The 60,948-nt window shown below is 39.6% G+C and overlaps 5 protein-coding genes across 5 annotated transcripts in view; 2 read left to right on the forward strand and 3 right to left on the reverse strand.

The window, feature by feature from the left end:
• Positions 1 to 935, reverse strand: part of LOC119770195 — a 2,243-nt gene extending 1,308 nt beyond the window's left edge. The window contains exon 1 of the mRNA XM_038264641.1: positions 1 to 935. This exon is cut by the window's left edge and continues 1,308 nt beyond it. The gene's annotated coding sequence lies outside the window, so the exon portion shown is untranslated.
• Positions 936 to 24,600: 23,665 nt separating this feature from the next.
• Positions 24,601 to 25,800, reverse strand: LOC119769104. Its single transcript, XM_038261004.1, has one exon. It carries the CDS (start codon positions 25,798 to 25,800, stop codon positions 24,601 to 24,603), a length of 1,200 nt encoding a protein of 399 aa, XP_038116932.1.
• Positions 25,801 to 32,916: 7,116 nt separating this feature from the next.
• On the forward strand, positions 32,917 to 35,610 carry LOC119769105 (uncharacterized protein K02A2.6-like). Its single transcript, XM_038261005.1, is given in 2 exon segments — positions 32,917 to 35,047; positions 35,050 to 35,610. Coding segments are annotated over 2 exon segments (2,652 nt in total). The 3' UTR covers positions 35,571 to 35,610.
• Positions 35,611 to 35,642: 32 nt separating this feature from the next.
• Positions 35,643 to 37,355, forward strand: LOC119769106 (uncharacterized protein K02A2.6-like). Its single transcript, XM_038261007.1, has one exon. The coding sequence runs from the start codon at positions 35,643 to 35,645 to the stop codon at positions 37,353 to 37,355; it is 1,713 nt and encodes a 570-aa protein (XP_038116935.1).
• Positions 36,618 to 45,850, reverse strand: LOC119770193. Its single transcript, XM_038264639.1, has 2 exons — positions 45,737 to 45,850; positions 36,618 to 39,384 (listed from the first exon to the last, which is right to left on the reverse strand). The coding sequence occupies exons 1-2, from the start codon at positions 45,740 to 45,742 to the stop codon at positions 37,600 to 37,602; spliced, it is 1,791 nt and encodes a 596-aa protein (XP_038120567.1). The 5' UTR covers positions 45,743 to 45,850; the 3' UTR covers positions 36,618 to 37,599.
• Positions 45,851 to 60,948: the final 15,098 nt, after the last annotated feature.

The following is a 60,948-nucleotide window of genomic DNA, read 5'->3' on the forward strand; positions in this document are numbered from 1 at the left end:
TATCAGATTATAATTGTTTTCTTTGATTGCTTGAATATTTTTGTTAATTGTGACTAAATCTCTAGCGTCAAGGTTACCTGTTATTAATTTGATAGTACTTTCTAATATTTCAATGGCTTTTTTTTTTTTTTGAGTGTTTTGGTAAAATTGTTTTGTATTCGTTAGTTAACTTCTGAATTTTGAAATCAATTATTTTTGAAAAATCTCCTGAATTATTGAATTTTTGAACTAATTCTTCTAATGTTGATATTGCTTGGCTTATCTTATCCAAGTCTATAGTATGCAAGATTCTTGTGTATCCTGTTACTAATCTTCCCTGACCAAGTTTTATTTGCATGGGTGAGTTTTCTGGGTTAACGTTGTGGATTTGGATTAATTTTCCAAATGAGAAATTGAGAAGTGTCATCATTATGATCAGGTGCATCCTAAAGGTAAAAAAAATATGTTATTTTATATTCTTTTAATGTTTTCTTTATGTATTTCCCTGCCAGAATCATCAGTTGCTATGTTGTCATTATTTTGGATGATTCTAACGGGTAAATACATTTCTTTCGTTTTACGCTTAATGCCTTGTACTCTTTTAAATGCTTCGGAATCTTCTTGGATTTGGGGAGGTTGTTCTCTTTTTTTGTTATGGTAATTCAAATCTTTAGTTTGTGTTTTTTTATTAACTTCAGATATTTCCTGGTAAAATTTGATTTTTCTTCTACCATTTGGTCAATATTCAATGGTCTTTCCTGACCATCCTTTAATCCAAAGAAGATTTCTCTTGGTTTGTGCTCAGTGGTTTAATGAATCGTATTATTGTATAGAGTACAAGAGATTAGGAAAACTTCTTTATCATTGAGGTCTGGGTATTGAGGTTTTTAGTGCGTCCATCCCGGGAATTCCCGGGACAAAATTCCCGGGATTTTTCCAAAACCGGTAATTCCCGAATCCCGGATTTTTTGTAATTTGTCCCGGGAATTCCCGAAATTAAAAAAAAAACACAAATTTTGGTCTTGAAATTCAGATTTGGTTGTGGAAATAGATGAACAGTTGAATACCTCATAATCGATAATAATTTTAAAGAATTATAATTTGTATTCGGCATATATCAGCATTAATTTGGTGTATTAGAGAAAATTCTTAAAATTTTAGTTTACCGATCTGCAAGATGCCTAGTGCTTTAAATATTCCCTATTTGATTTTTATATTTTTAAAAGATCGAGATATTTACGTATATACATAATTTAAAATTTGGAAAAAATCGAGCTTTTGTGCAGTGGTGCAGATCTTGTTGATGTTGAATAATCTGCAAGAATTTGTTAAATTGTGAAAAATGCGGATACAATCAGATGAATGTGCGACATGCTCCATTCTCGCTTTTTCAGTGCTTTTTGCGCGTTTTTGAGTGTGCATTTCGAAAAAATAATAAGAAAAGGAAAAAATGCAGTTCTTGATTGCGGCCTAGTTTTAGTGTTTAACCCACCGGAGGTCGCGTACGTGTACTTTGTACACAGTTTGTAAGGGCACTTGTAAGAAAGGCGAAAACACGCGACTTCCCGAAGGTTAAAGCGCAATTTAAATTCTTGCGGTCGACGGTGATTTTTTCTTGGAAGAAAGAAGTGAGGCGATCAGTACAACTATCAGTACAATGCAGAAAGAGAAGCAGAAATGTGTTTGCGTGACCGACGAGATGCGGTAGTGTTGGTCTGACGATGACTCGACCGCTTAGACAGATTTGGCCGTGAGAACGCGATGTAAAAGTGTGCTTTCAGTGTTTAAGAGTGAGAGAGCGACTGCAGCGGCATCGGCACTGTTTTCAGTTTGGGTTGTGTGAGAAACGGGCTACTTGTGTGCTGATGGTGACCCCAAAATACTGCAAAGCAACCGGGTGAGCGAATTCCAATTGGAATATTCTTGTATGTGTGTGAAGTGTGAGTGGAATTGGACAGGGTTGTTCTTTTGTTACTTTCTAGAATTGTCTTTTCAATAAGAAAAGATATGAAAAGCAAATGATAAAAATATTTTTTTGCATTTTTACCCATGTCGCCTTATTTGTAACCTAACACTTGGCAAAAATTTAAGACTCTTGAACATTAATTACAATTAGTTAGTTTTTTGTGTGAATGGTTGTGTGAGTCAATGAATGAGTGTGTATAATGTTAACTAACAACTTGGTTACAGGACAAGATAACTGTGATTTTCGAAAAATACGCGTACAAAGTCGTCCGTCTGTCTAGTTTTTGCTATTTACCTATTTCCAGTTAGTCAGGTTCAATCTTTCCACAGCCGGCTGTCTAAGAATGAACGTTTTAGATAATTTAAACTTTATTCACTAAATACAAATAATACTGGCGGTTCACGTTGAAAAACTCATTTCTAAAGAATCGTTTATCGAAAGACACGCTGATGTTTAGGATAGATGATTAGCGCGCGTTTTTGATTTTTATTTTTATTCGGTTGTGAGTTGCGGGACATTTTTTCGGAGCCTTTCTTGATACACATCGTAGCCGAGTTTCTTTGTTCTATGATTCGCGATTGTTTCATGGGAAGATTCGTACTTAATTGCGTTAGCAAAATATAAATTATATTCGACCATTCGTTTCCCGCGAAATTACCTTTTAGCATTATAGCTCTTAAAGCACGGTGACAAATTTGTTTCAAAACTATTGTTCAAGTCCTTCAGATAACATCATAACTCATCAGTAATTAATTGGTCGCTCATCTTATAATAATTTAAAAGTATAATTAGTCTCAGGTCAACTCTACGTAAATATGTTACGCTGAGTATAATATTTCACTTTTTAATTACACATAATTTTGATTCTCTCTTTCCACAGCCGTCTGTCTAAGATTGAATCATTTATGCTAAACTCAACAGCAAATAAACGGGAATAGTCTCATCCGCAGCATCCGATTGTTTGCCTTGAGAATAATACACTACCCTATTAAACAAAATTTATTGATTATTGGGTCACATCATCATCTTCTATGATGAATCCTGGCCATTACCCTTTCCCACTAACAAAATCCCAAGTAGAAGTAGTTTTCCGGCACAAGCGGGGGTGTGGATATCGTATAGAACCCACCCTTGGTAGCAGCCTGTGCTAACTAACATTCCCGTCCCAATTCCCCCGAGATCTACAAACTGACATGGCGGGCGCCGTTGGTGGCCAATGACTGTTACCTATTTGTTCCAGATCTAGTTTTGATGATCTTGATGTTTTATCTTTTCAGCGCATTCATACATGCTGTTGATAAGGGAAACACCATTAGATCGTTGAAGCGTATGATCGTTGAATTGATAGGATATTACGGTCCTGTTCAGCAACGGAGAAGGACAACCATGGGTGGTCTCTCATGCTCATGCTCATGCTCAATTTAAAATTTGGAAAAAATCAAATCAAATTATTTTTCATCAAACACTAACATGTGGGGCAGGAAAAATTAAACGAATTATGACAGATATTTAGCCATTTTTTGTTGAATGATGTTTTGAATGACTTTGGTTAAACAGGGACAGAACAGCACAATTTTACAGAACACCGATTTTTAAATTTATTGCTCTAAAATCTCCTTACCTATTCAGACTGTATTCCTGTTTTTTCCTAGTTAGCAGTAGTTATTTAAAGATAATTTGTAAAATATTGTTTTTTTTGCAAAAGTTTTTCTGTGAAAGTTGAACTTTTCAGCACTAGTATCAATAAGCAAAATTTTTAATTTTAGATTTATCTGATAAATTTACGACTCGTGCTGAATATATCTTCTTTTTGCCACTTATTGCATAAACTTTTAATATATAAAACATGAAATTCAAAACTTATCTAAAATTTTACATTGACTGGTTTCTGTTTTTTAGAAGATATTTTCAAATACATTTTTCAAGCTTTTCTGATCATGTCATATAAAAAGAATAATATATTTATATCAATTTATTTAATTTGAATAACACAAAAACTTATTTTAATTTCATTCAAGTTATTCAAAAACTGTCGTCCTTGTTAAGATTGAAGTGTAGATTATCACCATTGATATGATTATGATATGATTGATCTAAATCTATGATTTTCAGCTTGAAAACCATAACAGATATAATGAAAACATAGATTTTATGACTGTTTCAAAAATTTCCCGGGATCCCGGGAATTCCCGGGATTCAAAATATTTTCCCGTTTCCCGGGAAATTCGAAACCGGGAAATTTGGACGCCCTAGAGGTTTTGTGCAGCGAAATATTTCTGCAATGGTTGAATGAAACCTCTCAACCATACCATTGCTTTCGCTGTGATTAGCAGGAATGTAGTAGACCTCAATTCCTAAATTTTGCATTAAACCTCTTATTTCTATTGATTTTAATGCCGGCTCATTGTCGCAAACTATTTGCTTTGGAGAACCATATATCGCAAATATTTTTAACAGTCCTTTTCTTATATCATTGATTGTTCTCGATTTTATTGGCTGTAGAATTCCAAACCTTGAGAATTTATCAATAACCGATAGGAACAAACATGGTTTGGAGATGAAAATATCGATATGAATTATTTCGAATGGCCTATTTGAAATGGGTGTGGTACCAATAATAGAGTTATCTACGTGCGCATGTATTGCGTGTACGTACACGAAAAAGATTGAGGTTAAATTTTGTCCGGCCAGCAAAATCAAATGGTGCACTAGTGTGTGTACGCGAAACGTCATAAAGCTCTATAAGATTATAAGGGTGTCTATCATATTTATTTTTGTTGCAAGTTTGACATAACGTTATGTGTTGGCGTATCAAAAATTTTATTCTTGGAAAGAAAAATCGATTTGATATTTTTTTCAAGTTTTCCCAAGTTCCTCGATGTGCTGAATCATGCGTTTGTTGTATGATGAGGTTTTGTTCTTCGGGAGTTTTTAAATCTATAAGTAATTTTTGTGATATGAAAATTTTGAAATTCTTGCACCTGTGGAAGTAATTTCTGTATACAATTTGAATCGTATTCATTATACTTTCTGGGCAAAAAATACAATTAGTCCTTTTTGGATTCATGTATTCTTTGAAAATTGATATAATTTGAGGTACTCCAAATATTAATTTGGTTATCGTCCTACGGAACATTCTTGGAAAAATTTCATCATAAATGTTATTTTCATCTGGGCCGATTTGAAAAATTATGATTATTGAAGCAATTTAAAGGTTTTTCAGTGCACTTGATAAATTCTGAATCGTCCGTATCAGCAGAATGTGCACTGATATCGTCAGAGTCTTCTTGTAAATTCAATTCTAGATTCAGTCGCGACAAGCTATCAGCTACTACATTTTGAGAACCTGGCCGATAACGTGGATCAATTTGGAATTCACTGAGCGCTAAACGCCAATGTATTAGTCTATTATTAGGACCTTTTAAATTCAAACCATATGTTAAGGGTTTGTGATCCGTATAAAGTATGAATGGTCTTCCGTACAAATAGGGTCTAAAATATTTACAGGCCCAAACGACAGCGAGTAACTCCTTCTCGATGGTGGAATAGTTTTCTTCTGATTTATTCAAAGTACGTGAAGCAAAGGCGATAGGTTTATCACTCCCTATAATGCCCTGTGAAAGTACAGCGCCTAGAGCATGATTCGAGGCGTCTGTTGTTAGAATAAATTGTTTTGAGAAATCCGGGTATTGTAAAATATCACTCCCGGTTAAAATATTTCTGCATCTTTCAAAAGCTCCAATAAATTCTTTAGTATGTTTGATTCCTTCGTCCTTTCGTAAAGAGTTAGTGAGGGGTTTTGCTATTTTAGCAAAATCTTTTATAAATTTCCTATAATAGCCAAGAATTTCAGGGAATCCTCGCAATTCCTTTTCATTCTTTGGCAAAGGCCAATTTTGTATAACTTGTATTTTGTCAGGGTTGGGTTTAACCCCTTCTGACGTTACTATGTGTCCCAAGAATTCGACTTCTCTCTTTAGGAACTCACTTTTATCGCATTGGATTTTCAAATTTGATTTTCGCAAAGCGTCAAAAACCTTTTTAAGATTTGTGCAATGCTCCTGAATGCTGGTGCTGAAAATAATTATATCGTTCATATAGACGAGACAAATTTTCCCAATAAGTCCTGCAAGGACAACGTTCATGTGTCTTTGAAAGGTTGCAGGCGCATTTTTTAATTCGAAAGGCATACAAACATATTCATAATGACCATCTTCGGTTGAAAAAGCAGTTTTGCAAATGTCTGCTGGATCCATTTTAATTTGATGAAATCCAGCTGCTAGGTCCAATGTAGTAAAGTAATGACTGTAGTAAACTCACGGCCAAAACTAAAAAATGTCGTCAAACGACCGTTCACCGCAAATTTGCAAACAAGACTAAAGACCTGTCCCCAACAAAAGCCACTCTACACGATCATTCTGAGAGCGCACACACACTTGCGACTCTTTCGTTTCATCTCTCCCACGCCGCGCGATTCCGACCCAACGCTCGAAAGCTTTGCAACCATCGCCGCAATCGTTCGTTATCCCTCTCTCCAATTTCTCTCTCTTTTTTTGTTAAGCAAAGCTTTACGTTGCGCAGCAGGACCAACCTAGACGAAGCACTCACACTCATACAGCGCGCGTGTGTACACGTTGCTGACCAATTTCTTGGCACACGAGAGTGCTTCGTCGTCGTTGCTTTTCAGCAAACCAAAACCCAAACAATTTTCAACACAAACATTTGAAAAGGTCATGATTCATATCTACGTTTTATTTTCCATATAATAATTTATTCAATTAGGTTATTTTACAAATATTGATTATCCTGGTCTTATTCTCTACATTATCCCCTTCTCTACTCTTTTTTCTGTTTTCTTTCTTTGGCTCTATTTAATTTTTAATATTTTTTTTTATATGAAGTGTCAAATAATTAAATGTTTTTTTTTATGTTTTAACAGTTGTAAATTATGGGTAGATATAAATTTTCCAAATCTCACATTTATGTTTTAGGTCACTGTAGATATCTGTCAAATGAATCAAAATTTCGTTTCTTGTGAAATCAAAACTCTTAGTTTTATATTAATATTGATAATATTGACAAATGGTTTGCTCATTTGTGTGCTGAATTTATTATGTTCAAACTTATCCTGCATACTTGTACTTTTTTTTTAACTGTTTAATTTCCTTTCACCAGATCATCCAAATCTCATCATCTTGCTTTCTTTTATCACACAAACGTATTTTTCTTCGTTATTTTTTTTCTTTCCGCATTTTTTTGTAACATTTTGGCCTCTTTCCTTTTTCTGTGGTGAATGTCTAGTTTTATTTTATGTTTTATATTCAAACTAGAATTCTTGAATTCATAGGAAAGTATTGTAATAATGCAATTTGCTCAGTCATTTTCAGTTGTAAATATTTTCCTCTAAGTTTCGATTATATTCTTTTCAAGCTAATTGCAATTTTCAACATCGTAGTCATTCTACTTATAACTTTATAACTTTTTACATTTTTTTTTTCAAATGCGTTAATAAAGGATTCAGTTATACAGTCCACCGTACTTCTTCAAACTTTCTTCTGTTATAATTTAACCTCTCTGATTTTTTTTCAATTCATAATACTCATTTCATTCCCTACAAGTAAAGTACCAAACTCATTTTTTTTTTTTGTTGCTCACCAAAATGTATTAATGATTTCCAAACTATCGTTGCTTATATGCTTACAAATCACTGAGAAAATCCCATTTAATTTAATTTTATCCTGCATTTTTCCTGTTTCTGTTGATCTGTTTAGTGCTTGAATATGGTGCGTTCTGATTTTCAAGTTACCGCTTTTAGTTTTTTTTTTAAACTGATATAAATTTCCAAAACAATTCCAAATTATTTCTTCCTTTGGGATCCTTCCTCTTTTCATAATGAGAAAAACACTGTTTTTTTTCAAAACTCAATTTAATAATCAGACATAAAGCGTGTAGATTTCAAAACCATCGTATGTATCATTTCCACATTAAATCTTACCGTTTCTTACACTTTTTATTAACTGACAAAATGTTCAGAATCATCATAGATAGTTTATTTTATTATATTTTTTTTGCGAGAATCATTTTTATTTTATTTTCTTGTTAAGGTAACAAATCTCTCGTTTCTTACATTTTCTACTTAAACCGATATTTTACATTCATTCGAAATTCTTTTGCTCTGTTCTTTTCTGAAAAAAAACATTTTCTTATTTTTTCCTTTCATTCAGGAACTCTAAACATCCTAAATAATTCCAAACTATTTTGTATATCTTTTCATTATTTCAAATATCACTTTTATAGAATTATCTCCAAGAACTCACTCCATTGATCAAACATAAATTCAGTTCAATTAACAAGTTACCGTTTGTTACATTATGTAAACTGACAGAAGTTTCCAAAATCATCTTTTTTTTTTTGTGATAAACAAATCAATCCTACTTTATTTCCTCAAAAAAAAACGGATCATAACGCTCCATTCCAAATTAAGTTTGTTGCTCTTTCATAAAAAAAATCACTCTTATTTTATGTACTCCAGAAACTCAGTCCGATGTATAGACACCAGGTGTATAAATCTCGAAATAAACGTATATTACATTTTCTCTTCAAACTTTAACGTTCTTTTTTTTAAATTTATCCTTAAAGCGAATAAATTTTAAAACCAGCATTTATTACATATGTTTTTTAACTTTTTTTTCATTTCATCCTTAACTGACAAAATTTTTCGAAATAATTCCAAATTATGCTATCTCTCAGAATCATTCCAAATTATTTTGTTGCTCCTTTCATGATAAGAAAATAACTGTTATTTCATTTTCTAAGTCATTTAGCGAGTAGATTCGAAAAACCATGATACCTTGAATATTTGCCCTAAAAGTGGCAAAATTGTTCGGAATCATTACAGATTTTTTTTCTCTATCAAAAAAACATTTCCATTTAATTTCATTGCTTTTTTCTTAGCTGTTTTTTTCAAATTTTGTTATGCTTCGCTTGAAAAATAATTCTATTTCATTTCCTACAGGAACTCAGTTTATAACTTTAAATCATTCGAAATTTAGTTTTTTTAAATAAGAAAACTCTTTTATTCAATTATCTCTTACTAATTTCTTACATTTTACTATTTAAAAAAAATGGAAATCATTCCAAATTCATGTTTATTTGTTTTGTTTGTTTTTTTTGTTCGTTGAAGGAAAAAAATCACTTCTTCCATTTCGTTCAGAAATTCATGTTTATTAACAACGTGTAGGTTTCCAAGCTTACATTATCTCCTGTAACTAACTGGAATTTCCGATATTATTCCAAATCGCCTCTTTTTTTTTAATCGCCTCTTTTTTCTTGTGAAAAACCAATCAATTCTACTTTTGTTTCTCCAAATTTCGTTCTGAATTATCCAAAATCATTCCATTTGTTTTTTTTTTTCATGATAATATAATATTCTCTCTTTAAACATTACCCTTTTTCTTAATCTTCACAAATTTTTTCGCTGTTTCCTTGAAAATACATAGAACACCACTATTTTTTTTTTATTTTGTTCCTCTTTTCTTTATAAGAAAGTTTCTGTTATTTCATTCTTTCAGTCATTAAGCATGTAGATTTCAAAAACCATCGTTTCTTTTTTTCCAAACTTTCCGTTTTTTTTTTCTTAAAGGGACAAAATTGTTCGGAATCATTACAAATTTTTGTTTTTTTTCTATCAAAAAATCATTTCCATTTTTTGATACATTTTTTAAATATCTAATCTACCGTTTGTAGTATTTTCCATTGACCGATTTTTTTTTTTGCTATCCCAAATTTTGTTTTATACTTTTGCTTGAAAAAGAAATCTTATATTCCATTTCTTATAGAAATGCTGTTTATTAACTTCAAATATTTATCCAAATTGGTTTTTTTTTAGAAAACGAGAGTATTTCCACCTCCGTTTCTTACATTTTCTCCTTAAAAATTGTTGAAATTTTCGAAATCATTCCAAATCATTTTGTTTGTTTTTCTTTCGTTAAGGGAAAAAATAACCTCTTTTTTTTCATTTCGTTCAGAAATTCAGTTCAATTAACAAATTCAGAGTTTTTTTAAAAGGACCAATAAACTATTGTCTTTCATATGTTTATAGGACCTAATAAAAAAAACTCCAGAAATATAAGACGTGTAGGTTTCCAAGCTACCGTTTCTTACATTATCTCATTAACTTGACTAAAATTTCCAAAATTATTCCGAATCATTTAAATCGTCTTTTTTTGTGTGAAAAAACAAATCAGCTCAACTTAATTTCCGGCAAAATTTCGTTAAGAATTCTTCAAACCCATTCAAAATTATTTTGTTTTGTAGATTTCAAAAACCATGGTATCTTTTCCCCAAACTTTCCGTTTGTTAAGGCAAATTTTGTTCGTAACCATTACAAATTATTTTGTTTTTTTTTTCTATCAAAAAATCATTTCAATTTTTTTGATACATTGTTTAAATATGAAATCTACCGTTTGTAGTATTTTTTCATTGACCGATTTTTTTTTTTATGCTATCTCAAATTTTGTTTTACTCTTTGCTTGAAAAGAAATCTTATATTTCATTTCTTACAGAAACGCAGGTTATTAACTGAAAATATCAATCCAAATTATTTTGTTCTTTTTTTTTTTTTGCTGATTTTTTTTAAAAAGAAAACGAATGTATTTCAACCACCGTTTTTTTACATTTTCTCCTCCTTAAAATTGTTGAAATTTTCGAAATCATTTTGTTTTTTTTTATCGTTGAGGGGAAAAATCACTTCTTTTTTTTCATTTCGTTCAGAAACTCAGTTCAATTAACAAATATAAGACGTGTAGGTTTCCAAGCTACCGTTTCTCACATTATCTCATTAAACTGACAGCTCTACTTAAATTCCTCCAAAAAATCCGTTAAGAATGCTTCAAACCTATTCAAAATTATTTTGTTGCTCTTTCATGATAAAATATCACTTTTTTCAATTTCAACTCTCAAAAACGTCTTTTGCACTTTCTCTTCAAACTTTACCGTTCTTTATTTTTTACATTTTTTCCATTTTTAGGTTTTTAATCAACCGTTTCTCATGTCTTCTCATCAACCCGATTTTTTTTTATCCAATTCACGCTAAGAATTAAGTTGAGGCATTCGTCAACATTCTCTGTGTTCAGTTGAGGCGTTCGTCAACTGTTTTTATTAAAACATTGTTTTTTCTGCAGTTGAGGCGTTCGTCAACTGTTTTTTGTGATGTGGAGGCGTTCGTCCACTGTCTTTTTTTCCTTTTTTTACGGTTGAGGCATCCCTCACTCCGTCTTCATGCCGTGAAATCGTCACCTTAATACCTACCGACTGCGCCATGTAGTAAACTCACGGCCAAAACTAAAAAATGTCGTCAAACGACCGTTCACCGCAAATTTGCAAACAAGACTAAAGACCTGTCCCCAACAAAAGCCACTCTACACGATCATTCTGAGAGCGCACACACACTTGCGACTCTTTCGTTTCATCTCTCCCACGCCGCGCGATTCCGACCCAACGCTCGAAAGCTTTGCAACCATCGCCGCAATCGTTCGTTATCCCTCTCTCCAATTCTCTCTCTTTTTTGTTAAGCAAAGCTTTACGTTGCGCAGCAGGACCAACCTAGACGAAGCACTCACACTCATACAGCGCGTGTGTACACGTTGCTGACCAATTTCTTGGCACACGAGAGTGCTTCGTCGTCGTTGCTTTTCAGCAAACCAAAACCCAAACAATTTTCAACACAAACATTTGAAAAGGTCATGATTCATATCTACGTTTTATTTTCCATATAATAATTTATTCAATTAGGTTATTTTACAAATATTGATTATCCTGGTCTTATTCTCTACAATGACATCTTCCTAGTTTATCTAAAATGTCGCTTATATTTGGAATTGGAAACTTGTCATTGATAGTTTTAGCATTTAATTTTCTATAATCGACAACAAGTCGCCACTTTTTCTCACCAGAGGCGTTCAATTTTTTATGCACTACCCAAATCGGCGAAGTCCAAGGTGAAGCTGAAGGTCTAATTATGCCTTCTTTCAACATTTTTTTTATTTGTGCGCCGACCTCTTCTTTATGACAAAATAGGTATCTATATTTTTTTTGATGAACTGGTATGTCATCTGTTGTTCGAATTTTATGTGCAACCCCACTGGAAGTCGAAAGAGCTTTAAAATGGAAAACATCATTATAATCTTTTAAAATTTCCATGAGTTTTGATTTTTCTTCATGGTTTAAATGTGATAACCTTAGGTTATTGATTAATTTCATAAAGTTGTCCGGTGATTTTGATGTTAAAAACTCGTGATTATTGATTTCGGTGGTTTGCATTGTCTCTAAATTATTTATTTAATTAGAGATTGGATGTTGAATAGAAAAGATTTGGTTGTAATCGGACTCGTTTCTCAGAGTCATAATTGTTTTGTTTTTAGCAGCATTATAGACACCTGGTACAATGAAAAGTTTTGGTGCAACTTCTGTTTCTTCGAAGTAAAATTCCCCATTGAATTCGCATGGGATTTCAATGTTTTGAATGGTTTGGGCTGCAATTTCTGCCCTCATTAGTTCTGGATATTTTTTGTACATGTTTATGTCGCGGTTGAAAATTTTCAAATGATTTTCTTTAGCATCAATTTTTGCTTCAAGTTCCTGTAAGGTTTCATAGCCTATTAGGCCATCAAAATATTCATGAAAATCAAATACGTAAAAATCGAATATTTTGTCACTGATATCTGGGAAGGGATTTAATTTTATAAATTTATCAATTTTATAATTTCCCGATATATTTGAAATTATTTTTGGTATTGCTAATTGTAAGGAATGTTTAATCAATTTCGGGCTAATATAATTTTGGTTAGACCCTGTATCTATTAAAAACTTAAGCTTTGACATAAGCTTAATATAAGGAATGTAATTTCCTTTCGTTAAGTTTCGGGGTTTTCCTCGCTTGCCGTTAAAAAATTTAAATTTTTGTTTTCAACTTCATCCTCAATAGTAGTAACCCTCTACCTGTTCGGGTGGAAATGCTTCTGCCTCCACTTCGTTAGTGTTTATGTTACGAAGTTCCTCAATTTTGAAATTTTTGAGCTCTGGATTCCTGTTAACTCTGTTCATGTGATTAATATTTTTGACCTTATGGAAGAATCCACTTCCATTGGGGTCGGTTTTGGTAAAATCATTCTCTGCTGCCCGTTATTTGGGTAGTTATTTATCCTTTGTACTGGTTGAGCATTGTAAGGATATTGAGCAGGGAATTGTTGAAGATTTGGATACCTTTGTTGGGTTGGGAATGGTGAAGGAAAAGGATATTGTTGTTGAATTGGAAATTGTTGATAAAAGGGAAATTGTTGTTGCATTGGCAATTGTCGCTGATTAGTTATTTGTAGCTGACTCGGATGTTGAGTTAATTTTGGTTTGCTCGGCACCGTTGGTGTTAAGTTTCTAGAAGAATGACCTTCGATACAACTTTTCTCTTCGTTATAGAGTATCAAGGCTTCGTTTAGATAAGTTCAGTGCTTCTGGGGACGCGCAGTCCTGTTTTTTCGCGATAATTTTCGTCTCTTTTGTGTGGCTGTTTGTGTGCATGGGGTGATTGGTCAGTATAATTGAATAATGCCGTCATAAGTTCAATGCTTCTGGGGACGCGCAGTCCTGTTTTTTAGCGATAATTTTCGTCTCTTTTGTGTGGCTGTTTGTGTGCATGGGGTAATTGGTCAGTATAATTGAATAATGCCGTCATAAGTTCAGTGCTTCTGGGGACGCGCAGTCCTGTTTTTCGCGATAATTTCGTCTCTTTTGTGTGGCTGTTTGTGTGCATGGGGTGATTGGTCAGTATAATTGAATAATGCCGTCATAAGTTCAGTGCTTCTGGGGACGCGCAGTCCTGTTTTTTCGCGATAATTTTCGTCTCTTTTGTGTGGCTGTTTGTGTGCATGGGGTGATTGGTCAGTATAATTGAATAATGCCGTCATAAGTTCAGTGCTTCTGGGGACGCGCAGTCCTGATTTTTCGCGATAATTTTCGTCTCTTTTGTGTGGCTGTTTGTGTGCATGGGGTGATTGGTCAGTATAATTGAATAATGCCGTCATAAGTTCAGTGCTTCTGGGGACGCGCAGTCCTGTTTTTTCGCGATAATTTTCGTCTCTTTTGTGTGGCTGTTTGTGCGTAATGTTCCGTTAATGCAAGCGGATGATTGTGTTTGTGTGCAAAGTGCCCTTTCTTCATCATCGCTAGTTGGAAGGCAATTTGACGGTTGAGTTCGTTAGTTTTACCGCGTAAAATAATATTTTGATTCATCAAGAACGTTGTGTGGTGTGCGAGTCTTTTTTTGTGTTGTAAAGACCTTCCCATAGCTCCGTAGCTCGGAGGGCTCGACGTCGGTTGTTTATGTGTTAAGTCCTCTCCATAGCATCGTAGCTCGAGAGGTAACGATAATCAATACCTCATCTAGTTAACAGAAAGAAGATCGAAAGGCATTTGATGGTTAAGTTCGTAGCGTCGTTTCCGTAACAAATTTATGAATTAAATGGTTATATAATTAAAAATCAGACTACGCTATCATTGCAGCATTGCGTTTAACACCTCATTCTATAAATAAATATTATTTGGCTTTATCTTTCCACAGCCGGCTGTCTAAGATGAAACCATTTCATTTAAAATTTAACAACAGTTAAACGGGAAATGTCTCATCCGCAGCATCCGATTGTTTGCCTAGAGAATAAAATATAATACCTTTCAACAAACACTATGATTTTGGGTCGCATCATCATCTTCTATGATGAATCCTGACCAAACACCCTATCCTACTAACAAGTTTTCAGGTTCCTGGCGCTCGTGGGGTGTAAGCACAGAGTAAATCAGCTGCCCTAGTAGCAACCTGCGCTAACTAACATTCCCGTCCCTTAAAATCGAGGTCTACAAACTGACATGGCGGGCGCCGTTGGTGGCCAATGACTGTTACCTATTCGCAATTGATCTAGCTTTATCAATCATGGTGTTTTATCTTTTCAGCGCATTCATACATGCTGTTGATAAGGGAAACACTACTAGATCGTCGAAGCCTATGATCAGTAGTGCTGAAAGGATATTACGGTTCTGTTCAGCAACGGAGGGGCAACCATGGGTGATCTCTCATGCTCATGCTCATGCTCATGCGTTATAGAGTATCAAGGCTTCGTTTAGGCTTTCTGGATTTCGTGATCTTACAAAAGTTCCAGGTTGTCCTCGTAGTGAACCTACGAAAACTTTTAACGCCATATTTTTATAGAGATTAATTTTTGTTGGAAGAGTTTCATTGGGTTCTAACAATTTTGCTCTATTTGTTAGAAGTACCAACATTTTTTCGATTTTTTCATAATATTCCTCCGCAGATTCTGAAAAAGGTAAATTATGTAGATCGCGGACAAGAGCGGCTTCATCACGTTTATCTCCAAAATGTAGTACTAAACTTTGCTTAATTTCGTTCCATGTTTCGGAAGGCGACGCTTCCAAAACATCAACCTCTATTTTCGACTTAATCGCTTCGACAACTAAATTGTGATCAAAATTTTCAATTTGTGGTAAAATGTTTTCTACAGATTTTATGAAGGAAAATACTTTTAATGAATTTCCATTAAAAGTTGGAATGAAATTGAAAATTCTTGCTTATTCTTTGTGCTGCGAAGCTAAGTTATCGTTAAAGTTATTGACATTATTTGCGTTTGCGTGTAGTGCTTGCAACGCATTATTGGCGGCCTCTTGCGCTGCAGCTAGCGCGCCTGCATGAATCTCCTCGTTGTGGTTAATTTGCGCCTGTAGATTAATTAATTGCTCATCCCGTTGCTGCATTGAAAGCATCAACTGCTGAATTTGTTGTTCGAGGTGTTCCATATTTCGGTTGGCATCGAAATGAGCCATTCAAAATAATAAATTACACTTCGTTCACTAGTACTACTTTTAATGCACTATTAAAATATTTTTGACAAAAAATATTGAAAAATCACTTTAAAAATATTTTCTTACACTAGGAAACTAACTTACTTACGTAGGTTGCGGATTTCGTGATGATCTTCGGAGGACAACACCGTAAATTCTCGTGATGATGCTGAGAAGGGATGATAAACTGCATCGACTTCTGTGGCTTAGTTTCAATGTTCGCTTGCACTTTCTACCACGCACTTTCACGAAATTTCACTATTGACTGTCCACACAAATCCTTAATATTCGTTTAAGGATGAATCACTTCACATCTATCCGCGCCGACTGCGCCAATTAAAGGATTGAACGCATTTAGTGCGTTTTTAAAAAAAGACTTGAACTTAAATTTAGGATGTTCGGATGACGAACCGCACTCTAGTTAGGTTTGAACAAGAATGAATCTATATTATAAATTAATAATACAAGCTGTGTCTGTGTTTACCTTGCAGTCACGTTCTTCAATACTGCCTTGTGGGAAAGATGGGGCACAGCATCGGTGTGATGCTGTGTCAGCTGATTCGTTGTTGTTGTTGGTGTTAAGATGATCCGTGGTGGTGACGTCGTAGGGAAGGTCGTGGGAACTTCGGTTGAAGTTCTCAGGGCAAGCTCGTTGTTAACTCATATTTTTTCAAAAAATCGAAATTTTGGTCGCAAAATGTTGTCAACTTCATTTTTCGATGTAAAATCAAAATTGCAATCAAAAAGTACTTTAGTGAAATTTTGATAAAGTGCACCGTTTTCAAGTTATAGCCATTTGTAGGTGACTTTTTTGAAAATAGTCGCAGTTTTTCATTTTTTTAAATTAGTGCACATGTTTGCCCACTTCTGAAAAAAATATTTTTGAAAAGCTGAGAAAATTCTCTATATTTTGCTTTTTTGAACTTTGTTGATACGACCCTTAGTTGCTGAGATAATGTCATGCAAAGGTTAAAAAACAAGAAAATTAATGTTTTCTAAGTCTCACCCAAACAACCCATCATTTTCTAACGTCGATATCTCAGCAACTAATGGTCCGATTTACAATGTTGAAATATGAAACATTCGAAAAAATTTCCGATCTTTTCGAAAAAATATTTTAAAACTTTTAAACCAAGACTAACATTTTAAAAGGGCGTAATATTGAATGTTTGGCCCTTTTGAAATGTTAGTCTTTCTTTTAATTTTTTTTAAATATTTTTTTCGAAGAGATCGGGAAATTTCACGATTTTTTTTTTTTGTAAATCGGACCATTAGTTGCTGAGATATCGACATTAGAAAACGGTGGGTTGTTTGGGTGAGACTTAGAAAACATCAATTTTCCTGTTTTTAAACACTTGCATGGTAATATCTCAGCAACTAAGGGTCGTATCAACAAAGTTCAAAAAAGCAAAATATAGAGAATTTTCTCAGCTTTTCAAAAATATTTTTTTTCAAAGGTGGGCAAACATGTGCACTAATTAAAAAAAAATTAAAAACTGCGACTATTTTCAAAAAAGTCACCTACAAATGGTATTGACTTGAAACGGTGCACTTTATCAAAATTTCACTAAAGTACTTTTTGATTGCAAATTCGATTTTACATCGAAAAATGAAGTTGAAAAAATTTTGCGACCAAAATTTCGATTTTTTGAAAAAAAAATTGTATTGATTAAAAAATTCATAACTCGGTCAAAGATTTTTTGCACAACCTGGGCCATTTCTGAAAAGTTGGCATTTTATGTCCTCTAAAACATACCAAAAAATGAAAAAAATTAAAAATAGTGTTTTTTTGCAAATCAAGTTTTAGTGACAAAAATTTAAATAAAAAATCACCAAAAAATTTTTTACTGTGTAACATTTTTTTCCAGTGTAGTCCATATCCATACCTACAACTTTGCCGAAGACACCAAAAGTAAAGTAAAGTAAATCTTTCCCAGTTCCTGAGGGGAACACCCTTGAAGAGTATCGGGGCCGGCATTTACAAAGCGGATTCAAAAAAAATCAAATCAAATCAAATTGTTCGCTCTACAGCATTGCCTTGGCGTTCTCGATTACGAGATTCCTACTCGAAACTAGGTGTCCGAAGGCTTGATTGTTGAGGCTATTGCAAATCTCTTTTTACACCTTAGCTTCCATCCACCCCGGGATTCGAACTGACGACCTTTGGATTGTTAGTCCAACTGCCTACCAGCGACTCCACCGAGACAGGACCCAGGGAGACGACTCCTACACCTGGACTGAGCTAACGACCTAACCTTTTAGGTTAGTCCGGGGCCAACATTTACTTCCCTTCCGACGGAAGGCGTGATCAGACAAATCTCGTCTCGAAAAATGCCACCGGGACCGTCTGGGATCGAACCCAGGCCGACTGGGTGAGAGGCAATCACGCTTACCCCTACACCACGGTCCCGGCTACAAAGCGGATTCAGTTGCAGTTTTTCACTCAACTAATGTTAACATGTTTTAGGTTAATGTTAACATTCCATAGGTCGCCTCCTAAGGTGTCGTGATAAGGTCCAGTTTGTGACGATACACTACCTTTCCTTTACTAAGCAATCGAATCCAGTAGGGAAAAGATCACCAGTTGTGTTGGTCCGAGCCGGGATTTGAACCCCGATCTACCGCTTACGAGGCGGAAGCGTTACCACTAGGCTACGTGGCTCGGTCACCAAATCGACACCAAATCGATCAAAAAATTCCTTCAAAAGATACAGATTTTTGAATTTTCATGCATCATTTTTGTATGGAAAGCTGCCAAATTTGTATGGAAAATTCTATGGACAAACTAATGATGCAAAATGGCTTCTTTGGGCATACCGAGGGCACCACAAAAGTTTCAACCGGATTAAAAAATACAAAAATTTAAATTGAAGAAAAATGACCGATTTCGTAGAGAATTGCTCAGCTGTGATACATGACTAACGAGAAAAACACACTGACGACGATCGGCGAAAACGGAACGCGAAAAAAAAAATGCGTCCCGACGGACAGGCACCGCGAAACGAACTGGCTCAGCTCTTCTGTCATCGTGACAACCAGAGCTAGCCGCTCCTTCACACACGCACGCACTCACCCGAAATACACACCGACGACGATGGACGAAAACGGAACGCGAAAAAAATGCGTCCCGACGGACAGGCAACGCGAAATGAACTGGCTCAGCTCTGCTGTCATCGTGACAACCAGAGCTAGCCGCACCTTCACACACACGCACGCACTCATCCGAAATACACACCGACGACGATCGACGAAAACGAAACGCGAAAAAAATGCGTCCCGACGGACAGGCACCGCGAAACGGACTCCCTGAAAGTGAACAAATTGAATTTATATGTTAAATCGATCATAAAGGCTAGGTTTCTTTTAATGATTCGTTTAAAAAATATGATTTCAATGTTTAAATTTATTTAATAAATAAAATGTAAATTTATTATTAAGTGACTAAATTCAAATTTACTTACAAAATTGTTGAAAATGCCTTCAAAACTGCAATTTTTTGACAAAGGACTTTGTCTTAAAGCTCTATCTGCGGTGTCAATGCAAATTTTTTCGAAAATGTAGCGTTACCGTCGCATGCCCTCGGCGTGACATTTTGTTTCTGTTGCGTGGATTTAAGCTAAAAGTTAGCCTCTGGAGGATTTAGTGTCCATCAGACTTTCATCAAAGACGGACCATACGTTGGGAATTTTATTGCTCACACACACACGCACACATTGAAAGAAACAGGTGGTGCACGAACTTGAGAGGAGGTCCAAGAAGTTATTTACGGTTGCCAGAACGGTCACCGGAATACCGAAGTGATTGGGAACAATTTGGTAGGATATCGGCCACACCCGGAGTGGCCAGTGCCCTTAGGGAAGGTTCTACCGGGGACATTTATCGAACCATACGACTTGGGGCAATATGGGTATCAAAATTCATGGTTTTGCCTTTCTTACTTTATGCCAGGACGTCATTTCCATCTTCGTAAATATGTCGATTCAGCATGAATTTTAATCGGAAAAATCGTCAAAAAATCACACTGCATCGATTTTCGACGCTCTATCGATTCACCTTGACAGAACTCGTCTATCTCCAACCCTCGAATTTTGAGAAAATAAATTCCGTGGAGGTCGAGTGATGTTCGTATGTGGTAAAATTTTGCTAAATTTTGTGTAGCGCCGTTCTCAGCTCCCATATATCCGATTTCGATTCTTCTAAATGCAGACGAAAGCTAGTGTGCTGAACCTGGGCGAGTTGCCACGCAAATTTCGAAATATCCATCTGTTTTCGGATGCGGCCAGACTTTTCAACAAAATACACAGTTTTCAAATGAAATTATGGTCAATTTTTTTCATTTTCATATCTTTTATTTATCTCAAAAAATGCATTTTTCGAGCCCTACAACCTCCCAAATTTTCATCCAGATTCATAATATGGTTCTGGAGTTAGAGCCGTTTGATTGATCTACCATAAGAAAAAAAATCCCTAAAAAAGGTAAAAGCCCACCTGGTGACCTTCGCCAACATTTTTCATTTCTGATTTTATTCAAAATTTCTTGCTACATTCATAGTACAGACCATGAGTGAGCATCTGAAACAAATTCGACATCGATCGGCAATCCCGATCAATTTTTAGAACGATTTACTTTTGCCTTTCTTACTAAAGAAAGGTATCCAGGTTTTGCGAAAATGGCGTTCGAAGGTGAACGCCGAAATGTCAAAATCACGCAGTGGTACCAACATTACGAAAAAGAGTGCCATGGTATGACAGCCACATTTTTTTCTAATGTTGGTATCACTGCGCGATTTTGACATTTCGGACGTTCACCATTCGAACGCCATCTTCGCTTGAAAACCTGGATAGGTTTTACTTTAAGCCAGGACGTCATTTCCATCTTCGTAAATATGTCGATTCAGCATGAATTTTAATCGGAAAAATCGTCAAAAAATCACACTGCATCGATTTTCGACGCTTCGTCGCCAAGTCGACAAGTTGTCAAGTTGAGCTTCGAATACTGGCGCGAGAATGCTGGCGCATATATTTGCTGGCTCGACTTATACTCGTTTGTAGTAGCTTGTCTACCGATGTTTCCTACAACATGTAAGATATCGTAGCTTTTCGGTTTCTTTTGTCCTGTTTGTTTTTGCATAACTGTCCAATGTTTATTTAAAAACTTTTGTGACATAGGACATTCATCCGGCTACAATCTATTTGTTTTCCGTGGGCTCCGAAAATCGCCTAAAAGTAGACTCAATTTTTCGTGATTTCGTAAGTTTATTTAACAGGGTTCATTGATTCCAATAGGAGCTTTCTAAGCTTTTCATCGTTTATATCGTTTTCAAAGTTTTCAATGCTGGCGACGCCAATGGCTTTCTACCTAAGGTTCTCGCGATTGAGTGTGTAGTGGTGCGGTTGTAAAAATAGCTATCTCTGACTCTGTCACATTCGTAGAAGCTGAATGGCTATCTTCCCTATACCGTGCGGCACACGCGGTTCACTTATACCTCGGTTTTTCTTTGCGCCTACCGCGGTGTGCGTTGTCACTGGCGCATGTGAAGCTTGCTATGCTCGCGTTTGTCATAAACGCTTGTTTGATTAAGAATTTGTACGATTAAAAATATTCTTTTGGTGAAAATGGCGTATTTTGTTTCTTTTGGAAATCATATCATTTATAATACTTTGCTTTTGTTCGCGCGTGTGGTCGGTTCGGGGATTTCGGACGCTGATTGAAACACTGTTTTTAAACTACGCGAACTAAAACAATTTTATTGCGCGAACAGAAAAAACATTTACAGTATGTAAAAAAAGTATTTACACCCCTTGGGCACTATGCACATTTTGTGATGAAACATGTAAAAAATTTAAAGTTTGACAGGAACCTAGTACTACGTTTTGTTCAGAAACTCATGCCAAACATTTTGCTACAAAAAGCTCATGAAAAGATGATTTCTATTACGAAAATAAAAGGTAAAGTTTGTACACCTTTCGAAAAATTAACATAAATAATGTTATTTGTTGACAAATCACCATAAATCCAGTCTTCCAAATAGGCATCTGACTGATTAAAAATAATTTGGATTGAATATAAAGTTTACTAACTACTTAGTATAAAGTTCTATATAAAACTTATCTAAACTTAATTTTGCAACTTTAATTAACTAAACATTTTGGGTATTTATATTAATTAATCCCGGAATTTCGTCGGAAAATCCGCCGGCATCTGAACCGGTCCTCAATTCACAAGTCAACCTATGTGGCATCAGAAAGGGCATAAAATTTGATCCATACATCCAGGTTTTCTATAAAACCCACGTTTTTAAATACCTAAGCAAAAACGTTGTTATGGTTTCGTTTGAGCAACCTGCCAAAAATGTATGGAATTTCGTAATTTTTGTTCTCGTGGATCAAACTTACTTTTGCCCAGGTATTTAAAAACGTAGGTTTTATAGAAAACCTAGATGTATGGGTATCAAAAGATCGGAAATTTTATGCCCTTTCCGATTCCACATAGGTTGACTTGTGAATCGTGGACCGGTTCGGATGCCGGCGGATTTTCCTACGACGTAATTCCGGGTTGGTACGAAATTCCAACGAAAAATCTATTCTATCGATACAAATACCCCAAAACGGTGTTATACCCACTCCAAAATGTTTATTTAGCAATTCTATGGTAATATATTGACATTTAGTTGAATTAAAAGTTTGCAAAATTAAGTTTAGATAAGTTTTATATAGAATTTCCAGAGTTATATAAACTTTTATACTAAGTAGTTAGTAAACTTTATATTCAATCCAAATTATTTTTTAATCAGTCAAGGATGCCTATTTGGAGTTGGGAGACTGGATTTATGGTGATTTGTCAACAAATAACATTATTTATGTTAATTTTTCGAAAGGTGTACTTTTTTGCACCTTTTTATTTTCGTAATAGTATTTGTTATATAACTTTTTATAGAAATCATCTTTTCATGAGCTTTTGTAGCAAAATGTTTGGCATGAGTTTCTGAACAAAACGTAGTACTAGGTTCCTGTCAAACTTTAAATTTTTTACATGTTTCATCACAAAATGTGCATAGTGCCCAAGGGGTGTAAATACTTTTTTTACATACTGTATTTTAAAACGCGTAACCGTCTGGCGTAGTCGGCAGTTTATTTCTAACTAAACTCTAAAGGGGACAGTACATGGGATGCGAACCGGGGAGAGTTCAAAAAGAGCGAGGATCACCACTGGCTCTCATCAGAGATGGGCCAGGGACAGACAGGGACAAAATTACATTTATTTGTGGATCACATTTAGGCTGGTAAAATTGTGAATTGATCTCTCGCGCGATCATACCGGCCGCCTTGGAATCACTCTGATTCAAACATTCTTCTCGCTGTTACAACTACTACTACAATTCCCACTGCTATCCCACTGATTTGTTTTGATTCTGTTCCTTATCTCTTATCCGTTATCTTCGTCTCTTATCTACTTCTACTGTTTCTGCTATTACCCTAGGTCAAGATTGGTCATTGTTCTCCTTATATACTAGCGATCGCGGCTGTGGCCGTCGATCGAACAATAGTCAGATATTTTTATTCTACTGGACGGGCTGGATCGTGCACTTTGCTGCAGTCAAAAATGCATCGATTTTTCGTCGGATTTGCTGCTTTTTGGACCGGACTGGACCTCGGGCGATCAACCAGGATGCCGCGCTGCTGCTGGGGACACTTCTGCGGTTGAATGGTGTCGTGGTGTGCTGCAAAATGCTGATTTTTCGTTCTTTCAGGTGCTGTTTCATCATGGCGTCGATCGACAGCAGGTCAACCTTGAACTTGGGTTGGAATTGGGGTGTGCTGCTACCGTCTGCTGGTGTAAATTTGCCATGCTTGCTCTGCTTTGATTGATCGGTTGATTGTCTGCTCGTTGCGGGGGTGGATGCTTTGAAGGGCTGCGGTTGTTGTTCGACGGCGTGCCGCCGACGTCAGTTGTCGGTTCGTCTGTCTGCTTGCTTGCTGCTGTTGATCTGCGCTGGTCTGTGCTGTACGCAAAGCCACCGTGCGTGGGTGGCGCCGTGCGTGATCTGCTGCTCTGCTACCTGATGCGATCGGTGACGCCGGCGTCGGCGTCGATGCGATGCAAGACTCCTGATCAGATGAGAGGGTGCTTTTAATCGGAAAAATTATATTCTAAAACGACTTGCCTGAACTGGGGGAGACCTCCGTGGCCTCCCCCGACGCCTCCTGGCGTCGCTGTTGACCCTCAGCGGTTACCGACACGATGGTTCTCCGGGTGTACGATGCTGCGATGACGAGGGTTGGCTCCATCGGGCTGCGATTGGCAACGAGCTGGCCAAGCTCGCTGCTGGTCGTCGCAGATGGGACCGGGAGGACGTCTCCTCCGCTGTTGTCATCGTGTGCGTGTGTACCTCGAAGAGTTCCAAACGTGGAACAGAATTAGCTGGGTTAAGAACTGGGAGCAGTCTTTTCGACCGAAAAGGCGCTGTGCGCCGCTGTTAACCGTAACCGTAATTATGCTGGGCTTTTGCCAGCCAGATCGCAAGCAAACATCTTCATGCAAACCACCACCGAAACAAAACAGGTTACCTCAGAGCATTTCGGAAAGTTCCGATCTTTTTGACGGCCTCCGAGCGCAGAACGACCCGCAGGTCTGGGCGCAGACAGGGTGGCGACTCTGGAGGAAAAAGATTCGGTGAACTTTTTGAACTTCGAAACAACACGTAACTTAACTGGTGTGCGGAGGCCTTTCGACCTCCGCCGTTGGAGGAGTCCTAGTTCTCCCCTTGCGCGGTAGAAAGATTGTCACGGATCGGCAGAATGCAGATCTTGGAGATCGCACGCTGATAGCTGCCGTCCTTTGTGCGCACCGTGACGACACGGATGTTGCCGTCAGCTCCCGGGTGGATATCGGAAACGCGTCCGAGCTGCCACTTCAATGGCGGAAGGTTCTCGTCCTTCAGCAGGACCATGGTTCCGACAGCAACGTTGTCTTTTTGCTTTGTCCACTTCGAACGGTTGTGCAGGTCCGACATGTAGAGGTTGGACCACTTCTTCCAGAGCTGCTGCGTGTACCGCTGGACAGTTTGCCAGGCCGACAATCTGTTCTCGGGAATGTGGTCGAGGTTTGGTTCTGGAATCGCAGTGAGTGGACGTTGGATCAGGAAGTGTCCTGGGGTCAGCGCTTCGAAGTCTGCGGGGTCGTTGCTGAGCGGCGTGAGCGGTCGCGAGTTGAGGATCGCTTCGATCTGGACCAGCACAGTCTGGAACTCGTCGTACAGCAGGGTGTGCAGTCCGATCGTGCGTTTGAACAGCAACTTGAAGCTCTTCACTGCGGACTCCCAGAGGCCGCCGAAGTTCGGCGAGCGAGCGGGAATAAACTTGAACTCAATGTTGTCGTTCGCTGTTTCGCGGATGATCTCCTCTTCGAACTGCTGACTTAGGAACAGCTTAGCGAGTTCGCTCAGCTCACGTCTTGCGCCGATGAAGTTCTTGGCGTTGTCGCACATGACCAGCTTCGGTTTGCCACGCCGGGCAGTGAACCGTTTGAGGGCCGCCAGAAATGCCTGCGTCGTTAAGTCTGCTGCTAGTTCTAGGTGAACAGCTTTGGTGACCAGGCAGACGAAGATGGCAACGAAGCACTTCACTGGGCGAGCTCGGCGCTGCGGGTACGCGACCTGAAAAGGTCCGCAGTAGTCAACTCCGACTCGTGCGAACGGTGTGCACGGAGTGACTCGTTCTGGCGGCAGATCCGCCATGAGCTGGTCAAGAACCTTCGGCTTGACACGGAAGCAATCGACACACATGTGAATCACCTCGCGAACGAGGTTGCGGATGTTGATCGGCCAGAACCGTTCACGCACAGCAGAGATCAACAGTTGTTTTCCAGCGTGAAACCTGGTCTCGTGATAGTGTGTGACGATAAGCTTCGTGAACGGGTTGTCGTGTCCTGCTGCTGCACGTTTGCTCGCCATCTTGGGCGACGGCGGAGCTCAACAGCAACTCAACTGTTCGCTTCAGAAATTCGATGTAGAATGACTCGGTTGCTGCGGTTCTCCTTCGGCTGTAGTGAAGAGAGTTCCATTCGTGCTTCTCTCACACTCGCCTTGCCGATCTCTCTCGTGCTCACCATCTCTCGCTCGAAATGATTCTCTCTCACTCACTCCACTTCAAAAGCATACCCATCACACCGTTCTCACATATAATCTCTCTCTCTCAACACACAATCTCTCATGCTCAATTACTCTCTCACAGTATCGGATCGTGATCCCGTCTTCGGGCTCGTTCGTATTTTCAACCAGTTTCCGGTGCGAGTCTGCGTTTGTCTAGGGGCGCGTTCTTTGCGTTTGTTGAACACGCTGACGAGATTCTAGTAAGATGATTGAAATTAGCCCAAACAGGGGTTTGTTTACACGTTCGTCATGGTTCAGCTAAATATTCAAATTTAGTCGGCAACTTGAGAAATGAACACTTTTTTATTATTATTATTAACTAGGTATATATCCCACAATATTCTCCTCCTGTACTCTTTCAAGAAATAAGACCAACCCTGTTTAATGTTTAGTACGATTTATTGGACTTCATTTCACGTATGTGTAATAATCGCAGTTATTCGAAGATTTGATAAACGTAATCGTCGTTATACCTCGATGGTCTCCTCACCAACCCTCTATTGCGCAAACCTATGCGGCTTCCCGAATTTTCGTCTCGTGTCGCTACATCGATCTGCTCGTCGTCTGAATCATGATCAACAACCGGACTAGAATTAACCAACGAGCCGTCGGCTTGGTCTTGAGCTTCCGGAACCTTCTTCAAGTCGTTGACACTCCTGGTATACTGAACACCGTTTCCGCTGCAAATCACCACCTTTGACCCATCCTGAGCCACCACTGTATACTTTTCAGAACCAAACGTGGCATCCGATTTAGATTTTTTCTGCTGCTTCAGGAAAACGCTATCGCCAACTCGAACATCCGAAGGCATGGCACGACGTACCCGATCTGCCAGTTTGGAACTGGTCAGCTTTTGCTCTGCATCAGCTTCTCGTACGTCGATTCTATCGAGGTCTTTTGTCGCACTCCATAGACTCGGGAACGTACCGCGGAATTTCCAACCGACGAGCAACTCAAAAGGTGTCACATTAAGCCTGGAGTGCGGCACCAACGTGTTGTGATGGTGCACAAATGTTTCCAGAGCCAATCGCCAGCTTCGTCCTTCCAACTTTGCAGCCGACAACGTTTTGATCACGGGCTGGTTGTATCTCTCGATCATCCCATTCGATTGTGGGCTCAGCGGTATCGACTTACGCACTTTAACGTTTTTGGCTTCCCAGAATTCGCAAAACACTGAACCCTGAAAAGGGGGGCCGTTGTCGCTCTGGATGATTCGAGGCAATCCCCAGCGTTTAAATATTTGAATCAGGGCCGTGTTGGTTGCATCTGCATTTGTGCGCTGCATCTCCGTTACCGACAGGAATCGTGAATATGTGTCAATTACCATTAGGAACTCACCCGAGCCGAATCCTGGCACAGATAGGAAATCTATCTGCAATATTTCCCACGGTCCTTCAGGAAGTTCACGAGATGCCAAGGGCACTGGGGGGTTTCGTTTGGATAACAGGACGCAGGTCTCACAGGACTTAACAAACTTTTCAGCTTGCTTGCTCATCTGCGGCCACCAAAAGAAATCTCGCAGCACACGTTTCATCGCCACCACTCCGATATGTCCACCATGTGCCGATTCCATAGCTCGCTGTCTCAGGTCCTTCGGGAGGATAATCCGGTCGTCCTTGCACAGCAAAGCACCAAGCTTGTGGATCTGGTTCCGTTGGGCTTCGTAACCGCGTAGTTCCGCTGGCCACGATCCACTATCCAAAGCGGCACGTAGCAACTCCATTTCTTGATCGCGTTCAGAGCTAGATTCGATTTCACTCATAGTAATCTCCATGCAACCTATATCAAAGTAACGTGTCATAAAGCAACTATTATGGAAGATAATTATGCGTTTATTGTTATTACCTGCGTCCAACGAGCAAAGAACGTGGTTTGAACAGTCCTCTTCAAATGGAACAGCCGGTTGCGTAACGTGAATCAGTCTGGAGAGAGCATCCGCTACATTTTCATCGCCCTTCACTCGTTCAATCCGGAACTTGTAAGGTAAGAGTCGCAATGCGTAACCTTCGGCTCGGCTGAAGGCTCGTTTCCCGATGCGGTAGTTGGTGTGGAAAATGAACTCATTTGAAGAGGCGTCCGAACGTATCACGAAGGGTCTTCCGATGAGGTAGAACGAAAACCGTTCGACTCCCCATACAACGGCCAATGCCTCTCTGTGTGACTGGGGGTAATTTGCTTCAGCATTTGTAAGGGATTTGGACGCGCATGCGATGATTCTTGGAGTTCCATCAGAATCATGCTGAACCAGCACTGCGCCCAGTCCGACGGCAGATGCATCAACGTACAGCTCGGTAAAATCTGAGCAGCTATAATATCCGAGAACCTTGATGGCATGGACCGTGTGGTTCTTCAACGACTCGAACTCGGTTTCTTCCGCTTCCGTCCAGTAGAATGTGTCCGCATTGGCCAAAGCTCTCAAGAATTCCGTTTTCGTGGCTCGGTGAACAAGGAATTTGTCCACGAACGTGATTAGACCAAGAAAGCTCTTTACTTCCGCGCATGATGATGGACGTCGGAAATTCTTGATCGCACTGAGCTTCCCGTGTTCGATTCTCCATCCTTTGTCCGTCAGTTCAAATCCCAGAAATTTAACTTCCTTGCTCCCGAAAACACACTTGGACGTATTAATCCGCACGTTGTGGTCTTTCAGCCTGTCCATTACGGCAGCTAAATTCTTGTCGTGCTCTTCCTTTGACCTGCCGAACACCAGTATGTCGTCCAAATAGTTCAGAACTCCTTCGCAATCGGTCAGTACTTTCCGCTCCATAACCTCTTGAAACACGTCAGGTGCGTTGCTCAATCCAAAGGGAAGGCGTATGTATCGGTACATACCGAACTCGGTCATGAAGTTGGTCAGGTGTCGAGAATCTTCTTCCAATTCAATGTGAAAGAACGCACTCTGTAGATCTATTGTGCTGAACCATTGAGCGCCTTCCAGTTGAACCAGAATCTTTTCCAGGGTCGGCATGGAGTACGGGCTGCGAAGGATGTAACGATTTGGACCCCGCAGGTCGATCACGAGTCGGAAATCGTCATTACCTTTCGGTACAACGAGCATAGACGAGCAGAATGCCGCGTCCATCGCGTCAGTTACTCGTTCAATGATTCCCGCTGATACTTGCTCTTCGAGTCTCCGTTGAACTGCTTGCTTCATAGCGGCGGGTATGTTCGTAAATATATTACGACAAGCTGGCATCGTTTTATCATAGGGAATCTTGATCGGAGGGATGTTAAATTTCGGGAATTGTACTGACACCTCCGAAACTAGGTTGATGAATCCGATATTCATCCAGCTGTCGTCCGCCGTCCAGCCAGTATTCACGGGAACTTTCAAGCCGAGTTGGAGCACACTGTAACGGGTCGACGTTGCTCTGCTGAGAAGCGATCGCTGTTCCTTGACCACATAAAATTTCTCGAGCAGTATTGGCCGGTCGTCAGAAATTTCCAGGAAAGCTTCGAAAGTGCAAATCACGTGAATACCGTCAGACTTAGCGTACGCCTTCAGTTGACGATCGGTACCATGCCGGACGTTGTGTAATCCTTCGTTATACGATGCGTTGGCGCGAAGTTGTTCAAATGTCGTGTGAGTTATGGTGTTCACTTGTGAACCCGAATCAATCAGAAACTGACAAACCATTCCGGAGACTTTGGCATTGATGATTCCGTCAGTGAAAAGTTCAACCTCTACAGCTAATGCAACGCCAGAGGTAGGCTCAGCGTCTTGTTTCTGCATTCCAGTGACCTATCAAGTTTAGAATATATCGTAAATTATTTCAATCATCAGCTAGCATTGTTATCAATGAGTCTGATTCGATGAGTGAATGCATAGATGTTGAAAGTAAATAAAACCTCGTTACTTCAAACTGATTCATTTTCTTTATTTTGTATTTTGAGAATTAATTCAATAACAATAAATCCACATTCGAACATAACAAGATTATTTCAACATTGTTCGATTAAATCCACTCTCAGACTCACCGTAAACATCAAACTTCACTTACAGACTTGTCAGGCTTTTCACCATCAGGCTCCTTCTCCTCCGGTTTAGCGTCCATTAGCGCCAGCACCGGTTCAGCGCGCCGGTTCTGGGCTGGCGAAGTGCGTGTGTTTCCCGGTGCAAATGAAAACGGACACGCTCTGAACATGTGGCCCACGCGGCCGCATGTGTAACAGGTCAGGCGAGTGGCATAGCAGTTTTGCTCCGAATGAGATATGCTGTTGCAGCGCGGACAACGATCGGGATCCAGCGCGTCCGGTTCGTTCAGTATCTGAAGGTTCCTGCCACCGCGATTGTTGGACGGCTGGAACGGCTTCCTCCCGTTGCCTTGGCTGTACGGTTTTTGGTACGGCATCCTTCCATAGACTTGATTGTTCGGCTTTTGGTACGCCGACTTGCCGTATGCCGAACGCATCTTGTATGCGCTGGAACGAGACGTGCCGGCGACAGTTCGATCGTCACCATATCGCGATGGTCCTGCGATCTCCGGTGATGGGCGTGAGACTGCACGAATCGCATTCACTGGTGCTGCATTAAGTTCCGCTTGCCTCTTGGTCACGTAGTCTTCATTGAGACGGATTGTCTCGATTTCCTTGATCTTCTCGATGAACTCCTGGAGAGTCACTCCTTCTTGCTTCGGGTTCTTTGCTCTACGGTTCATCCACTTAACTGCTTCTGCCCGCACCTTGTGATGCGATGCTCGAACGGCCACCGTGTTCAAAATCTCGTCGAATCGCTGGTCCTCGGAATATCCGCACTGCTGCGCCTCCGTGGCGACTCGTTGGATGAAAGCTTTATCACCTTCCGTCTCGGTTTGGACCATTGTAGCGAGTTTTCTGCGATGAATCATCACGTCCGAAATGGACTCGAAGTGCTTCTTGAGGCGAAACATGGCATTCGCAAAGGGATGCGTGCTTTCATCCGGCGCCTCGTTTGTCGATTCGGTCCCTTTAAGGACCTCCAGAAGTTTCCGGCCGGCCTTTACCTTGAGCACCACCATTTTCATTGCTTCGTCCGTGATGCCAGCGAGCGTGAGCGAATTGACCAGCAGATCTTCCCAGTACTCATAATCTAGCCGTGAAATGTCCTCACCTTCCACACTAGCTTTGCACTCTGGCACGCTGATCGATGAGGCTGACATTTGGTTCATCGAAGTAACAAACTGGGAAGTATCGCACGGCAGACTGTTGTTGATCCTGGACAAGCGTTTTGTGCTGCATCGTCCGGATTGTATGTCGAACTCCTCGCTGTTCACCTCTTCCGATTCGTTCCGGGCCGAGGACAGGCTGGACTGGAGCGCGCGAATGGTTTCTTGGGCCCTTTCCAGTTCCTTTTCGAGCTCAGCGTTGCTCGAGTTTGCAGCCTTCAACTCCTTTTCGAAAGCACTAATTTTGCTGCTTTTCTTCCTGCAATTCAGTTTCAACGATAGGTACCGTTTTAGTTACAATCCTTTTTTTTTTTTTTTTTGACATAGGAATTATATAAGGCGATAACAGTGATTGGCGATCAGCGGTTCTCAATAGTTGCAAAATCATTCATTTACTTTAGATTTTCCTCTTTTTTTTTACGCGTCAACTAAGCCGGCTTTTACTGTCCATTTTCCCACGTGTTAGGCTTTAGGAATCCATTATCATCCAGCTTTTCATACTTTTTTACTGGGAAATTTCCTCGTTTTACTTTTGCCAGCTTTTCATTCTTTTTTGCTGGTCTTTGGTTGAAAGACTTATTTCCATCCAGCTTTTCATCCTTTTTTGCTGGGAATTTCATTTTCATCCAGCTTTTCATTCTTTTTTGCTGGGAATCACACGTGTAGATTTAACACATTTTAATTTAATTTTTTTTCACAATCACTGATATCGCCCCGGCTATTAAAATCGCTATCACTTTTCACTTTTTCTTCATTTTTTTTACCACACTATACTTACTTGGAGGCTACTCCTGCGCCATTGTCGTGTCCTGCTGCTGCACGTTTGCTCGCCATCTTGGGCGACGGCGGAGCTCAACAGCAACTCAACTGTTCGCTTCAGAAATTCGATGTAGAATGACTCGGTTGCTGCGGTTCTCCTTCGGCTGTAGTGAAGAGAGTTCCATTCGTGCTTCTCTCACACTCGCCTTGCCGATCTCTCTCGTGCTCACCATCTCTCGCTCGAAATGATTCTCTCTCACTCACTCCACTTCAAAAGCATACCCATCACACCGTTCTCACATATAATCTCTCTCTCAACACACAATCTCTCATGCTCAATTACTCTCTCACAGTATCGGATCGTGATCCCGTCTTCGGGCTCGTTCGTATTTTCAACCAGTTTCCGGTGCGAGTCTGCGTTTGTCTAGGGGCGCGTTCTTTGCGTTTGTTGAACACGCTGACGAGATTCTAGTAAGATGATTGAAATTAGCCCAAACAGGGGTTTGTTTACACGTTCGTCATGGTTCAGCTAAATATTCAAATTTAGTCGGCAACTTGAGAAATGAACACTTTTTTATTATTATTATTAACTAGGTATATATCCCACACGGGTGACGATGGTCGAGAATGTACGGATGCTTCCTGTTGGGACAACCTAATCAGCGATGGTCCCCACCAGTCCGCACGCCGCTGGACTCGAACTTGGCGTCTGGAACGCCCAGGTCACGACGTCACCACAGCGCATACGTAGAGGAGGTTCCGGTTGTCAAATGGCCATTCCGTGTTTAATTACTTACAAGATAACACGTTGTTTTATTTGTTGGACATAAAGTCTTATTTTGTCCTTGCTTTTAATTTGTTTAATGTTAATTGTCTCTCACGTACGACATCGGCCACCGGGCGTACGTGGTGATACAAAAGTGGCGACTCGGGTTAGTTTTGGCCTAATCTTTACGGGTCCAAGACGACGCCCACGCGGAAACGTAGAAGAATTCGGGGAAGTTCCGAGAGCTCGATGGACGGCGACGAATCCATGAACGGCCAGGTTCCGCCGAACGGTCAGTTGCCGCCGAACGGACAGTTGCCGCCGAACGGACAGTTGCCGCCGAACGGACAGTTGCCGCCGAACGGTCAGTTCGGGCAGCAACCACATGGATTCCGACCTGGGGCAGATCCGTACATGCAGTGGTTCTCGCAGCAGCAGCAAGTCTACGTGACGGAGATGTTCCGCCAGCAGCAGGAGGTTCTCCAGCAGCAACAAGCGGCCATGCAGCAGCAACAGCGAGCGTTCATGGAGCAGCAGGAGCAGCTTCTACGGAACGTCATGACGCGGATCAATGTACAGGTCCCGCCGAACCCGGAGGTCATTCTGGACTCGCTTGCCAACAACATCAAGGAGTTCAGGTATGATCCGGAAAACAACGTCACCTTCGCGGCCTGGTACAATCGTTATGACGAGCTCTTTGCGAACGACGCTAGCCGGCTGGACGATCCGGCCAAGGTGCGCTTGCTGCTCAGGAAGCTGGGGATGTCGGAACACGAGCGGTACACGAGCTACATACTGCCGAAAACAGCTAAGTTTTTCTCGTTCGCGGATACCGTGGCAAAGCTTACGTCACTGTTCGGTACGGCCGAATCGGTGATCAGTCGACGGTACCGCTGCTTGCAGATCATGAAGCAACCTTTGGAGGACTATGTCACCTATGCCTGCCGCATCAACAAAGCTTGCGTTGAATTCGAACTGCCCAAGCTCTCGGAGGAGCAGTTCAAGTGTCTTGTTTTTGTGTGTGGTCTGAAGTCAGAGAAAGACGCAGAAATAAGAACGCGGTTGCTGTGCAGGATCGAGGAGCGAGCAGACATAACACTGGAGCTGATTTCGGAAGAATGCCAACGCCTTCTCAACATTTGGCACGACGCGGCGATGATCGAGGAGCAGGTAGCCGCTGTGCAAGCGTTGGATTCGAAGCCGAAGTTCCCGAGGAAGCAGTTCAAGTCTGGTCCAGCTGGTGATCGCGCGAAGTCCGGTAGAAGTGGTCCAGACACGGCCTGCTGGTTGTGTGGTGGGATGCACTACGCAAGGGACTGCTCGTTCAAGGCGCACGAGTGCACCGACTGTGGACTGGTTGGCCACAAAGAAGGCTACTGCCGGAGCGCTGAGAAAGTCCGGAAGAAGTACGTCTCGACGAAGGTGGTGAAAGTTAACACGTGCAGCGTGGAAGATCGTCGGAAGTACGTGCCAGTCGTGATGAATCGCACCTCTGTGCGGCTGCAACTCGACACCGGGTCCGACATCACCATCATCTCAACGGGAACGTGGCGCAGCATTGGAAGTCCACCGATGTCAACAACTTCCGTCGTGGCAAAAACTGCTACGGGCAAGCCCTTGGGGATCGACGGTGAGTTCTGGTGCGAAATGGTGGTCGGGGGACGAAAGTCTTCTGGTCTGGTTCGAGTGACAAGTCAACCTCTGAATTTGCTGGGCTCTGACATAATTGACAGCTTTGGGCTGTGGTCAGTGCCGCTTGACACCATCTGTCATCTGGTTGAAACGTCAACAACAACAACAACAAATGTTGATGCACTCAAGGCGGAGTTTCCACATTTGTTTTCTGGAGAGTTGGGCTTGTGCGTGAAGACGAAGGTGAAACTTGAGTTGAAGCCGGAAAAATCACCCGTTTTTCGGCCCAAGAGACCGGTTGCTTACGCGATGTACCAAGCTGTGGATGAGGAGTTGGACCGACTCGAACGCTGCAACATAATTTCTCCTGTGGATCTTTTGGAGTGGGCAGCTCCGATCGTGGTGGTACGAAAGGCAAGCGGAGCAGTACGAATCTGTGGAGACTATTCCACGGGGTTGAACGACGCGTTGCAGCCCAACCAGTACCCGTTGCCTCTTCCCCAGGATATTTTTGCTAGTCTGGCCAGTTGTACCGTCTTCAGTCAGATTGACTTGACCGATGCGTACCTGCAGGTGGAGATGGACGAAAGCTCGCGTGCCATGCTCACCGTCAACACGCACCGGGGACTATACCAGTGCAACCGCCTGGCACCTGGAGTAAAGCCAGCACCGGGAGCTTTCCAGCAAGTCATCGACGGGATGCTGTCCGGGCTCGTGAGGACTTGTGGTTATCTCGACGACGTGGTTGTCGGGGTTTGGACGAAGAGGACCATAAGAAAAACCTACGGGCGGTGCTGCAGCGCATAGAGGAGTTTGGTTTCACGATTCGTGCGGAAAAATGTTCGTTCGGTCAGCCGCAAATTCGCTACCTGGGCCATCTTCTTGATCGCCAGGGATTGCGGCCGGATCCAGCCAAGATCGAAGCAATCGCCAATCTCGCCGTTCCGACCGATGTCAGTGGAGTTCGGTCATTTCTGGGAGCCATTAACTACTACGGCAAGTTTGTGGCGAACATGCGCAATTTGCGGTATCCCCTCGACGAGCTGCTGAAGGATGGGAACAAGTTTCGGTGGACGCCGGAATGCCAGCAAGCGTTCGACCGATTCAAGCAGATTCTCAGCTCCGACTTGATGCTGGCCCACTACGATCCGATGCAGGAGATTATTGTCTCGGCCGACGCGTCATCCGTTGGGCTAGGCGCAACCATCAGCCACAAGTACACCGACGGGTCGGTGAAAGTCGTTCAGCATGCAGCTCGGGCGCTGTCGTAGGCGGAACAGGGGTACAGCCAGCCGGACAGAGAGGGTCTAGCCATCATTTTTGCCGTTACCAAGTTCCACAAGATGATCTTCGGTCGCTCGTTCCGGCTCCAGACCGATCACGCGCCGCTGTTGCGGATCTTCGGGTCGCGTAAGGGCATTCCCGTGTATACGGCGAACCGGCTGCAGCGTTACGCGTTGACCCTTTTGCTGTACGATTTCACCATCGAGCACGTCCCGACTGAGAAGTTCGGTCACGCCGACGTGCTGTCACGGCTTATCAGCAACCACGCCAAACCCGACGAGGACTACGTTATTGCTAGCATCACCCTGGACAACGATTTGAGGTCAGTAGTAGTTGACGTAGCAAGTGCCCTTCCTCTCAGTTTTAGGGTTGTGGAGCGTGACACGCAAGTCGACCCGTTGCTGAAGAAGATCTACCGTTACTTGCGCAATGGCTGGCCACAGAAGCACACGATCGTCGACTCGGAAATTTTGCGCTTCTTCGCTCGGCAGGACTCGCTGAGCACTGTGGACGGGTGCGTTTTGTTTGGAGAAAGGCTGGTCATCCCTGAACGGCACCGGCAGCGGTGTCTGCGCCAGCTGCACCAAGGACACCCGGGGATCTCACGCATGAAGGCCATCGCCCGAAGCTATGTCTACTGGCCTTCGATTGACGACGATGTGGAGGCACTTGTGAAGGCGTGCAAGCATTGCGCATCAGCGGCACGATCCCCTCCGCACTCAGCACCAGTTCCGTGGCCTAGACCGACGGGACCATGGAAACGTGTGCACGTGGACTTCGCTGGTCCGATGGAAGGTGCGTACTTTTTGCTGATTGTAGATGCCTACACCAAATGGCCGGAGGTGATTAAGACGAATCGCATCACTTCGGTAGCAACAATCGGCATGCTTCGCAGCGTTTTTGCTCGTCTGGGTATGCCAGAACTGCTGGTCAGCGATAACGGGACACAGTTTACGAGCGCTGAGTTCCTGGAGTTCTGTACAACTAACGGCATCCAGCACCTTACGACGGCCCCGTTTCATCCGCAGTCCAATGGCCAAGCGGAGCGTTTTGTGGATACGTTTAAACGAGCAGTGAAGAAGATTCAGGCGGGGAGGAGCTCAATCGACGAAGCGCTAGACGTCTTCCTGATGACGTATCGAACTACACCGAATCGTCAGGTCGAAGGCGGCGTGTCACCATCTGAAGCCATGTTTGGACGCCGCATCCGAACGAATCTGGAACTGCTCTTGCCACCACCACCAAAACCACCAAGCGAGTCAACGGAGTTGAAAGGTGGTTCCCGGAAGCGACGGTTTGAACCACACGACCTGGTTTACGCGAAGCTGTACAGCGGAAACAAGTGGCACTGGGCGCCTGGCGTTGTTTGCGACCGGGTTGGCCAGGTGATGTATACCGTTTGGGTCGAGGACCGCCGTATGCTCCGATCGCACGCAAATCAGCTTCTCAGTCGTGCAGATTGGGATCCGAGGACAGATGGAGCAGAGAAGCCGAAGTTGCCCCTCGACATCCTGCTGGATTCCTGGAATCTGTCGAAACCAACACCGGCTGCGGACCCAACAACACCGACGGTCTTGGACGCGTCACTACAGTCAGCAAGTCCGGATCAACGCTCGTCACATGGTGTCCCAGAATGCTCGCCATCCATACCAAGATCACCCGAGCAGGTTGCACCACCTGAAAGCGAGCCTGCGTCGCTGGTACCGGGGCTTCGTCGTTCTACACGAGTTCGAAAGAAGCCTCAGCGGTTCAACTCGTACCAGCTCAATTGAGAAGGGGGGATGTTGGGACAACCTAATCAGCGATGGTCCCCACCAGTCCGCACGCCGCTGGACTCGAACTTGGCGTCTGGAACGCCCAGGTCACGACGTCACCACAGCGCATACGTAGAGGAGGTTCCGGTTGTCAAATGGATTCAATAAAGCCATTCCGTGTTTAATTACTTACAAGATAACACGTTGTTTTATTTGTTGGACATAAAGTCTTATTTTGTCCTTGCTTTTAATTTGTTTAATGTTAATTGTCTCTCACGTACGACATCGGCCACCGGGCGTACGTGGTGATACAAAACTTCCGGTTGTCTGAGACTGCGGCGTGCTGCAACCGGCCGCCGACGCACAGGATTCCATCGATGATTCTTGGGTTCAGCGCAGCAATGCGGGAGTTGTTTGGAATCGCGCGATCTCTGGACAAAGCATCGTACTCTTCCGGGAAGCATTCTCGGTGAGCGAGGCGCACCAGCTTCTTCAAAGCGACCTCGAGCTCTTCAGCCGTCAACGGACCAACTCTGCGGCAGTGCTTGTTCGCCGCACGGCTGTTGAAACAGAAGCGGCAGATTACAGCGGTCGTCCGTATTGTCACGGTGTACGATGAATTCGCTGTAAACAGTCTGCATGGCTCGGCGTCATGTTCAACTGCAGCGACAGCGTTGTGTTCCTCCAGTTCTTCGTGGTCGAAGTCTGCTGCGTTTGGCACTTGAGCGTGCGGCCAGTGCTGGTGGTCGAGACTCAGCCAATCGGGTCCGCTAAACCAAAGCTTTGAGTACTGCAGCTGCATCGGTGTCATGCCGCGAGAAATGATGTCAGCTGGGTTCTCTATTCCGGGCACATGGTCCCAAGATCCGCTCTCCGTCAGATGTTGAATCTCGGACACACGGTTGGCCACGAACTGGTTCCATCTGGACGGCAGTGACGCGAGCCAGCAGCGTACGATCATGGAATCTGTCCAGAAGAACGCTTTGCCTCGGAAGTTGATGGCGTTGGCCACCTTCTCGTACAGATGCGCCAGCAGCAGAGCGGACGCCAGCTCCAGGCGGGGAATCGACTGCTTACGCTTCTCCTTCTTCAGGTTCTCGAGCGGTGCGATGCGGGATTTGGAGGCCAGCAAGCGGACGGTGACGTCGCCGTTGGCCGAAACGGTTCGGATGTAGATGCACGCACCGTAAGCGTTGACTGAAGCGTCGCAGAACCCGTGAAGCTGCACAGTCTGGTCATCTGCACCTGTGCCAATCCAGCGGGGTATCGACAGGCTGTCCAGACCGGCTAGATTTCTGCGGTATTCACGCCAGTACTCCTGCAGATCTTCTGGCAGAGCGGCGTCCCAATCCAGTTCCATGCGCCACAGCTTCTGCACGAAGATTTTCGCTTGGACGACGACAGGACCGATCAACCCGTACGGGTCGAAGATCATGGCCATGTCTGAGGCCACGACACGCTTCGTGATCACGGCAACGTCGTTCCACTTTGGCGATCTGAAACGGAAACAGTCCGTACTGGGCTCCCAGACGAGCCCGAGCGTCTTGACGGTTGCGTCAGACGTGTCCAGTTCAAGCAAAGTCCGTTCGTCGCGAAGATGTTCCGGGACGTCGAGCAGGATGTCTCGAGAGTTTGAATGCCACTTTCGCAACGAGAATTCGCCAGATTCCATCAGATCGACCATTTCGGCGACTAGCTCTTTTCCTTCAGCGACCGTGTGCGCACCTGCCAACATGTCGTCAACGTAGAAGTCACGTTTGGGGATCTTGGCAGCGGATGGGTGCGTCTTTTCTCCGATCTCACCGAGTTTTTGCAAGCACTTGGTCGCTAAATACGGCGCAGACGCCGTTCCGTACGTGACAGTGGTCAACTCGTAGATTCGGATGGGTTCGTCCACATTGTCTCTCCAAACAATCCTCTGCAGTCTCTGGTCGTCAGGCTGGACGCGAATCATACGGTACATCTTGGCGATGTCAGCGACGATGGCAACAGCGTGGAGTCGAAAGCGTAGCGCAATGTCCAGTAAATCGTCCTGCACAACTGGTCCCACTGTATCGCGCCGTCCACCCGATATTTTTCAAACACTGGAATTTCTTTTTGATTTTGAGTGAAAACGCGGGCACGATCACTTTTCTTAACTTTTTATTGAAAAGTTTAACGAGTTACAAAAGGTCAAACACCAAAACTGACACTAAACTACTGAACTGAACTCCGAACTGAACTACATACTGAAAAACTGAGCACCGATCGAGATTTTCGATCGCCTTTTATAGTGTCCTCTTCGTTCATTTGAGGACTTTGAAGATCCCCATGTAGCGACCCTCAGTTAATCAGAATATAAATTTAGATTTTTAGTTCGACCAACAGGGAAGAATTTGTCAGAAGTACATTGGTCTTTACAATCAGACGAAGTGCAACATCTTCAGATGCACTCATTAACACATGTTGACACGAGTCAAGTGTTATATTTCTAGGAGCACGTAGGTTAAGATATAAATAAACACAGTAGGAGGATGGAAGGAAAAGCACAAAGCGAAAACAGAAGGGTCATGAACTCTGCCAGGATCCCTGCTGAGAATTTTCGAGCAGAAAGATTTCAAGATCAACGCGGTGTAGTCAAAACGCACGTGGCTGAGCTACTCCCGTAGAGATGAATATTGCGCATGCGCCTTGACTAAAAACGCTTCAGAGTATAAAAGCCTAAGTTAGATTTAGAATCGGGGGAGTTGAAATTAGGAAAGAGTTAAGAGTGGGAGTTGAGAGTTGCAGTTGGAAGATGGAGTTGATTATTCGGTGTAAGTGCTACGATGCACAGATTCAACCAAAATGCCACGGGGCATAGTGAAAAATGTTAAAATAAGATTAAGAAAAATCTAAGAATACATATTTTGGAGTTAAAGTGAAAATGGTGTCGTTCTGTGCTAAAGGAATAAAAATGAAAGAATTCCCAATGATATTAGAGACTAGGCTTACACAAGCTTACACATGTGGTGACAGCGTAAAAGTTTCAATTGAAACAGGAACGTTATTTTCGGACAAGTGAAAAAACCAGTGTCGAACCGCTAGCCAATGCCAAAGGAAACTTTTAGTGACGAGTGAAGATGGCAGTTCAAACGCCAGCCATGATGATTCAAAAAATGTGTCAAACCGCCAGCCAAAACCATGGAAAGCAACTGAAGTTTTGTGAAGCTTAAAAATAACGATCATCGAAAAAAATTTATCGAGCCGCCAGCCAAGGAAATGGGTACATTTTGTGAAGAGTGAAGTTAACAGGCCAAAGCCATGATTATTGAAAAAAAATGTGTCGAAACGCCAGCCACAGCAATGGAGAACATCCCAGCCAAAAAGCCAGCCAAGAGAAATGGGTTCTGGAAACTAATTGTAATGCGAGAACATGACAGTTACGATCATGGAAATATTATGGTAAGTTCAATTAAATTTTATTCTTTGAGTGAATTAGTGCAGTTGTATGTAAGACATCATATTCTTAAATCCAATAGTTTTTTTTAACTTTGAAAAAAATAAAAACAGTCGTGCATCAATTTCAACTTTGGAAAATTAAATATTTTTTCATAAATACGTCATGATTTTATTTGCGTTTTTGTCAAAACTATCAATTTAAAAAAATCATTGATTTTTAGTTTTATAATATATATTTGCGATTATTAAAAGATTCAAAAATGAAAATATTTGACATATTTAGCCAATGTATCATGAAAACGCCAGGCAGAATGTTGTTAAAAAGGAGGAAAAGGTGTGATTTTGCTATGAAAATTTCATAATAAGGAATTCTTGTTTGAACCCAGAAAGCTAACACGCCATATAAAAACATTAAAATAAATGAAAAAAAAAAACTGAATAACATTTAATTTAAAAAAATAATATGATTTTCAAGGTAAGAGAATGAAACTGGCAGTAAGCGTTATTTAAATTTGACGACTTTTTGTCAGACAAGTAATTAAAAAATATCTAATATTTTGAACTTAAGTACGATTTATTGATATCCATTGATGAAGAAAAATAAATTCAGGAGTCCAGAACTGAACTAACAATCCAATCCATCGTTAATCTGACAATTCAAGTTAGAGAAGTAAACAAAAGGCAGGCTTTGTTTTTAAATTTGAATGACACAACTCGATTTATCCAGTATTTTTCTATAAATAATCAAACAAATTTAAAATCAGAAAAAGATCGATAAGATATGCACCCCCACGAGGAGCATTCACAAACTTGAATTATTGATCACATTTAGAATGAACTATTCTGTATTCATTCAATAGAAATAATAATTAATCGCAACATGAGTAAATGATATACTTTTTGCATTGTTTTTATGACTTTTAATATAAACATGTGTATTAGCAACCAAAATTGATTAATTTTTCGTTCCACTCTTTGGAAAACGAGCTGAAATGACAATTGAAATTTAAAGTTTTGATAGTGAAGAACTGTCGATGAAAATTATAATATAGGGATGGTGTGAAAATAACTAAAAAGTTACTAGCACTTTAAGCACGATCAAAGGGAATCTATATCGAAGAAATGGTGAATATACCAAATTATATGAAATGCTGAGAAAGCTCATGAATAAAAAGTGCACCAAAAAGAGTCACAAAAACAAATAATGAAGAAGGAGAAAAGAAGTATAATTTTCGTGTGTTTTTATAACTGTAATTCCTTTTATGAATATGGAATCTCATTCTTAAAGTGGGTTATTTTATATTGTTGATTTTTTCGTATGCAACAAATAAATTTGAGTCGACAGTGTGTTTATTATTGCAACTTTATTAACAATTTGTAGCTTTCAGAGAAAATTATTAATTATCACTAAAAAACGTCTCGAGAGCTGAAGCAGAAATAACAAAACAAAATGGATTTTTTAAATAAGCATAAGCAAACTAAATACAAATCGTAAAAGCATTATCAAGGAAAAGATGGGAAAAATCGTTAGAGGCGTAAAATACGAAGAACAAACTGGACAATTATTCATTGTTTAGTGAAAATTACAAAAGAAACTTATAAAAAAAATAGTGAAATTTACCTAAGAGACTTATAACTCTTGAACAAATCATTTACTCACTGATCAAAGTTGCTTTAATATTCATGGAACAAAATCGGATTTTATCGAGGCAGTGTCAGGAATCTGAAGTTGGTTGGAAAAATCATGTTTATCAAATATCGGAACCAAACAAATTAAGTTTGTCCTTTTCACAAATTGTAATTGTTTATCGCTACCAAATTAAATTAACAATGGAGTTTATGGAATAGATATTATTTCTAAAATGAGAAATATGGTTAATGAACAAGAAGATATGAGAGTAGCGTCAACAATATAACATAAGGTTTAAAAATGTAATCAACCAAATTATCAAGGTTTCAGATTTAAAACAAATCATTCAAGCAGAAGACAATTATCTAAATGGAAAACTTTTAAATATCTTAGATGGTGCAACGATAGGGGGGAGTTTGTGTGCATAATGTGTCACATTTTGCATTTTTATATTTGCTTGCTGGTAAATTAAATTTTTGTGTAGAAGACATAATGCAAGACAAAGGGACGATGAATCAATGTTTGGTATTAAGAGAGGAAGAAGAGTAAGAAAAAGAAGAAGAAGAATGAGGAATATCATAATTGGTAAATTTAGTAGATTCGGTATACAGAAAAAAACAAACATCAAAATTTAAAATAAATTTTTAGTGGCGTCGACAACTTTTTAAAATGAAATATGTTTTAAGATAACGACATACAAATGTTAAACAATTATTAAACTTTAAAACAAAATATTGAAAATTAATGATGGGATGAGGAGTAATTACCCGCAATGTACGAGAGTGTGATATGTGTATGGGTCGAGATAAATGTAATGTTTAATGGAATTCTCTAACAGTTTTGTCAAGTTTTCTACTTTTAGAATTTTAGGACCAGCGGCAACCAACCTATTTTTACCTGGGAAAGGAAAGGGGAAGGTAATTTCGCAGACGAAATTTATTCACTACGCACCCTATCGATTGAAAAAAAGATTCATGGAAATGTGAAATAAAAGTTTACAAAAAGACAAATTTTATCGAAAAATGAAGTTGAAGATTTTCAATTGAGAAAGTGGAGTAAGTATCTAATATTTTGAAAAACTTTTTAGCCAATGCCAAAGTAGATTTAATATTATTAGAGTAAAAAAAAGCATCCAAATAAATTTTAAACTAAAAAAAAAACAATGAGCAGAAGATGCAGGATAGGCTTAGGAAATTATGATTATAATATACTTTGCTACAATAATTAATATTAACTTTAAACAAAAAATTGTAAAATTGATAGGCACTAAGGAAATTATTCAAAAAAACAAATCTGTAACACGACACTACACAAATATGTAAAATCTCACCAACACGAACACAAATATCATCAAACGTTAACATTTGGATACAGCGTCAGCAGCAACATCAACCAGAACATTCAGAACAGCACATTTGGCATCAGCAAATTATTGGAACAGTTTTGCATTCATGAATTGCAGAAATTGAGACAGGAGATGAGTTGATTAAAAATAAAACGGTGGAACATAACATTGATGGAGTGAAATATATGATACAATACAAAGAATGATGATGATGCTAAATTATATTACATGGAATAGTTTTTGTTTGTTCAGTCAGAAGCAGAAACTTCTCAACCGGAAAAATATATCAGAGACTGACAATTAAGGCAAGAGATCTAATGGAAAGGAAAAAGTATGGCAAAATGATGAAACATGATCTGTACACTACAATCAGATCTTATGGAATGGAATGAAAAGTTTCGATTGAGGTCCACGAAAATTTTATCGACTGCAGAACACAAAGAAGGACTGACGCAGATTTCTATGCAATAAGAAAAAGCATCAAGGAAAGGACAAGAAGGAAAATGTATCAAATAATGTTTGGCAGAATTGATCCACTATAGTCAAATCAACAAAGTCAAATGTCTCAATCTATGTAGTTTATTGAATGTTTTCAAGTTTCAAACCAAAAGTCAAGTGAAGAACAACATCGACGAATTATCAAGCCAGCTATTTTATCAATTATATCAACGCAGAGGAGACAACAGAACGTGAACAACAATTATATTTAGTACTCAGATATACAAAAACATATTTTTCAAAATCAACGCTTATCTAGAACCAGCGTTAGGCTTACAGTAGATGATTATCTTAGCAGACAAACATCTAGCTGGGTAGTGTAAGGGTATGTAGCGACCCTCAGTTAATCAGAATATAAATTTAGATTTTTAGTTCGACCAACAGGGAAGAATTTGTCAGAAGTACATTGGTCTTTACAATCAGACGAAGTGCAACATCTTCAGATGCACTCATTAACACATGTTGACACGAGTCAAGTGTTATATTTCTAGGAGCACGTAGGTTAAGATATAAATAAACACAGTAGGAGGATGGAAGGAAAAGCACAAAGCGAAAACAGAAGGGTCATGAACTCTGCCAGGATCCCTGCTGAGAATTTTCGAGCAGAAAGATTTCAAGATCAACGCGGTGTAGTCAAAACGCACGTGGCTGAGCTACTCCCGTAGAGATGAATATTGCGCATGCGCCTTGACTAAAAACGCTTCAGAGTATAAAAGCCTAAGTTAGATTTAGAATCGGGGGAGTTGAAATTAGGAAAGAGTTAAGAGTGGGAGTTGAGAGTTGCAGTTGGAAGATGGAGTTGATTATTCGGTGTAAGTGCTACGATGCACAGATTCAACCAAAATGCCACGGGGCATAGTGAAAAATGTTAAAATAAGATTAAGAAAAATCTAAGAATACATATTTTGGAGTTAAAGTGAAAATGGTGTCGTTCTGTGCTAAAGGAATAAAAATGAAAGAATTCCCAATGATATTAGAGACTAGGCTTACACAAGCTTACACACCCATAATTCCTGGAATCCTTTGGGTTCGGATTTCTTGCCGAGACCTTCTGACCAATCAATTAGCGGGTGAGGTAATTATCCCCTCCATGTCCTAGTTGATTGGTCAACGAGTCAAAACCCGAAGTGTCGCATATTGTCTTTCTTCTCCCTTTCTCTATCTCTCTCTCTCCCTCTGGCATAAGCAAGTGGATTAGATTCGATCTCCTATCGGCTCGCGCATGGGCCATCTGTTTTTGCGCGTGTGAAAACCCGAACGCACAAACGACTTCGCCTCAGCCGGCCCTTCGTTTGATCTTGAAAAGAGAACTGTGAAGTTATGCTAACTGGGCCAAGTTCCCTTGGGGGTAATTTGGCTGTAGACTAATTATGATTTGAGCGACTTCACGGTTCTCTTTAATTTCACCACTGGATGAAATCTCCTCATCATGGATCAAAGTCCAATCGCACATTATTGCGTCGGGGATTTCATCTAAGGTGACAAAAAAGATGTGGGTCGCTACACCACCATGAGCGCATCGTTCAGAGCAACTCCGGTAGACGTGCGACACGAAGCATCAAACACCACGCGAAGCTTCGTAGTGGTGCTGTCCGGCCTCAAGACGCAGTGGTGTGGCAGGTAATACGCTAACTCTCCCCCCGGCCGTGTCGCCGGCAATCCGTTTCATGTGTCCCATGGCTTCGTACTCGTGAATAAAATCACTGTACTGTTGTTTTAGGTCTGGATTCGCTGACAGCCGCTTCTCCAGTCCCAGGAAGCGTTTGATGGCTGTTGATCTGGACTCACCGAGACGCTGGACAGCGTACTTCTTCTTGGGCAGCGTCACAACAAATCTGCCAGTTTCGTCACGAACCGTCGTCTCCTCGAACAGCTGCTCGCACGTGCGAACATTTGGTCCTTCGAGCCGGATCCGAAGGATCCGGTCTGGCCAGGTTCGGGACACTTCGCGAAACGGACAGTTCAGTGCGAAGTGAAGGCCTGCTCGCGAAGAGCGGCCTGAAGTGAACGGTGCAGAAGCGCGCCTGGACAGTTTTGGTGCGTGCTGCGTGTGGACCAACGGACAAAAGTGCACGGAAAATCCGTGAAAAAGTGCCAAAAGTGCAAAAAAATCAAAAGAGCGAGGATCACCACTGGCTCTCATCAGAGATGGGCCAGGGACAGGCAGGGACAAAATTACATTTATTTGTGGATCACATTTAGGCTGGTAAAATTGTGAATTGATCTCTCGCGCGATCAGCTTTCATCATAAGACTTTCTTCTTCTTCTAAACAAAGTCAATGTTATGAATTGAAAGAAGTTCTACCATCGTTATATTCTTTAGTAAGAAAGGCTCTATCTCACCCCAGGTGGGATTAAATCGGGTTTCTGATACTGGTAATGAAAATGATCATTTTAACAGGATTGGCCACACCCGGAGTGGCCATTGCCCTGGGGAAGGTTCTTCCTGGAGGACATTTACGGAAACATACAAATTTGGGCAATATGGGAATCAAAATTCATGGTTTTTGATACTGGTGATGAAAATGGCTATTTTGGCAGGAGTGGCCACACCCGGAGTAACCATTGCCCTGCGGAAGGTTCTACCGGGAGGACATTTACGGAACCATACAAATTTGGGCAATATGGGTATCAAAATTCATGGTTTTTGATACTGGTAATGAAAATGGCCATTTTGGCAGGATTGGCCACACCCGGAGTGGCCATTGCTTCGGGGAAGGTTCTCCCGGGAGGACATTTACGGAACCATACAAATTTGAGCAATATGGGTATCAAAATTCATGGTTTTGATACTGGTGATGAAAATGGCCATTTTGGCAGGATTGGCCACACCCGGAGTGGCCATTGCCCTGAGGGAAGGTTCTACCGGGGACATTTATCGAACCATACGACTTGGGGCAATATGGGTATCAAAATTCATGTTTTTTGATACTGGTAATGAAAATGGCCATTTTGACCGGATTGGCCACACCCGGAGTGGCCATTGCCCTGGGGAAGGTTCTACCGGGAGGACATTTACAGACCCATACATATTTGGGCAATATGGGTATCAAAATTCATGGTTTTTGATACTGTTAATAAAAATGGCCATTTTGGCAGGATTGGCCACACCCGGAGTGGCCATTGCCCTGAGGGAAGGTTCTACCGTTAGGACGTTTACGGAACCAAACAAATTTGGGCAATATGGGTATCAAAATTCATGGTTTTTTATACTGGTAATGAAAATGGCTATTTTGATAGGATTGGCCTCACCCGGAGTGGCCAGTGCCCTGGGGAAGGTTCTATCGGGAGGACATTTACGGAACCATACAAATTGGGGCAATATGGGTATCAAAATTCATGGTTTTGATACTTGTAATGAAAATGGCCATTTTGGCAGGATTGGCCACACTCAGGTGGCCATTGCCCCGGGGAAAGGTTCTCCCGGGAGGACATTTACGGAACCATACAAATTTGGGCAATATGGGTATCAAAATTCATGGTTTTTGATACTGGTGATGAAAATGGCCATTTTGGCAGGATTGGCCACACCCGGAGTGGCCATTGCCTGAGGGAAGAGTCGCACCACTTTTTTTGCTCCTGCAAATTTACTCCGCGCCATCGCAATTCGCGAGTTTCTGTGTGCCTCCGAAAGCCGCCATCGCTGAGGACTTCACCATTGCCGCTAGCCGCTGAATTCACGGTAGGATCCATCCACGGGACTCCGGGGCTTCCGGAGACAACTTTGAAGCGAGCCACCAGCTCGTACATGGTCCTTCGAGCATCAGAAGCAGCAGCAGAAAACTACCGTCAGCGGACCGATAGTGGACCAGTGGAAGAAGTGGAAGTTTTTCGTTCGGCGATTTCGGTGGATTTTCGGCACCAAAAACACAGCTGGCGACGCCGTGGCCTGCATCGAAGGGGAGACTGGATTTCGAGGTCAACTCTAGCGTCACTGAAGAGGTTGGTGGTGCGATTTTTCGGAGGATTTCGTGGAAGGAAGGCAAGCAGCAAGGCGTTTGCTGCGAACTTCGACGGATTTGCAGTGCGAAGGTAAGCGAAGCGGTTCAAACTGTTCCTGTCGAAGGCTGCGATCAGTTGGAGGTCACCGTACGAAGGCGTACCAGCGTTCCGGATCCTGCAGCGTGCCTGGTCAACGGATTACGGAAGCGGATTTCGACGGATCGACTCCAGCGTCGTTCGTAAGTTGAGGAGCAGCTCAAGTAAGTCGCCATTTTCTCACTTACCTCATACAAATACGAACTTTTGCCCGTTTTTGAACGTCCGGGCCAGCAACTTTCGACTGTTTTGACAGCAGTTCGTTAGTTTGCCGAACTTTTGTGGATTTTCCGACCATCCCGATGTCGAATCCACCGTCTCCGAACCATCTCTTGAAGGCGGAGCTTCCGCCTGATATAAAGCTGCACGTGATCGGGTGCGATCATGGGAACGCCTTTCTCGAGCGCGTTCGAAAGTTTTTGGAGGGTTACGATGCGTCCAAATTGGGACAAGCGCAGCTGCGCTTGGAGAAAATGGACGAAACGTACAACGTGTTCATGTCTCAGATTCAAGCCTTGGAACTGGTGAACGACAGCCTTGACCCACTGTTGTCTATTTTTGTGAAAGGAATATTTACTGGGTTATTTTGAATGCACCGTTTTTACGTGTTGCTAACCGTTTTAGAGTACCTCAGAGGCCATGACTAGGGTCTTTATCATGGGCGGTAGCAAAATAGTGCCATTCAGCAAAAACCCCAAAACCTACTTTATTATTATTATTATTATAGTTTATTATTGACACTTGACCATAATTTGGCAAATCTGATTTATGGTTTAAAAGATTTATCATATTAAATCAATTTTTATATTGTGAGCCAGCTCCATTTGATTAAAAGATGATTTTGGTCAAGTTACGTTTAATTTAAAAAAAAAATCCTTGTACGTGAGGACAGCAGCCGTATTGTGGATAAGTGCAGTGCTTCTGGGGACGCGCAGTCCTGTTTTTTCGTGATAATTTTCGTCTCTTTTGTGTGGCTATTTGTGTGCATGAGGTGATTGGTCAGTATAATTGAATAATGCCGTCATAAGTGCAGTGCTTCTGGGGACGCGCAGTCCTGTTTTTTCGTGATAATTTTCGTCTCTTTTGTGTGGGAATAATGTTCCGTCTGTGCAAGCGAATGGTTGCGTGTGTGTGCAAAATGAAAAAAAAAACAAATCAGGATTGTGAGATGGATTTTTGTGGTGTTCTTTTTGTGCTGTATTCGCGATCGTAAAAATCAGGAGTGAGTTGCGCTGTTGCTATAAAACAAGATCGATCATGGAATTTATTTGTATTACTCGGTGAGTTATTGTGTGCTTAAAGCCCTTTCTTCATCATCGCTGGTTGGAAGGCAATTTGACGGTTGAGTTCGTTAGTTTTATCGCGTAAAAAATATTTTGATTCATCAAGAACGTTGTGTGGTGCGCGAGTCTTTTTTTTGTGTTGAAAAGACCTTCCCATAGCTCCGTAGCTCGGAGGGCTCGACGTCGGTTGTTTGTGTGTTAAGCCCTCTCCATAGCATCGTAGCTCGAGAGGCAACGAAAATCAATACCTCATCTAGCTAACAGAAAGAAGATCGGAAGGCATTTGATGGTTGAGTTCGTTGCGTCTATTCCGTAGCAAATTTATGAATTAAATGGTTATATAATTAAAAATCAGACTACGCTATCATTGCAGCATGGCGTTTAACACCTCATTCTATAAATAAACATTATTTGGCTTTATCTTTCCACATCCGGCTGTCTAAGATTAAACCATTTCATTTAAAATTTAACAACAGTTAAACGGGAAATGTCTCATCCGCAGCATCCGATTGTTTGCCTTGAGAATAATATATAAAACCTTTCAACAAACACTACGATTTTGGGTCGCATCATCATCTTCTATGATGAATCCTGACCAAACACCCTATCCTACTAACAAGTTTTCAGGTTCCTGGCGCTCGTGGGGTGTAAGCACAGAGTAAATCAGCTGCCCTAGTAGCAACCTGCGCTAACTAACATTCCCGTCCCTTAAAATCGAGGTCTACAAACTGACATGGCGGGCGCCGTTGGTGGCCAATGACTGTTACCTATTCGCAACTGATCTAGCTTTAGCAATCATGGTGTTTTATCTTTTCAGCGCATTCATACATGCTGTTGATAAGGGAAACACCACTAGATCGTCGAAGCATATAATCAGTAGTGCTGAAAGGATATTACGGTTCTGTTCAGCAACGGAGGGGCAACCATGGGTGATCTCTCATGCTCATGCTCATGCTCAAAAAAAATCCTTGTACGTGAGGACAGCAGCCGTATTGTGTTCCAAGAATCCAAGAATGATAGAAGAAAAAAACGGTGTCGAAATCATCGCAACTAAATTTGGGAAACTAGCCGCTTTGCAGCAGATCAAACTTTGTGATTTTCTTACATTTTCTAGTTTTATACTTTTCAGAAATCCTTTTCCTACTTCTTGTGATCGTCCTTCACTAGAGTACAACGTATCAACAAATTTTATTCATTTTAATTCATATTTTTTACTCAATAATGTATCGTACACTTATTGTTCAGAATTACTAACAAGATTAATTGCATTTTCCTGCTCGCTCCGTCGGAATCCAATTCTCCCCTTTACTGTGTGACGTTATTGATTTCAATCCACCCAGCAGGGCAATTTGGCCAAATCAAAAATCCAAGTATGCAGAAGTTATCTACCAAATTGGTACATATGTCTACCTCGAAGGATTTTTAGTCTACCTCAATAGTTCAATAAGCAAGTAATAATAATAATAAGTAATAATAAGTAGCATTGCCCTGCTGGAAAGATACCTGTTTTCAAGAAAACAACGTCAAATCAACTTCTGAAGTAATACAAAGCAGTCTACCTCCGTTCTACCTAACGAATCTGCAATCAGATTTTTCCTAAACTTCTTATAAGTAGTACTTCTCTTTATACTTAATTTTCAAAGTACTTTATATATCGATTTTGACCATGGCATCGTGTTCCTTGGAAAATTCTAGCCCGATTTGACCAATGAAGGTCCATACTTAAGTTGAAAAATGACGGTTCTGGAGCAAATTAAAGATTGTTAAAAAATGAGCTATCATGCGTCTCCATCAAACAGAATAATTAACCCTTAAGTTCAATATTTCTGCTTTTGAATATTCCTAGCATGTAGCAAGTATTTCTGCTGCAAAATGATGCCACATAATTATTTTATCAAGTTCTACCCCATAAAGAAATAAAGATAGCTAATGAATACTTCTAGAACGAAAAATGGAAATTTTAATACACTTTCAAATAAAAGCAGCCCTGCTGACAATCTGTGGCTCATTCAATGATTGGAGAATGTTGTTCTGATGACTAAGAATAATATTCAGTCATTCTTTCAAATTCTACCTCATTGTAAAATTGTTTTTGAATACATTTATTAAGAAATTCCAACAAATTTCTTAAGAAAATTGCAATTTTAATCAAATTTCAAATAAAAGCAGCCTTGCTGACAATCTGTGGCTCATTAAATGATTGGAGAATGTTTTTCTGATGTCTTAGAATGATATTCAGTCATTCTACCAAATTCTACCTCATTGTAAAATTGTTTTTAAATACATTTATAAAAAAATTCCAACAAATTCCTTAAGAAAATTGCAATTTTAATAAAATTTCTAATAAAAGCAGCCCTGCTGACAATCTGTGGCTCATTCAATGATTGGAGAATGTTTTTCTGATGTCTTAGAATGATATTCAGTCATTCTACCAAATTCTACCTCATTGTAAAATTGTTTTTAAATACAATTTTTAATAAATTCCAACAAATTCCTAAAGAAAATTGCAATTTTAATAAAATTTCAAATAAAAGCAGCCCTGCTGACAATCTGTGGCTCATTCAATGATTGGAGAATGTTGTTCTGATGTCTAAGAATGATATTCAGTCATTCTACCAAATTCTACCTCATTGTAAAATTGTTTTTAAATACATTTATTAAGAAATTCCCACAAATTCCTTAAGAAAATGTGCAATTTTAATAAAATTTCTAATAAAAGCAGCCCTGCTGACAATCTGTGGCTCATTCAATGATTGGAGAATGTTTTTCTGATGTCTTAGAATGATATTCAGTCATTCTACCAAATTCTACCTCATTGTAAAATTGTTTTTAAATACATTTTTTAATAAATTCCAACAAATTCCTTAAGAAAATTGCAATTTTAATAAAATTTCAAATAAAAGCAGCCCTGCTGACAATCTGTGGCTCATTCAATGATTGGAGAATGTTGTTCTGATGTCTTAGAATGATATTCAGTCATTCTACCAAATTCTACCTCATTGTAAAATTGTTTTTAAATACATTTTTTAATAAATTCCAACAAATTCCTTAAGAAAATTGCAATTTTAATAAAATTTCAAATAAAGGCAGCCTTGCTGATAATCTGTGGCTCATTAAATGATTGGAGAATGTTTTTCTGATGTCTTAGAATGATATTCAGTCATTCTACCAAATTCTACCTCATTGTAAAATTGTTTTAAAATACATTTATAAAAAAATTCCCACAAATTCCTTAAGAAAATTGCAATTTTAATAAAATTTCAAATAAAAGCAGCCCTGCTGACAATCTGTGCAATTTTAATAAAATTTCAAATAAAAGCAGCCCTGCAGACAATCTGTGGCTCATTCAATGATTGGAGAATGTTGTTCTGATGTCTTAAAATGATATTCAGTCATTCTACCAAATTCTACCTCATTGTAAAATAGTTTTTGAATACATTTATTAAGAAATTCCAACAAATTTCTTAAGAAAATTGCAATTTTAATAAAATTTCAAATAAAGGCAGCCCTGCTGACAATCTGTGGCTCATTCAATGATTGGAGAATGTTGTTTTGATGACTAAGAATGATATTTAGTCATTCTACCTTATTCATAGATTCATATTTATTTTCATATTCATAGATTGCCAGCAAGGCTGCTTTTATTTGAAATTTTATTAAAATTGCAATTTTCTTTAGGAATTTGTTGGAATTTCTTAATAAATGAGCAGTTCTCTAGGATTTCGGTCATTCGATTTGTTTTGTATTTTTTTAATCCGACTGAAACTTTTTTGGTGCCTTCGGTATGCCCAAAGAAGCACTTTTGCATCATTAGTTTGTCCATATAATTTTCCATACAAATTTGGCAGCTGTCCATACAAAAATGATGTATGAAAATTCAAAAATCTGTATCTTTTGAAGGAATTTTTTTGATCGATTTGGTGTCTTCCGCAAAAATGTAGGTATGGATACAGACTACACTGGAAAAAAATAATACACGGTAAAAAAATTTGGTGATTTTTTTATTTAACTTTTTAACACTAAAACTTGATTTGCAAAAAAACACTATTTTTAATTTTTTTTATTTTTTGATATGTTTTAGAAGACATAAAATGCCAACTTTTCAGAAGTTTCCAGGTTGTGCAAAAAATCATTGACCGAGTTATGAATTTTTTAATCAATACTGATTTTTTCAAAAAATCGAAATTTTGGTCGCAAAACTTTTTCAACTTCATTTTTCGATGTAAAATTGAATTTGCAATCAAAAAGTACATTAGTGAAATTTTGATAAAGTGCACCGTTTTCAAGTTATAGCCATTTTTATGTAATTTTTTCAAAATAGTCGCAGTTTTTCATTTTTTTAAATTAGTGCACATGTTTGCCCACTTTTGAAAAAAATATGTTTGAAAAGCTGAGAAAATTCTCTATATTTTGCTTCATCGGACTTTGTTGATACGACCTTTAGTTGCTGAGATATTACCATGCAAAGGTTTAAAAACAGGAAAATTGATGTTTTCTAAGTCTCACCCAAACAGCCCACCATTTTTCAATGTCGATATCTCAGCAACTAATGGTCCGATTTTCAATGTTAAAATATGAAACATTTGTGAAATTTTCCGATCTTTTCAAAAACAATATTTTTAAAATTTTCAAATCAAGACTAACATTTCAAAAAGGCCAAACATTGAATATTACGCCCTTTTAAAATGTTAGTCTTGATTTGAAAATTTTGAAAATATTTTTTTTGAAAAGATCGGAAAATTTCACAAATGTTTCATATTTTAACATTGATAATCGGACCATTAGTTGCTGAGATATCGACATTAAAAAATGGTGGGCTGTTTGGGTGAGACTTAGAAAACATCAATTTTCCTGTTTTAAACCTTTGCATTGCAATATCTCAGCAACTAAAGGTCGTATCAACAAAGTCCGATGAAGCAAAATATAGAGAATTTTCTCAGCTTTTCAAAATATGTTTTTCAAAAGTGGACAAACATGTGCACTAATTTAAAAAATGAAAACTGCGACAATTTTGAAAAAGTTACAAAAAATGGCTATAACTTGAAAACGGTGCAATTTATCAAAATTTCACTAAAGTCCTTTTGATTGCAAATTCAATTTTACATCGAAAAATGAAGTTGAAAAAGTTTTGCGACCAAAATTTCGATTTTTGAAAAATCAGTATTGATTAAAAATTCATAACTCGGTCAATGATTTTTGCACAACCTGAAAATTTCTGAAAAGTTGGCATTTTATGTCCTCTAAAACATATAAAAAATAAAAATAAAAATAGTGTTTTTTGCAAATCAAGTTTTAGTGTTAAAAGTTAAATAAAAAATCACCAAATTTTACCGTGTATTATTTTTCCAGTGTAGTCCGTATCCATACCTACAACTTTGCCGAAGACACCAAATCGATCAAAAATTCCTTTAAAAGATACAGATTTTGAATTTTCATACATCATTTTTGTATGGACAGCTGCCAAATTTGTATGGAAAATTATATGGACAAACTAATGATGCAAAATGGCTTCTTTGGGCATACCGAAGGCACCAAAAAAGTTTCAGTCGGATTAAAAAATACAAATATTAAAATTGAAGAAAAAAGACCGATTTCGTAGAGAATTGCTCAAATGTATTTTAAAACAATTTTACAATGAGGTAGAATTTGGTAGAATGACTGAATATCATTCTAAGACATCAGAAAAACATTCTCCAATCATTTAATGAGCCACAGATTATCAGCAAGGCTGCCTTTATTTGAAATTTTATTAAAATTGCAATTTTCTTAAGGAATTTGTTGGAATTTCTTAAAAAATGTATGGGTCATTCCACCTGAAGTGTGCAAGAAAAAATGCAAATTTAAAAATTACCATCTCCGATTCTGCTCAAATTTGGCAGAGCTGTTGAGACTATTAAAACATGCAAAAATCCCGAATTTCATCCAAATTGGACCACCCCCTCCATTTTTGTACCCTCCCAAAAAATCGACTTTTTGGCGATTTTTGAGCGAAACCCCTATTTTCAAACGGCAATAGCTCAGGAACCACAAATCCTAAAGGGTCGGTCTTAGACTTAATATTGAAGGAAATTGGACGTAGAATCCATTTCCGTGATCACAATTTAGATTAAAATATTTTGTCTACCTGTATTGCGCAATTGAAAACTTTAAATGGCCGTATCTCAAAACAGCCCTATTTATTTTTAAATTTGACCTCACCATCGTAATCCCCGTCCAATTTTACATAAGAATCACTTATCGTCAGAAAGGAATATGTTTCGTTCCAGAGATATCGAATTTTAAAGTTTTAAGTATTTGAAGCACTCGGGCGCGCTGATCAATAACTGCTACCTGTGTATTTATTGAAATAATATTTCATCATAAATAATCTTTATCAAATTGGGCAAAAAATAACTGTACACCACTGTAGGAAACTGCTGTATAATCTTAAATTAAAAAAAAAAATAGTATACGGTGAACTTGTGTGCTAGCCCACAGGACAGAGCAAGAACTACACGCAATACAGGGCAGAATGGAATTCCCGCAGTGCTATCAGAAAATTTCAATTGATCTTATAGTAACACGTTAGAAAAAGTTTACGATACATTATCGGGTTAAAAATTATGAATTAACATGAATAAAACTCTCGTGAAGCATGATTACGGAGGAGGATTTCTGACAAAGATTAATCTGATTTATTATCTGATTAAGATCAACTTCAGTGGTGTTGATTTCGACACCGTCCGAACAATAATCTTTTTTTTGTCGAATTTTCATTTCGAAATCTTGGAAGACAATTCAGCTGCTGGCCACATGTATAAGAAGTATATGGTTTTGCTTTTGAAATTAAATGTACCAGAATTGAAAAAAAAATCATCAATTATTCAGATAAAACTGGCCAATGCTGTTAATCGTTGAATCAACGTCATCGATGTCGATGATCGTTGATTTAAACGTAATCGTAATCGCAGCCATCGTTGATTTAATCGTCAACGTCAACGGACTCGTTGATTTTAACGGCGTTGATCAACGCGTTGATTATCGATAATCAACGAGTTGGTCAACGGCGTTCTTTTATAGTTTTCTAGAGTTTTATGAGGAAAGAATGATTTTTTCATAAATGTTTTGATTGGGAAACATTCTCAAATTGATGTGGCATGGTTGTTCGGGGATCCGGGTGTACCAAGAGGACCGAAGTGACCGGATTTTAAACGTAATTTAAGCCCTACCTAATTGCTGGTCACTTCCAGCTCCACTTTGGTTCCCAAGTCCAACCAGGATTTTCTTATGTAAATGACACCGAGAACGGACAATTGGGAACCGAGATATGGTCGGATTTTCACCGGAATTATTGTTCCGGCGGGTTCAGTAAGAGTCTCGCGTGGCTAAATATCGACACAATTTGTTTTTCTATGATACAATACTGAATTGACCACATGACCCATGTTCCAGAACCCAGATTAAGATTGGCCAAGATGTCAAACTTCGTGACAGACCGGAGTAGCCTACTGTTATTGATCAATGAGTTTTGATCGAATCCCAAGAGATAAATCTTTCGCGTGGTGTCGAAAACCAATCGCAGTAGGTCATAAATATTTTGTTTACTCATTGATCAATAACAGTAGGCTACTCCGGTCTGTCACGAAGTTTGACATCTTGGCCAATCTTAATCTGGGTTCTGGAACATGGGTCATGTGGTCAATTCAGTATTGTATCATAGAAAAACAAATTGTGTCGATATTTAGCCACGCGAGACTCTTACTGAACCCGCCGGAACAATAATTCCGGTGAAAATCCGACCATATCTCGGTTCCCAATTGTCCGTTCTCGGTGTCATTTACATAAGAAAATCCTGGTTGGACTTGGGAACCAAAGTGGAGCTGGAAGTGACCAGCAATTAGGTAGGGCTTAAATTACGTTTAAAATCCGGTCACTTCGGTCCTCTTGGTACACCCGGATCCCCGAACAACCATGCCACATCAATTTGAGAATGTTTCCCAATCAAAACATTTATGAAAAAATCATTCTTTCCTCATAAAACTCTAGAAAACTATAAAAGAACGCCGTTGACCAACTCGTTGATTATCGATAATCAACGCGTTGATCAACGCCGTTAAAATCAACGAGTCCGTTGACGTTGACGATTAAATCAACGATGGCTGCGATTACGATTACGTTTAAATCAACGATCATCGACATCGATGATATAAACGCCGTTGATTTCAACGATTAACAGCATTGAAACTGGCTCACAATATAAAAATCGGTTTAATATGATCAATCTTTCAAACCGTAAGGCAGATTTTGGGGTTTTTGCTGAATGGCACTATTTCGCTACCGCACATGGCAAAAGTTCTAGAACCCATGAGAATTATTTCATCTACTACTGCCAGCTCTACAGCTGTTCTCGCTTCACATAAAGGAAATAATTTGATTAGGTGGGAAGGAATGAAGAATTAGGAAAAATATGAAAACAATAGAAAAATTATATTTTTTGAAAAAAATTATATTGTAAAAACGTTGTAAAATTTGCAAATAAATATTAAAAGTTCAAATTTTACTTAATATGGTTCAATGACACTGTGATCATAACAACAGGTAGTAATTATTGATCAGCACGACTGAGTGCTGCTAGCATATGCGGCGAGTGTAGCTAATTTAGGTAATCTCAAATACTCAAAACTTTAAAATTCGATATCTCTGGAACGAAACATATTCCTTTCTGTCGATAGGTGATTCTCATGTAAAATTGGACGGGAATACGATGGTGAGGTCAAATTTAAAATAAATAGGGCTGTTTTGAGATACAGCCATTTAAAGTTTTCAATTGTGCAATACAGGTAGACAACATATTTTAATCTAAATTTTGATCACGGAAATGGATTCTACGTCCAATTTCCTTCAAAATTGAGTCTAAGACCGACCCTCTGAGATTTGTGGTTCCTGAGTTATCGTCGTTTGAAGATAGAGGTTTCGCTCAAAAATCGCCAAAAAGTCGATTTTTTGGGAGGGTACAAAAATGGAGGGGGTGGTCCGATTTGGATGAAATTCGGGATTTTTGCATGTTTTGATAGTCTCAACAGCTCTGCCAAATTTGAGCAGAATCGGAGATGGTGATTTTCAAATGCTGTTCTGCTTCAGATGGAATGACCCGTATTTAAAAACAATTTTACAATGAGGTAGAATTTGGTAGAATGACTGAATATCATTCTAAGACATCAGAACAACATTCTCCAATCATTGAATGAGCCACAGATTGTCAGCAAGGCTGCTTTTATTTGAAATTTTATTAAAATTGCAATTTTCTTAAGGAATTTGTTGGAATTTATTAAAAAATGTATTTAAAAACAATTTTACAATGAGGTAGAATTTGGTAGAATGACTGAATATCATTCTAAGACATCAGAACAACATTCTCCAATCATTGAATGAGCCACAGATTGTCAGCAAGGCTGCTTTTATTTGAAATTTTATCAAAATTGCAATTTTCTTAAGGAATGTGTTGGAATTTATTAAAAAATGTATTTAAAAACAATTTTACAATGAGGTAGAATTTGGTAGAATGACTGAATATCATTCTAAGACATCAGAACAACATTCTCCAATCATTGAATGAGCCACAGATTGTCAGCAAGGCTGCTTTTATTTGAAATTTTATTAAAATTGCAATTTTCTTAAGAAATTTGTTGGAATTTATTAAAAAATGTATTTAAAAACAATTTTACAATGAGGTAGAATTTGGTAGAATGACTGAATATCATTCTAAGACATCAGAACAACATTCTCCAATCATTGAATGAGCCACAGATTGTCAGCAGGGCTGCTTTTATTTGAAATTTTATTAAAATTGCAATTTTCTTAAGGAATTTGTGGGAATTTCTTAATAAATGTATTTAAAAACAATTTTACAATGAGGTAGAATTTGGTAGAATGACTGAATATCATTCTAAGACATCAGAAAAACATTCTCCAATCATTTAATGAGCCACAGATTATCAGCAAGGCTGCCTTTATTTGAAATTTTATTAAAATTGCAATTTTCTTAAGGAATTTGTTGGAATTTATTAAAAAATGTATTTAAAAACAATTTTACAATGAGGTAGAATTTGGTAGAATGACTGAATATCATTCTAAGACATCAGAACAACATTCTCCAATCATTGAATGAGCCACAGATTGTCAGCAGGGCTGCTTTTATTTGAAATTTTATTAAAATTGCAATTTTCTTAAGGAATTTGTTGGAATTTATTAAAAAATGTATTTAAAAACAATTTTACAATGAGGTAGAATTTGGTAGAATGACTGAATATCATTCTAAGACATCAGAACAACATTCTCCAATCATTGAATGAGCCACAGATTGTCAGCAAGGCTGCTTTTATTTGAAATTTTATTAAAATTGCAATTTTCTTAAGGAATTTGTGGGAATTTATTAAAAAATGTATTTAAAAACAATTTTACAATGAGGTAGAATTTGGTAGAATGACTGAATATCATTCTTAGACATCAGAACAACATTCTCCAATCATTGAATGAGCCACAGATTGTCAGCAGGGCTGCTTTTATTTGAAATTTTATTAAAATTGCAATTTTCTTAAGGAATTTGTTGGAATTTCTTAATAAATGTATTTAAAAACAATTTTACAATGAGGTAGAATTTGGAAGAATGACTGAATATCATTCTAAGACATCAGAAAAACATTCTCCAATCATTTAATGAGCCACAGATTGTCAGCAAGGCTGCTTTTATTTGAAATTTTATTAAAATTGCAATTTTCTTAAGGAATTTGTTGGAATTTATTAAATAATGTATTTAAAAACAATTTTACAATGAGGTAGAATTTGGTAGAATGACTGAATATCATTCTAAGACATCAGAAAAACATTCTCCAATCATTGAATGAGCCACAGATTGTCAGCAAGGCTGCTTTTATTTGAAATTTTATTAAAATTGCAATTTTCTTAAGGAATTTGTTGGAATTTATTAAAAAATGTATTTAAAAACAATTTTACAATGAGGTAGAATTTGGTAGAATGACTGAATATCATTCTAAGACATCAGAAAAACATTCTCCAATCATTTAATGAGCCACAGATTGTCAGCAAGGCTGCTTTTATTTGAAATTTTATTAAAATTGCAATTTTCTTAAGGAATTTGTGGGAATTTCTTAATCAATGTATTTAAAAACAATTTTACAATGAGGTAGAATTTGGTAGAATGACTGAATATCATTCTTAGACATCAGAACAACATTCTCCAATCATTGAATGAGCCACAGATTGTCAGCAGGGCTGCTTTTATTTGAAATTTTATTAAAATTGCAATTTTCTTAAGGAATTTGTTGGAATTTATTAAATAATGTATTTAAAAACAATTTTACAATGAGGTAGAATTTGGTAGAATGACTGAATATCATT

Source organism: Culex quinquefasciatus, chromosome 3 (genome assembly GCF_015732765.1).
Source record: "Culex quinquefasciatus strain JHB chromosome 3, VPISU_Cqui_1.0_pri_paternal, whole genome shotgun sequence".
Taxonomy (NCBI): Eukaryota; Metazoa; Arthropoda; class Insecta; order Diptera; family Culicidae; genus Culex; species Culex quinquefasciatus.

What these genes read in the sequence shown, in the direction of transcription:
- LOC119769106 (XM_038261007.1), top strand. Translation starts at nt 35,643, where the DNA reads ATGATCTTCGGTCGCTCGTTCCGGCTCCAGACCGATCACGCGCCGCTG.
- LOC119769104 (XM_038261004.1), bottom strand. Translation starts at nt 25,800, where the DNA reads ATGGCGAGCAAACGTGCAGCAGCAGGACACGACAACCCGTTCACGAAG.